Consider the following 50809-nt stretch of genomic DNA (forward strand, 5'->3'; position numbering starts at 1 on the left):
GGGACACCAATTTCCAGCTCTGGCGGGGTATTAGCCGGTAATGAGCCCCAGTCCCTGTCAGAGCAATCAGAGCTTTGTCATGTTGCACTGGAGTGCTGCTGCTGCTGTGTGTGTGTGTGTGTCTGTGTGTCTGTGTGTCTGTGTGTGTGTGTTTGTGAGTGTGTGTCTGTGTGTCTGTGTGTCTGTGTGTGTGTGTTTGTGAGTGGCTTCCCGCTCTGCTGTTGGAGCAACACTGTCACCAACAAGATCATTATCTACCCAGTAGTGACAGAACTAAAGCCCTCACACTGCTAAAGTATCACTATTAAGGGATTTGGGATTAGAATTGACATGGAAAAAGTTTAGTTGCTGTGAGTGTTTGTGTGATTGTTTATATGTAATAGTGTGTGAGTGTGTGTGTGATGGTGTGTGTATGACTGACCAGGGTCTTGTATTCTATCTGCTGTCTGATGAGCTTGTCCTCGCTAAGGGAGTAGCGAGCCTCTCCGGTGATGGCGTCTATAGGACCCTTCTCCATCTGCTGCTTGATGGCACAGTACAGCATGAAGAGAGGCTCCCCTGCACACTCCTGCAAAGAGCACACACACACACACACACACACAAATAGAACATGAGAAGACGCAAGAGCCTAATACATAACACCAAACCTCGACAAGAAAAACGTCAGAAATGAAGCCTTCCCACTGGAAAGAATTCCAATGAGCTTCACATTACTCACTGTAAAATGACTAATACTCCTACTGAGATAAGCCACACACATATCAGGCAGCATTATCTTGCATTATTTATCTGAGGAACATGACAGGTTCCAAGACTGCCATTTGTTTGGCTCTGCTGTGACTGCTCCCGTCTGTCTGAGAGGCAGGAAGTGGTGGGCGGGGTGTGTGGGTGGGGTGGGGGGGGTCGGTGGGTGGGTATTGGTGGGCAGGATGGGCACATGAAACGGCCACATGGCCCCTGAAAACCCTCACACCGAGGCCCAGACAACAGACACACAGAAACCACTCACCTTAAGGAACTTGTGGAGAAGGAAGGCAAACCAGTTGGTCAGCATCTTCTCTGCCACAGACTCCGTCCTGAAGGCAAAGAGAAACAAAGTCTGAGGTTTGAGTGGTACCTTCAACAGCTGGATTACCACAGGCTGTGGGAGTGTTCTTCCTGTGCCGGGGGAGCGCTGTGGGAGTGCTGTGGGGGCGCTGTGGGGGGCGCTGTGGGGGCGCTGTGGGGGCGCTGTGGGGGCGTGAGGCAGTGAGGCTTTGCGAGGTCTAGAACACGGTGTGTGAAGAGAGAAGAGCTACTGCTGTGATGAGACTCAGCTGCTCTGTCATGGACAGGTAACGTCTGAGTGAGCAAACACACACAGGTCCACACACACACACACTGTTGGGGTTGATTGGGCATGAAAATACAAGAGTGTGCAGTGACCTCCAGACACTTTCCAACCGAGAGAGGAGGAATGAGAAGAAGCGCTCTCTCTTTCATCCACTCCGCTTGTTCATCCCTCTTTCCGTGCCAAGACAAACAGCTCGAGCCCTGATTCCCCAGATAGCCCCAGGTAGAGACAAGGGATAAAACGAGAGTTATTAAGGAAAATAAAAAACGGGGAGAGCCTGAGAGAGATGAAGGAGAAAAGCACCCAGATAGGAGTGGTTAACGAGCATGAAAGATAGATGAAAGGGTTACAATGTGAGCTTGGTCCTGAATACCAACATCTAACTGTACAGGCCTCCCTCTTTATGTCTCTCTCTCTCTCCGTCAGAGTTGGCGTGCTGGGAAAGCAAATGACGACATCCTCTCCTCTTCGTCTTGTTCTTAGAATGACCTGCTCTCTCTCACCTTCTTCCTCCTTATATCTTAGCGGTGTTTCTACCTGCTAACATCATCATTAGCACAGCTCTAACCCACACCTGCTCTGCCTGGGGGGCTCATGGGGCTCAAGTGGCATGTTTACCTGGCCCCACACACACACGCACACACTCACATATTCTCACACACAATGTTCAGACAGAAAATGGCCCTCTTAGGGGTGGGAAAGGGAAAAGCACTGTGATTATGGCTGAAGCCTGTGGTGGTGATATTGGTGTGTGTGTGTGTGGGGGGGGGGGGGGAGGGTGTGTGTGTGTGTGGGGGGGGGGCATCAGAACTGGCAGGCAATAAGGAGACAGACCAGCCCAGCTAGGCTCTAGCTCCCCTAGTATCAGGACAGCCAGCCAGCGAATAGACCAGGGATGATTACATCCATTCACTGTCTGAATGGACAGTCAGTGAGATAATCATGATTACTGAGATAATTGCGCTATCTATCCTGTGTTTGAAGGAATATGAGATGACTCATGCACACACACGTGTCCAACGGAACCGAGATCAAACTTACCGAGGCAAAGTGAGTGCAGCTATGCACACACTAAACTACACACCAACACACAAAAGTTATTTCCCACCATGGTCCTTTGTTCAATGTATGGAGGTGCCGTTGTCTGTCAGGCCTGGAGGCTGTTTCTGAATTATTAACGGTTCTGTCCCCATCTGTGTATGAGTGTGTGCGTGGTGTGTGTTATGTTTGTGTGTGCCGGTCACTATGCTGTCTACTGGATGGATGGATGGATGGACATCCATGGACATCTTCTATGTTGTCCAATGAGGAGAGTGTTACAACACACACACACACACACTTCCCCATCCACACACAGTCCCACATTAGAACAACAACAGCTCCCACACTGCATGCAGCGTGGGCATCTCTCCTGCTTTATTTGAAGACTTCATCTGAAGGAATAATGAGGCGTCTCCAAAGACGCCCGTGCGCTGTGTTTTCAAGCTGAATCAACCCCCAAAAAGAAAGTGTTTTTAGGACAATACCCACGTTTTCCCAAGTAATTGCCCCCTCAGTTCCCACACAGAAGCCTCCCCCCACCTGCCCTTCTCCCCCACCCAGACAGGGAGCAGAGTGTTGTAAGAAGTTAATGAAAGCTATTAGGCATTTTAATAAGCTCAGCAAGTCCCACAATAGGAAATCAAATGGAGCCTTTTGTGCGAGGGGCTGTGTTGAGTCTCCTTAATATCTCTGGATGGCTTAGGGAGACACCGCTCTGTTCCCCCCCTTCTCCCCTCTCTTCTCCATCTCCTCTTTTAATTGAGACTCATTAATGAACATGAGGGTTTCATTGTCCCGTAGAGCGTCACCAGAGGCTTGCTGTTCCTCTGCCTTCTCCTGCTGCTGGGAAACAAGCGACGAGGGGACAGCTTAGTGGGCAACACACCGTCTTCGAATAGAGGGCAAAATCTACACACGCACACACGTAGGTACACCATTTTGTTGGATAACACTGCTGTGCTGGGAAGCATGGGAATACCATTAGGAAACCCCTGAACTGAAGCAATAGAGAGAGAGAGAGAGAGAGAGAGAGAGAGAGAGAGAGAGAGAGGAGAGAGAGAGAGAGAGGAGAGAGAGAGATAGAGAGAGAGAGAGAGAGAGAGGCACTGCAGAACAAGAAATCAGTTGTTCCATTACAAGTATGCGAGACAAAGGGAGGAAGGGCGTGGAAGACAACGGAAGGGAGAGCGAAAGAGAGAGAGAGGGGACAGAGAGATGAACACAACCTGTCCAAGAAGGGGTCTCATGAAAGCAGTAGGCTTGCTAAGGTGTCACTGCTTAGACGGGGGGGGTCTAACATCGTAGACAGACAGAAAGAAGAGAAAAGGGACAGTGAGACAGGGGGGGACGGACAGAGAGAACGAGAGGAGGAGGGAACATGGGCAGAGGGACAAAGAAGATGGAAGTGTCCTCAGGAATAAAAGCACGACAAAAGAGAGAATTGGAGAGAGACATTGAGGAAGCGAGGGAGAGATACAGAGAGCAACGACAAGTCAGCCTAATGGTACAGAACACTACACAGCCAAACAACAGCTCTGGCGAGGAGAAGATGGAATAGGAGAGACAAGGACAGACTGTCAAAAGACTAACGGCTTTCAAAAAGCTTTTAGCCCGGGAATGCAATCTCATGTTTGAGATTGAGACTGGGCCAATTTCAGGTCAGAGAGGTGGCAAGCTTTTACAGACTCAAAGTAGTGGGCTAGGATCCAACTAGTCTAAAAAGGAAGCTCAGACAAACAGAAGTGGACACTTCAGCCGTGACCTCAAGGACTCTGGAGCCTGGCTGGCTGATAGAAGAGCATCTGCATTTAAGGAACTACTGCTCTTGTGTCTTGTTTCTCTCGGTGTACTGTGTTATACAGTACCTTCCTGAACAAAGCTGGATCGTGTGTAGGAGCCATCTGCATAATGGTGTGTAGGATCTCTGTATAGTACGCCTAGGATCCAGGACATGCAGTAAGGAAGGAGAGACTGATCACCATCGCCGACAGCTTCTGTCTAAGTCCTGCAGTCTACCTGCCCTCCAGCTGTCAGCTCTCCCTTTTCACCATGTCCCAGCCACCATCACTACTCTCTTGCCCTCCCCACTCCACCCCAAGTCATCCCTCCATCTCCCCCCCCCCTCTGGTGCTAGCATGACACTCCATCATCTCACTGGAGCTCGCTCCTGGAGAAGGGCTCAATAATTAAGACTCTGGTACAGGAGCAGCCACATCAGATCACACCACTGGCCTGTCAGAGCCCCCTCCCACACCCACACACACACACACACGCCCTCCGCCCCCGCCCGCTCGCCTAGGTACTTAACAACCACACTGGCACACACGGTCTCTCACACACACAACACACACCCACACCATCCGCATGCGACTTTCTTCCACACGGATCTCCACATGCTACACCTGTCTAGAAAAGTGCTCCTGATAGACTGATGTCAGATGTTAATAGCTGAAGAGACACTGTGTGGGTCTCTCCTACAGCAGGTGCATAACCTGGGAGAGAAGCCATGGAAAGACCCAAATAGACACAGACCCCATACTGCAGCCTGCTGGTGAAAGGGGCCTGATGCTGTGATGCATCCCCGTCCCCTGCTCTGGATGCCCAGACTCATGGGAGCGTGGGCCCTCCATTAATACTGCAGGGCTGAAACACTGGGACAGATGCAGCTATTTATAAGCATTCATCTGTGCTCTTCCTGTTGTAAATGGTTTTCTTCCAAAGGTCAGGCGTCCCAGTCTTGGTGAAAACGTACTTTGCTTCAGCATGGAGAGAGCCCTGGCAGGCCCAGTCATTAGGACATGGTCATAAGACCCAGTACACTCGAAACCACATCTATAATATGGATGAGGCAGGAAGTAGGTGAAATGACCCGGCCCAGCTTCTGTCCACTGGCCTTGTTAACCAGCTACTCAGCCTGTACCAGCATGAATCATTCATCCACAGCACCAGGACCACGACTGCTGCCACACAGCACTTCTACCCTACACCAGCTTACTAACAGCCCAGGATACCACACCTAACTGTCCATTTATATCCCTCTCTCTCTCTCTCTCTCTCTCTCTCTCTCTCTCTCTCTCTCTCTCTCTCTCTCTCTCTCTATTTCTCTGTGTCTCTCTCTATAGCCCCTTTTACACTGTTTGAACCTTGTCTGTTCAAGGCGGGAATGTTGCGCCTATTTGCCGCCTCACAGTTCTGTATAAAAGGTATAAACACGGAACGGGGGGGGTGATTGTTGTACAGGCATTAAGCTGGCAGCGGAGGTAGTCACAGAGCCGAAACGACGTCTGTGTAAAAGGGAGAGCTGGCATGCGGGATGCGCTCACTGGATGCTAACGCCACGCTTCTGATTTGGGAAATACATCACGCTAATCTGAAATCACTCACAGGGCAGCATTATGTCGACTCTGTTGAATCCCTGTAAACAAGCAAAGCCGGCATAATAGGGGTCTTCTCATGGCAATATTGAGGGATCAGAGTTTAAAAGGGGCTTGTCTCTCTCAGTCTTTATCTACTTCTCTCTCACACACGTGCACACACCCAGCTGGGGAACAGGATGCGAAGCGAGGAGGCAAGATAGCGTCTGTGTGTACCTGATGTATTATTAACATGTAGATCGTGTCCTGGCCAATATACCCACTTCTTCTAATTGGTGGGCTATTATCGGAGGACAATAAAAACAAAATGAAACACAACAAAGCAGGACTGCAGCAACCAAGCCTATAACAGTCCACCCTGGGTAGCTGAACAAACCCCAGTAGCCACGTGAAGCCATGATTACGGGCCAGTGGAACGCTTCACTTCCTGATCAGAGAACGAGCGCAGATTCCCGTTGTGATGACTCATCCTAAAGATGTTCCTCACAAAGCCCTCCTCCAAAACACAAGACGAGGACAGCCACGAAGCGCCGTGTCAAATCGGTAATCCTTTCAATTCTTTTCAGAAAGGGAGTGTAATCTAAAAACTATGGAACACTTAGGCGTGGCGTCTGGGCAGTGAGACAGCAGGATTACAATATTGTGTTCCTAATGGCAGCAGATAATGAACATGGCAGGGCCATGCTGGAACGCCTGTCAGGAAACAACAGCTTAATCCAGGTCCATTTACCTCTGCCACCGCTTCCCTCTCCGGCACTCTCTCTGTCTCTCTCTGTCTTTCACACTCTTTCTCTTTTCTCTCTCGCTCTCGGATTTTATTTACTTTGACTGATAATGACGGCCTTTACAGAAGAGAACACTGCTTGCATTTGCATCCGAATGGGGGCTTTGTCTGACAGTACTGCAGTCTCACACTGTGACACACACACACGCACACACACACACACACACACGCACACGCATAGGACAAAATGGTCCTTGCCGGGCTACAGTAATGAGCCTGGGTGAAGCCTGTCTGCTTAACTCTGTCCTCCACCCTCACCCACCGGAGACAGTAGAGAAGGGGAGAGCTGGGGATATTTAAAGATTTAACACAGGACTGAGTTTCCCAGAAACAATGTGGAGCGGAAACAAGATGAGAGAGACAGGAGCAGAGAGACAGGAGAGAGAGATAGATAGAGAGAGAGAGAGAGAGAGAGAGAGAGAGAGAGAGAGAGAGAGAGAGAGAGAGAGGAGAGAGAGATAGAGAGGAGGGAGAGAGAGAGACAGGAGCAGATAGACAGGAGCAAAGAGACAGAAGTAGAAAGACAGGAGCAGAGAGAGAGCCGAGCTGCTGATTAAAGTTTCAGAAGCAGCAGAAGCTCGGAGGCTGAGAGAGTGACAGGGCCTGTTCTCACACTGCGGGGTGGGGGGGGGGGGGGGGGGGGGGTTATAGTGGACGTGAGGAAGGACAGTGTCTCTACACTCTGTTTGGGGGGGGAAATATATTCTAATATTCTCCCCAGTAAAAAAGCATTTTTTAAAGGTCCAAGCATCTTTTAAGGCCTCCCATTCAGTCGACAGAAGGCACCAAAACGGAGCGTGAGACTGAGGGATGGCGTGTGTGTGTGTGTGTGCTTGGCGTGCGTGCGTGGTGTCCCACCTGCGCAGCAGCAGCTTGGGGTGGTTCTTGCTCTCCAGGTTGCGCTCGATGAGGTCAGACAGCAGGTGCTTGAGCACGTCAGTGGCGTACTCCAGGCGCCCCTGCAGCGCCGTCATGATGAGCGACGCCACGTTGCCACGGTCGCGCATGGAGAAGGAGCGCTGCATCTCCAGCGTGCGGATGAAGGTCAGGAGGAACACCTTGTTGTTGATGAGCTGACCAAACACCTTCAGAGCCTTCTCCACGTGCAGCTGGCCGTTACCAGACACCTGCACACACACACACACACATTTCATAATTGTCACTGAAGAAATCCTTGATTTAGTGGTGACATTCGACTGCACAGGGACAATTGCTGCTTGGAGATCGTAAATACTGTTATGAAACTCTGACATACTAGACCCTCCATTAAACATCTCTTATGAAGCTGCACTATTAGGTCCTCCACAGCCCTATGACCTGTTCTATATCATGCAGCACTGCGCAGTAGAGCTAGCCTCTGGCTGGCCTGGGAGCAGCTGTGGTATTAAACAGCTACACGGAGCGCCAACTCCAGCTCTGCCAAGCTCCCAGGGCAGGCAGAGCATTGGGCATTACCCAGTTCATTACTCCTCATACTGGAGCTACTGGTGGATGAAATAGCTGCCGGCTGGGACCCTGTATTGGGCCCTGTTTACCCTGGAATGATGTGTGTGAGTGTGAGTGTGTGTGTGTGTGTGACCAGAGGGCAAAGAGGCAGGCTGGTTCATACACTCTCTCTCCCCCAGGGCTTTGAGCTAGATATGGAGGCAGTGCTGGAGGATGGTGGTAACAATTAACAACACAATTTTCTCTCCCTTTCTTTCGCTGTCTCCATATCACTCCCTCCCTCTCTCTCCCCCCCCTCTCGGTCCATATCCTCTCTGTCCCTCCTCCTTCTGTCTCCCCCCACACCTCCCTCCCTCTCCCTCCATCTCCATGCTCACCTCCAGCTCCCTCAGTACAGGGTGGTCCTCTATGCCGGGGAAGAGCACCCTCATGGCGTAGGTTCTGTAGTCCAGGTGGGGGATGCCAGCGCGGTCCAGATCGCTGGTCAGCTCGTTGATGTCCGTCTGCAGCTCTGCGAAGGCTGAGAGAGAGAGAGAGAGAGAGAGAGAGAGAGAGAGAGAGAGAGAGAGAGAGAGAGACAGGAAAGGCCGTGAGTCAAATACACCCCAAGCAACATCTCCTCGCACAATGCAAAAAACTGACGGCTAAAACCCTAGGATCTATCGATGTCAGAAATAAGTCACTAAATCGAGTATTTCTCCAGAAGAAACAAAGAGAAGAGCAGATAACACCACACCTGGCACCCGCACCGAGGGAGCGAGGAAGGAGAGCGGAGAGAGAGGGGGATAACACTCTTCTGGCCAATAAATTGGCAGGTGTGTGTGCTGAGGCTGCAGGTGAGCTGTGCTAATTGGCCCCATCCTGTCTGTGTCCTGGGCCCTTCTCTGCCCTGAGGGCAAACACCCCCCCACCCCTCCCCCTACACTCTTCCTCCTCCTCTCACTACAGCCTTGCCCTGCACCAGGGCTCAGACACACACTCCTGTGGGGGGCCCAGGTACCCGTCTAAATCCACCCTGGGGCCATGCCTCCTCAGCTGCTGACGGTTTAAACATGAGACCCCTCTCCACCAGACGTCTGTCTGTCTGTCTGCTTCTGGGACCATAGACACTCCACGCCTTACTCTGTAATATGCCTCCATCAACCTCTCTCTCACCCTTTCACTCCATTATACTCAAACAGACAAAAAACACACACACACCACAATGTAAGCCTATTAAAGCTAGCAGGAGGGGATCAGCAACAGATCCTTGTAAAAAAGCCTGGTAGACAGACCAAACTGGACTCTCCTTCAAACTCTCAGGAGTAACATTCTGTTCATTAAAATCACAATTTCCATAAAAGTCCATAAAAGGCCACTGATGCAGCATCAGAACAGGTTGTACGCAGACAATCCAAATGGGATTATGTTATTGGTAGGTTGAATCCTATCATGTGACAAACAAGTCATTCCTGGCTGCCTGTGGCTTTCTCTCCGTCTGGTAAAAACCATGTGTCCTCCAGCCCGCTGCATTCCCTACGTCACTTACCAGCCTGACGGAAACTACCTGAGTGAGGTAGTGTCCTAGTGCCCCGAAACAATACTACTAAAAAGGGCCATCAGAGAGTGTTGTCTGTACAGTCAGACAGGTGAAGTCAGCCGCTGCACCACATCCCTGAGGGAACAGCCCCTGCACGCCTCTGAAAGACACCCCGCGCTCACACGCTCTCTCCGGGAGTCGGGAAAAAGGCCACTATGAAATAAAAATGATGATGCCGTTCCAGATCTCCTAAACGTACAGTTGAGTTTCCTCCGCTGTGTTAGACATTGTGTGTGAGGAGGTCACGGCGTGTGCCTGTGTGCGTGGAGGTACAGTGGATGTGCGTCAGTGGGAGAGCAGAAGGCCTTCTGGAAATAGGGTGTGCCACGATAGGGGTCGCGGGCAGGGCAGACGTGTGTGTGTGTGTCAGGCAAAAACATGAATCACTGACCCACATTTGCCGTAATTACTATTACATTATGCAACACCACTGAACTCCTTCCTAGGCACTCCACAGAAACGCCCATCTATGCTTTTAATATCATTGAACTCGGCACATGTGAACCACAATTGATGAACTTTACACTGTCACACACTGAGGAGCTGCTGGGATTTGTATTTTATGCTACAGAAGCTAAAGCTAGTGTACCAAGGGCACAGTGTACATAATTAGATCAAATCCAATTAAATGTCTACCCCCTTTTTACAAGCAATGTCACAGATGGCTTCAGATGGTGTCATAGTTAAGGGCAACAGAAAGTGAGGTGAGGTCATTAATAATTATTCACAATAATTATTCATGTAGAATTATTAGTCTACATACAAGTATTAGTATTGTGTTAGGATGTTTTGTACTGTAATAGTAGTGTGAGTAGTAAGAGGAATGGTTTTCGAACAGTTTTATTGCACTGAAGTTTGTATTTGTCCTGATGTCCGAGGGGTTCTCACCTTCCTTGCACTCCAGCGCCACCCTGGACTCCAGGTTGTCCATCTGCATCTGCAGGCGCTTGAGAGTGAGGTCATTCTCTCGTGACTTGCGTTTGTAGGCGATGAGGACGAGGATGACGATGATGAGGAGCAGGCCGCCGCCAGCGGCGATGCTGACGATGGCCGGGAGGGTGAGCAGGCTGTCAGACAGGATGTGGACCGCGCCCGGAGACACGTGGAGACCACCCACCTGGACCTGGGACACACACACATACACAGTGGATTACAAGACATTGTACTGGATGAAGAAATGAACACATCCAGACTCTCACACACACCAACCAACCCTACACACACACACACACACACACACACACACACACACCCCTGCACGCTGATCTTCCGAGAGAAGTGAAGTGTTCTGGGGCATGCACTCAATAGAGCAGAGTAGTAGAAATAATTGCACTGGATTCCTGTGAAACCTTTTGACAGCTAGGGCTGTCATACTGTGTTCCCTGTGTTCTGCTTCCTCCAGCTGAATGAACAATGACGAGTGCAAACATAATGGCGTTCACAGGTCAAACACTATGGAAAATAAATCACTTACTCTCTTTCAAACACTCCCACACCCACACCCACAAGCAGACACACACACTCCCACTCACTCCCTACCAAAATACACACACACACACACACACACACACACACACACACACACACACACACACACACACACACACACACACACACACAGAGGGTCCACACTAACCATGATTTTGTACTGTCCGGTGAGATTCGGGGGCTCACAGAGCAGCTGGCTCTCGGACACAGTGACGGAGCAGGGGGTGTCCCCAATCAGCACGGTGTAGTTGAGCTTCACCCCCCCTGAGGCCGGGGGCACCAGGTTTCTGCCCTGTGGGGGAGATAGAGGAAGGGGGGTGGGGTGGTGGGCAGGTGTGAGGTGGGGAACCCTTCGATCACATCACACGCTCACTATAGCAGTCAATGAACCCAAACACAAACATGGTTTCGCATTGTCAGCACATCTCCTTGATGGATGTCAGAAGGGCAGTGACGGGGAGAGGAGGGGAGAGGAGGAGGGCAGCCCCCCCCCCCCCCCCCCCCCCCCCCCACACACACACACACCCAGCTCCTGCCAGGGGTTCCTCCCTACCTTGAGGATGATAGGCGAGCCAGGCTTCTGCTCCAGGACCCCGTTGGTGCTGAGCGGTTCGAAGTAGGGGTTGGGGTAGTACAGGAAGTTGGTGTTGTTGTAGACCAGCAGAGCCTGGACGTTGTTGAACACAAAGCCAAACTCGTCGGCGTGCTTGACTGAGTCCAGACCGGGGCGGTACTCTGTTACCAGGGAGGGGGCAAAGCAGCTCATACTGGTGGCGTTCAGAACCTTACACACCTGGGGAAAGAGAGAGAGACAGAGAGAGAGAGAGAGAGAGAGAGAGAGAGAGAGGTGAGCTTCTGATAGTCCTTCAGAGACGTGCTGTTGCACTAACAAGCAGCAGAGCCGCTGCACTCGTACGAGCTCATGCTCTAATAACCTGAGTTCTCCTGAAATGAAACATGAACACAGGCTGGAGAGGCAGGATCAGACAGAGCTGCTCTGCTTTCCACACACACAGCACACGGCACAGCCAGTGTCGAGCACCACTACTCATATTCCCCCCTATGACAAGCACACACTGGTACTGCATGGCTAACATGAACATGGCTATTACACCTGGTGGGAACTTTAAGGTCTGATCTCGCTCGTGCTACAACACACTTCCAGAGGAAAAGAGGATGGATGGATTTTCCTGCTTTCATTAAACCAGTCTTTGAGTGTTGCCATGGACGCCTCGAACAATGGAAGTGGAAATGACGGAATGTCGTCTGTCCTTCTCTGACCTTCACCCTTGTGACTGACTGGAAGGGTTAGTCCATCCAGCTTCAGAGGGACCTGCCAGGTATACACAGTACAGCTGTATAGGACTGACACCTCTCTCTCTCCCAGGGAAGCCCTGTCCCAGCTCACAGCTCACAGCAGGGAGGAGCGTTTGATTGTCGATGCTTCACCTGGAGATGTTGATCCCACTCTCTCACCTACTTCTCTCTCCCCTATCTCTCTGTCATGCTTGGCTCTCTCCCGATGGTATGACCTCATTAGAGCTAAATATATTCAAAGCTGTCGTGAGCTGGGGAGGTGCCACGCCTCCTACCTGTTGTGCTGCTGCCTGCTGGGGGGAGGGGGGGGGGCTTGATACAATCACACTCTGCCTGCTGGGGGGAGGGCAGGGGGATCGATTCAAACACACTCTGCCTGCTCCCAACAACTCACATATACTGTACACTGTATAGGGAGGAGAGAGACTGAGAGACAGAGAGAGAGACAGAGAGACAGAGAGAGAGAGAGAGAGAGAGAGAGAGATAGGGGGGGGGGGGGCAGTTTGTGGGGAGGGACATGCTCCAGACATGCTTTTTGAGCTAGGGACTACTACAACAGTGTCTCTTGGTCTGTGTGTGTTTTTCTTGTGTGTGTGGGGGTACTGGAATCAATTATTAAGGGTCTGTTTAGTACTCTTGGTTCTCTGGGCTGGTTCCACAGCACACTAAGGCGGGTTCAGGAGGAAGACAGAACCGCAGAAACACGGTTCCCACATCGCAGCTGAGCCAGCTGCAGCCACAGCCCAGCGTGTGTGGGCCGGGACAACCTCCCCGGTGACTCCTGGAGTGGAATGACATCATACAGCCCTCTACAACCCTGGCTTTCATGTAAGAGAACTGGAGTATGAGAGAGAGGGATGGAGAGAGAGGCAGAGAGAAACAGGAAGAAAGATGGAGAGAGAAAGAGAGAGAGATACAGAGCAGGGGGGAGCTGGAGACAGCAAAACAGAAAGAAAACGAGAGCGAGTGAGAGAGCAGGAAAGAAAAGGAGAGAGAGAGAGGGATGTAGATAGGGAGATAGAGAGAGAGAGAAAGAGAGAGCGAGAAAGAGCCTTTTAAAAATGGATAGAAACGGAGAGCGCCGGTGACACACTTTTCCAAGCATGTCCTAATCCTGTTACAGGATGCAGAGAACAGCTCAGTAAGAGGGAGAGGAGAGAGTAAGGGAAGGTTTACACTCTAATTCCATCTTATCTGCTACTCTGGTGATGGCTATCTGCCGGAAGTGTGTTTACTTACACGACACACTCCTGACCAATTCATCTGAATGAGCAGCAGATCATTCCGCTTCCCGGCCGACAGTGAAAGTAAAAGTTGCGCACAGTTTTTCCTCGCGGCAGCGATAAACTGACATGTGAGAGAGACGGGCACAGATGCTGCTGTCGCTGGCTCTGTCTTGGTGGGTGCAGACAGCTATTTGCAAGTCAACGATGGCTCCTTCCACCATCTGTTCAACCCGAGCCGCACACCGCACCGCCTGTTTTCAACACACGCCGTCAACACTCTTTTCCAGCGTTTTCTTTTTTTGAGAGGTTTCTTTTTTGTTTTCTTTTGTCTCTTCCTTCTCGAAAATCCTTCCCTTCACTGCGTCCTGTCTTCTGAGCCGCTCATCACACGAGGCTGTGGCATGACGATGACAGCAGCCAATCCAGGGAGAGGACTGGAAGAATAAGCCAATGAGCTTAGGGCCTTACGGCCAGTGATGGGAGGAATGATGCCTTGCGGGGGATAGCAGGGGATGTGATTGTGGGTAGTGATGGGGCAAATGGTGCACCTGAGCACTGCCATAGCTTAGAGGGATCGGTGGAAAGGCTGAGATTTCTTTTTGGGGCGGTATCATATATTAGACGTCATTGTGTTGAAACTAATCCTTATGCTTACGTACTGTACCAGATCAGTCAGTATACCAGCTAGCACATCCGGCTGGTTCCCCAAAGTCTCCATATTCAGACTGCAAATGACTGCATGTGAACTCTTCACATCCAATGCAAAGTGGCTCCAGGGCATCCCAGACATGAGCTGTGGTCCTGGATGGAGACACAGCATGGCAGCATCTGAGGGCTGGGCTGGGCTCCAGGGCTGAGGGGGTTAGGAGTCACCGGTTGCATGATGGTTTCTTATGAGTGGTCCCAGTCCTACACTCAATCTATCCTCCTCCGTGCCTGCTGTTTCTACCAACTGCTACTGTAGATACTGCTGGCAGCTACTCGTGTCCGTGTTCAAACCCTGCCTGCCTGCCTGCCTGCCTGCCTGCCTGCCTGCCTGCCTGCCTGCCTGCCTGCCTGCCTGCCTGCCTGTCTGTCTGTCTGTCTGTCTGTCTGCCTGGACTGGTTCATGTAGCAGTTTGCTGCACCACCAGGCTGAAGGTGAAAAATGTTCTCCCAGTAAATGAGTTTGCTGCTTGGAGATGTCTGCCAGCCCTGCTGCGAGAGTTGAATAATGCCCAGTGTTGTTCCACTGTCGATGGACACGTGTTACGGGCCTGTGGCCAGGAGGGAGAGGTGGAGCGATGGATGATGGCAGCGGAGGAGAAGGGGGACTTGGCTGGAGCACAATGGATGGAGCGTGAAGCAAGTGAAGAGACTGGAGGGGGAGAGGAGCCTGGGAGAGGCTGTCCAACGGATGTAGGAAGAACAGATGATAGTTTCATTCGATGGAAATCTCACCATCTAATGTGCACCAGGGGTGTTTATAATGTGCCTCTTAGGGAGATGTTATTCTTTGAGACATTGTTCCTTCCTGGCTGTGTGATTGTATAGGGGGCGAGAAATGCTACATTTGGGAGCTCCTCTTGTAGAGTATGTCTGTGATCAGCTCAAACAGCACCTGACGGTGCCCGCCGCACCCCAGCCCTTTTCCCAGTATCACACCAGACAACTTAAGAGCCCAAACCGCGGCGGCTTGATTCTCACGGGAAAAGATGATGATGGGTGGAGGCTGAAGAATAAACCTTTTAACTTTAATCAAGACAATGATTAATGTTCCAATTGTGAACCGGTGACAGGTACCAGAGCCCGTCGCAAAAGAAAATTGTCTCCCATTCCGAGGCAGCTTCTTTGTGAATCTTCGCAGGTGACACGAGGGAGGGAGACGAGCGAGGCAATTTAGAGGGAGGCAGGTGATGCTTTGAAGGCCGTTTGACAGGCGGCAGGCCCTGATTGCTAGGCTGCACTGCTGTTTGCCTCCCCCAGCCACAAAGGGGTGAGGAAGGGATGAAGAGATCCATAATTGTAACCTCAGCAGTTAATAAAAATTCACAAGGCTGGTTGTAGGGTGGAATCAAAGGCAGGCAGGCTCTGTGCTAGACGGCTCAGCGCGGCTCTGCTGGTGTGTGTGTGTGTGTGTCTGTGTGTGTGTGTGTGGGGGGGGGGGTGACGACTGCTCCATAAAAGAATGAAGAAAGGATGCTCGTTCAAAGCCTCCGCAAACTGACAAAACCAGACAGCAACCACACAAGTGAAATCCCATTTCAGGAGCTTTCGAAGAATCCTCTTTTCTGGAATAAGTCACCATGTAAATACAGGGGCTGTGGTTGCTCCTCACCCTGCCTCCTGCTACTCACAGGGGGGAACTGTGTCTGTAGGCCGGGACTGGTCTGACAGGAAGGCCCAGGGCCCACACAGGATAGTGTTGCCTGAAGAAGTAGTCAAATGACCCACACACCTCTGGTCTAAATTGAGAGTCCTAAATGTCCTGACGAGATGGGGAGCGGGAGATTCAGGGGGGGGAAGCAGCTAGCTTCTCTTAGAAAACACATCTGTTAGAGAAGCGTGTGAACACAGGGTTACATGAGGGAGCCACTTCAAAAGATGGCTAGGAACATGTTGGTGGGTGTCTGTGTGTGCATGTGTGTGTGGACTCTTAAGTAATACTGCACAGTATGTGAATGTTCACAATCACATTTACTGCAGGCTATTTCCTGACATTGTGCAATTTGCTCAGCCATCCTCACCCCCCCCCCCCCCCTGTCTCTCCCACCACCATGCCCTCCCCACCTTCACCTCAAACACAGAGCAGAAATACCATTCCCTTAATTAAACATGGACCCCCAGGACTGGGGAGCAAATGTAATTTGTAACGATTCCACCGCCTGGCCCTGATTATACAGACCCTCTTTATGCTGACCAAAGTCCTCTGACAGCAGTTAATCTTCTATTGAAACCCATTAGGAGGTGCGATGCCCCCCCCCCAAACCCCTCCTAGAATCCTAAGTCTCCCTTAGCTCTGCTTCATTGCCCACCCCCCTCTCCATCTCTCAGCCCGCCCACCTGCTCCCTCACTCACTCGGGCTTCTAAACAACTCCCAGCGAGGAGATCTTTCCACTTGAACTTTGACAATTACAGTAGAGCAGAGTCCAGCAGAATAGACTAGAGCAGGGGAAAGCAGATTGGGGTAGAACAGAGTAGAACATAGTAGAACATAGTAGAACATGGTAGAACAGAGTAGAGCAGATTACAGCAAAGAACAGTAGGGTAAAGCATTGCAAAGTCCAGCAGAACAGAGCAGAGCAGGGTAGAGCAGGGTAGAGCAGGGTAGAACAGGGTAGAGCAGGGTAGAGCAGAGCAGGGTATAGCAGGGTAGAACAGGGTAGAACAGGGTAGAACAGAGCAGAGCAGGGAAGAACAGGGTAGAGCAGGGTAGAACAGGGTAGAGCAGGGTAGAGCAGGGTAGAACAGAGCAGAGCAGGGAAGAACAGGGTAGAGCAGGGTAGAACAGGGTAGAACAGGGTAGAACAGAGCAGAGCAGGGTAGAGCAGGGTAGAACAGGGTAGAGCAGGGTAGAACAGGGTAGAGCAGGGTGGAACAGGGTAGAGTAGGGTAGAGCAGGGTAGAGCAGGGTAGAACAGAGCAGAGCAGGGTAGAACAGGGTAGAACAGGGTAGAGCAGGGTAGAACAGGGTAGAACAGGGTAGAGCAGGGTAGAACAGGGTAGAGCAGGGTAGAACAGGGTAGAGTAGGGTAGAGCAGGGTAGAGCAGGGTAGAACAGAGCAGAGCAGGGTAGAACAGGGTAGAGTAGAGTAGAACAGGGTAGAGCAGGGTAGAACAGGGTAGAGTAGGGTAGAACAGGGTAGAGCAGGGTAGAACAGGGTAGAGTAGGGTAGAGTAGGGTAGAGCAGGGTAGAACAGGGTAGAACAGGGTAGAGCAGGGTAGAACAGGTTAGAGCAGGGTAGAGCAGGGTAGAGTAGGGTAGAACAGGGTAGAGCAGGGTAGAACAGGGTAGAGCAGGGTAGAACAGGGTAGAGCAGGGTAGAACAGGGTAGAGTAGGGTAGAACAGGGTAGAGCAGGGTAGAGCAGGGTAGAGCAGGGTGGAACAGGGTAGAACAGGGTAGAGCAGGGTAGAACAGGGTAGAGCAGGGTAGAACAGGGTAGAACAGGGTAGAGCAGGGTAGAACAGGGTAGAGCAGGGTAGAGCAGGGTAGAACAGGGTAGAACAAGGTAGAGCAGGGTAGAGCACCTTCAGTGCCTGAAGGTGTTGAGTATGGCCTAGTGTAAAGCAGTCTGATGAAACACTGCATGGAAGACGCCAACACCCTCTCCTTCATCTGTAGAGTGTCTCGGGCCACACTACTAGCAGGAAGGTTCTGGAAGTGTGAGTGGTTCAGTAGTATTCCCTTTCAGCCCAGTAGACTTTGGTTGAGTAGTAGTGTATGTGGATGATGGCTGGAGGGGTACTTACGTTGACAGACTCTTTCCCTCCATATTTGACTCTGATCCTGGGCTCCTGGACTATGTCCAGATTGGTTCCTGTCACCATCAGAGGGGTGTGGCCACTGCACCAGAGACAACAGACATCACAAGTCAGATACACAGCCAACCAGATATGTAAGTCTACCCCTGCTCTAACTTGAAACCCCAAAACTCAAACGCTTCAAACACCTCTGATAAACAAATACATATATATATGCTAAATTCAAACTTTCTTTGACAATACTTTTTGAGGAGATAATAGGCCTTTGAGGAGGTCATGATCAAAGATTCTTTTAGCAGACTTCAGTAGCTGCAATCAAACGCAGCACGCTTGTCTTTGAACCACCAAAGGAGCTGTGCTGCGGTAGTTATCATTCAGGGGCCGTTCCTCGCTCGATAATACCCCAGATAAACACCGCAACTGGAGAGGAGAGGAGGGGAAGGATAGAAGGTGAGGTGGGATGAGATGAGGAAAAGAGGGAGGTGGGCAGACTGGAGAAGAAGAGAACTACTTTTCTCCAGTTGTGTCCACCATTGTTGTTGAGGAAGGCTCAGCAGCATTACATCGACACCACACAGAGCCGTATGGCGGTGGTGTATTATGCTGCTGCCGGAGCCATTCCGCCGCATCGGATGAGTCCCCACTCTAACTATGGATTTCATGGATTTCTATTGCTGCAGGTTAGGTATCTGCTGCATCTTATGTAATGAATGACAAATCTAGCTTTCCCTCCCGGTTCCTCTTAGCTGTGTGTCTCTGTGTGGTGTTGTGCAGACAGGGAGCACTGGCAGCTGCTTTGATCCCCTCCTTCTTCCGGCTCTATTTGTCGCTCTGTCTGGTGTGTGTGTGTGTGTGTGAGTGGGGGAAAGGGGATGGGGCGTGGGGCGGAGATCCTTCAATACAGAGAACGATAAACAAAGTGGTGTCCTTCCCCTCTCTCTCACTGTTTCTACCTCGATCTTTCAATCTCTGTCTCTGTCTCTCTGTTCTCTCTATCTTGGTATCTCAATCATCCTGTCTCGTTCCTTCTGTCTCTCTTTCTATCTATCTCTTTCTCTCTCTCTATCTCTCTCTCTCTCTGTCTCTCTCTGTTTCTCTATCTAGGTCTCTCAATCTTGTTCTTTCTGTCTCTCTCTGTCTCTTTTTAATTGTAGATTAGATTGCTTTCCTAATGTTTTTTATTTTATTTTTATTTCACCTTTATTTAGCCAGGTAGGCTAATTGAGAACAAGTTCTCATTTACAACTGCGACCTGGCAATGTCCCTCCCTCATATGTCTGTCTCTCTTTTTTCTGCCCTCTGGCACGATGAGGCGATGCAAAGTGGAGCAGGGAGGAGCAGGGAGGAGCAGGGAGGAGCAGGGAGGAGCAGAGTGGAGCAGGGAGGAGCAGGGAGGAGCAGGGAGGAGCAGGGAGGAGCAGAGTGGAGCAGGGAGGAGCAGGGAGGAGCAGGGAGGAGCAGAGTGGAGCAGGGAGGAGCAGGGAGGAGCAGGGAGGAGCAGAGTGGAGCAGGAAGTAGCAGTGTGGGGAGCAGGGAGGAGCAGTGTGGAGCAGTGTGGAGAAGTGTGGAGCAGGGAGGAGCAGGGAGGAGCAGGGAGGAGCAGTGTGGAGCAGGGCGGAGCAGGGAGGAGCAGTGTGGAGCAGAGTGGAGCAGGGAGGAGCAGGGAGGAGCAGTGTGGAGCAGGGAGGAGCAGGGAGGAGCAGGGAGGAGCAGTGTGGAGCAGGGAGGAGCAGGGAGGAGCAGGGAGGAGCAGTGTGGAGCAGTGTGGAGCAGTGAGGAGCAGGGAGGAGCAGAGTGGAGCAGGGAGTAGCAGTATGGGGAGCAGGGAGGAGCAGTGTGGATTAGTGTGGAGCAGGGAGGAGCAGTGTGGAGCAGTGTGGAGCAGGGAGGAGCAGGGAGGAGCAGGGAGTAGCAGTATGGGGAGCAGGGAGGATCAGGGAGGAGCAGGGAGGAGCAGGGAGGAGCAGGGAGTGTGTGCGTCCTACCTGGCGATGCTCCACTCAGGCTCGATGCGCTGGACTGTGGGGTCCTCCATGTACTCAAAACTCAGGCTCTCCCGGACCTGGGCCCGGTCCACACTCACGGTGATCTGCACCAAGCCCACCCCCGACAGAGAGGGGGCAGAGTAACACACAATCTCCGTCATGGACCTCCTGCAGGGAGGCAGCACACACACACACAGACACAGACACACACACACACACACACACAGTCAGTCAGCGTGTGTTTGTTTCTGGTCTTCACCACCTCTTGAATCTGTGCCAGTTCATTAGTACCACCCTGACTGTGGGAGAGGGCCCCCCACCGTCCTTTTCCTGCCAAAAACCGTGGAAAAACACAACACTAACCGTAATTAGGCCAGATCTTATTAAAACTGGCTTGACTCCTCAACCTTACAGTATCACAATCAGACTAGCACAGCATGCTTTTAAATAGAACCCTAAGATAGGAGATGGAGTAAGGGAGACAGAGACAGTAAGATAGGAAGGAAGGCAGAAAGGAAGGAAGGAATTAAGGAAGGAAGGATTTAAGGAAGGAAGGAATGAAGTTGAGGGGAACACAAGGTTGTCTGGAGGCTATTATTAGCAGGGTTTGATGCAGTAGGTCATCAAAACCTTATTAAGATTTACACAAGGTTCTGACAGAGGGAGAGACAGAGGTCCCGAGGGGCGTCTCTAAGATGAAAAGCGTGAAGGAGAGATCGAGGAGAAGTACCCCTGGAAATGGGAAATACAGGGTGTTACATAACTGACAAAATCACCACTGTATTGGAAAATCTTACAAATGGTTTGTCCCTTTATAACTTCTCCCATCTTTGCTGCGTAAAGGAGCTGAGCAGAAACCATAGCCGACATTACAGCATGTAACAAGTTGTGTGTGTATTTGTGTGTGTACTGTGAGTCTTACCCATAGAACTCGCAGGTCTGATTCCCAAACTGGACATTAACACTGCTGCCAGCCCCCAGGTTCTCCCCCAGGATGGTGACCTTGGTACCCCCAGACTCTGGACCTCGGCTGGGGGAAAGAACCTGCACGGATGGAATCTGCAGAGAGTGAAGGAGAGGCGATGGAGAGACAGCAAGAGATGAGGGAGAGATAGACGAGGGAGCGAGAGAGAGACATGTGGAAAAGAGAGAGAGGTATGTTTAGAGAGTAGAAGAGTATCAGTGTCTGTGCTGAATTCACCTCATGCTGTCTGCCGGTCATCCAAATAACTGCTACTGGTGGCAAGTGACTGTAATATACAGGCATCTGTCCCTTATCTTCATAAGGGACAGATGAGACGAGGGAAGCTTTTAAAGACCCACCACCCTCCTCCTGTGTTTTGTTGTTGCATGGCACACTTCTGTCTGACTAACCCTTTCAAGAGGCAAGCTGGAAATAACTGTTTACAGCAGGCCTTCGTCACAGGAGCCTGGGACAGACAGAATGGACAACTATCTAAACAGACAGCCCAGACACCCTGAGACAGACAGATAAAACAGCTCTACTTGAAGTACAAAAACACACACACACACACACACAAACAAACAAAAACAGTCCTTCATTTACACTGTCCTTTGTCAAAGAGGGGCCATAATGCTTTATGAAACAGGCGGCCACATGGGGAGTCTGTTTTGTTGTCTACAAATTGAAGAGAGCTTTTGTTATGTTGCTTTGTTGCTTTCTCTTTTATGGCCCATGAAACTGGGGAATTGCAGGTAACATGTTTGAAGCTCCACAGAGAACATCAGCCATTTCCAGAGCAGCAAATGCATTATGGGTAAGTAAAGTGGCGATCCAGCCCAATAACAAGCACCAAACACCAGCCCAACCCCCCAACATGTCCATGTGCCCCCAGAATGCTGTAGTGGCCAGGGAACAGGCTGCTAAAATAACACTATGAAAACAAAGCTGCTAATTACTAGCTGCTGTTAATTGTTAAGGGGCTAGCTAATAGGAAACATGTGAATGGGACAGGTGATAATCAGTCTGCTGCAGGCTGGTTGTGTGTGTGTGTGTGTGTGTGGAGGGGGACAGTGAGGACAGGTGCAGTGGTGTGTGTGTGTGCCAGTCCTCCCAGGGTCTGCTCCAACTGCTGCAGCCAACCCAAGCTGCCTCCTCTTCCTCCAGAGCAGAGGCAGATATTGTCCCTCTACTCATGCATGCTTCTACTGCATGCTCTAACTATGCTCATTTATCAAGCTCTACTTCAGCACTTACTAATGAGGCAGTAGGCGTTTCAATACATCTTTAAGCCTTTGAAAGATACCTTTAGTTTAAGAGGCTGGTTCTTGAAGACATCAGTAATGTTTTTCAGACAATTAAGTGCTTGGTATATGTTTGCAAATGTTCTCAAGGCTTTGAATCAGTGAACCACTTTATGCATGCAAAAACATGATATAAAACCTACATTAACTTAATTTACTGACTCTGTGCTACCCAGTAAAAGCAAAAAGCTGGTGAGAGAGGCTGGTAAGGCCCATTAGTGTGGCGACCTCTTCCCCTACCCACTAACAGAGGGATAATATAACCAAAATAAACCGGAGACCTCAGACAGGTCACCGTAAGTCTGTGGTACTGTCTGTAGGCATGGCAACTACAATATCCCAAACATCGGAACAAAGATTGTCACAGAGAGAACGGCTCTCTATGTGCTCATTTCCTGTAATATTCTGTGGTGTTTAGTCAAAGAGCGGAGTGTGTTTTGGTGTGCTAATACGAGTTGAGCATAGAATCATACCACAAAGGAGTAGAGCTGAGTAGAGTGGGTCTTTAGCTCAGGTTTGCATTCTCCTACACACAGCTGAACTGGTCCAGACTTGCTGTCTGCAGGGGCCGCATCCATCTCACACACGATCCTGGAGGGACACAAAACACACGCATGGAACACACTTAACTTATACACATCCAAGAATAAATCCTAAAGTAATTATAAGAAAAAATATATATTGTGAAAGCCCTAAACGGAACGCTTTTCTCTTCAGTGAGTTTCAGGGAGCCAGGCCTCCCACTGTGGAGCTCCGATGGTGTGGATGTTCCACGTCTGATGTAAATCACACTGAGGAGCATGGAAGATCAATAGTGCTTTATCATAGCGTGTGATCAGGTGTCACCCGGGCCGGCAGGTGGTCAGATCAAATGACATAATAAAACTGGGACAGACATCGATCTGCACTGGCTGAGAGTAATAAAGAGCTTGAAGCAATCAGGGCCTGTGGAGAAGAGAGAGAGACAGAGAGACAGAGAGACAGAGAGAGAGAGAGACAGAGAGAGAGAAAGAGAGAGAGAGAGAGAGAAAGAGAGAGAAAGAGAGAGAGAGAGAGAGAGAGAGAGAGAGAGAGAGAGAGAGAGAGAGAGAGAGAGAAGAAAGAGAGAGAAAAAGAGAGAGAAAGAGAGAGAGAGAGATGAGAGAGAGAGATATGTTGTTTCTCCAAGTCTGTCCCTGAATCACATCTAATGACTTACAGAGCTCCAGTGGAAGAGAAGGACTCTGGCAGGATTTACTGGCCCCACCACGGGGGGAACTCTGCCTTCTCCTCCACCAGGGGGTGTCCTCCCAACCCGGCTCCCAGACCTCCTGCACCCTCCCTCTGACCCTGGGCCTCATACAGGAGCCTCCTTCACAAGTAGAGCAGTTCCTCTTGAGTGTGGTGGTGCCAAACCACCACTGTTATGGCAATTGTTGTGACGCCCCTCAGAGCTGGGGTCCCAGATCTCTTTGCACACCTCCACCCAAATGCCTTCCTTCCAGCATCGGCCAAATCAGATTAAACGGCTGTCAGATGGGCACACTGCTGACAAATGGCTCAGTCCAGCTGGTGGAACATAACACATTTCAATTACAGCAGCCCAGTAAGACACCGGGAGCTAGGGCGGGGGGACCGGTACCGTCCAGGGGCTAGCCATCCATCAACAGCAGCACCAATGAACCACTATAGTCCTAAACAGCCTATAGCTGTTAGAAGGTTATCTCTAGTTGAAGACAATATACTTGCTGTTTGATGCCCATAAGAAATACCTCTGTTTTTGGACTAAACAAAGACAAACAGTACAGTACCGACACATACAGTACAGTACCGACACGTACAGTAGAGTATTGTCTGACTGGAAGCGTCACCACGGCAGGGTTGAGTGGTGCAGAGCTCGTCCTCAGCAGGGCTGAGAAGCAGGCCAGAAGTAGGTCACAGCACGAATGAAGGTTAAGGACTCGGTGGAGAGGCATGGCTGCTGTGTGCCAGTGACAGAGCAGCTCTCCCCACGCAGGAAGACGCTCCCTGCTCCCTGCTGACTCACACTCACTGCCCTTCCTGTCAGAGAGGTTGAGAACGGCCACTGTATGGCTCTGCCCCTCCTCTTTTTCCGCTTGTCTTTTCTCTGCAACCTGGGAGTCCAGAAATCAGGACCCAGGGTCGAGGCTGGAGCCAGTGAACCCTGCTGTGCGTTGACTTTTCAGTCCTTCCCCACCACTGTGGAGGCTGCCCCCCAAACCAGCAGGTAGCAGGTCCTGAGCTAGCATTTTGCATCTCTCTCTCTCTCTCTCTCTCTCTCTCTCTCTCTCTCTCTCTCTCTCTCTCTCTCTGGGAGCTTATTATAAAACAGCGACCAGGCATAATGAGTCCAGGGGTGAATGGGAGCTGGTACGCCCGCGCAGGACAATTAAGGAAGTAAACAGAAGCAAAACCACCCAGCTGTTGTGGGGCGGAGGAGGCAGTGAGGTGTGGGCTCTCTCCTTGAGCAGGAATACCTGGCCAGACGAATGGCTCCGTCTTTTCTTTAGCTCCAGCTATTCTATCAGTTCCAGATAGTAATCTAGCGTTAGAAAACCTTCATTAGCAATAGGTTACTACACTGTAGCTAGCTGAGGCAGCAAATGCTGACTTTAAAGTTGTTTGATCTATCTCTCTTCTCCAACTAATGCCAACTAGCTACTAACATGGCATGTTAGCTTAGAGTAGCTGGAGACTGTTGGCAGGCTTTGATAACATATTTCATTAAGCCTACATGCAGAGGAGTGTTGCAAATGATTCTAACCCCTACACTGTCAAATGCACACAGTACATAACCCAGTCTAGACGGTTTCCCTTTCATGCTCTTTTCTGCGCATGATAGAATTACAACAACAAATTAAAGAGAGAGAGAGTTGTCTGAACGTTAACTTAATTAACATTGAACACTTTTAATTAGTTTTAGCCATTGTGTGTGAGAGTGTTGTACACAGTGAGGTTGGGGTCAGTGTGCTCTGTCTGTGTCTGTGTGTGTGTGTGTGTGTGTGTGACGGTTGACTCACTGCTCAGCGATGATGTAGCCGTCCTCCACAGGGCTGCAGCGCACCCCGGCCACCTCCACGTTCCCCACCATGTCAGCGAAGGCCAGGCCCAGGTTCTTACCATGGATGGTTACCCGCGTGCCCCCCTCCGGAGGTCCCGCTATGGGAGTCACCTGCAGGGGACAGGGGGAAGAAGGTCAGAAGGTCACAGGTCATTGAGTCGGAAAAGAAGTGCCAAAAACTGGAATCTTCGTTCTTCAGATTGAACTCTGATGACTCCTGTGCACTTTGTCTAAACAGTTGAGGTGCAGCTTCGACTCTGTCTCAAAAGCTGACGGATGTCTGGAGAGGAACACCCTTATATGGTCGAGCTGAAGTGAAACGCAATTAAAGCACTTTTAACTTCCGCAGCCACAAATGTCAGAGCGTTCGTACACGGGCATGAGTCATGGTCACTCAGCCCTCTCTAATGGAACCTGCATCGCACAAGCGCCAAGGTGATCTCATACTCTGCCACAACCACGCACCATGGACACGCGCACACACACACACACCTACATACACTTAAAAGGACAAATACTTTAAGAGAACTCCCACATAGACCCTAAAACTTGAGACAATCTGCTAATCGACAACTCCTGTCTGTCTGTATGACTAAAGCAATGAGGAAAGTGTCCTTAAACAGGAGGCAGGAAGCCCAGGAGCATTAACATTCTAGATAGCTGCCTGGGCTAAATATGCGGCTGTTGCCATGAACAATAAATCCGACAAGAGGCCATATTAGCGCTTAGTGCTGCCCACCTTCTCATAAAATACAATATGGCCGCCCAGCATGACCTTGGCACAGGGTGTCACAGTGCCTTCTGTGCTGCAGAGGCCCAGTGAGCCTGCAGCCTGGCAGCTGTCCAGGCTTCACACCAGCAGAGAGGGGGAGCAGAGAAGAGGTAGAGAGGGGGAGCAGAGAAGAGAGAGAGAGGTGGAGAGGGGGAGCAGAGAAGAGAGAGAGAGGTAGAGAGGGGGAGCAGAGACGAGAGAGAGAGGTAGAGAGGGGGAGCAGAGACGAGAGAGAGAGGTAGAGAGGGGGAGCAGAGAAGAGAGAGAGAGGTAGAGAGGGGGAGCAGAGAAGAGAGAGAGAGGTAGAACGAAGGGAGAGGAGGGAAAACATCCAAAGATGGAGATACAGAGAGGCAGCAGGGATATTCTAGTATGACTGTGATGGGTGAGTGACGGGAGGAGGGGGGTTGAACGCCACCGTCTCTGCATGCAGAGTCACCACTGCTATGTACACGATCAATATGCCATTACGGAGACGGAAATAAAAACCAACAAGAGCAGCCGTCGTTTGAAGCGGTGCCCGCTCGGCGTGCCCCAGCCCAGCACGTCACGCCTCGTCCTCTCACTCCCTGGGAACGCCCACTAGTGCATCGCGGGCACCCAGCGGGACGTCGGCATTGTAATCTAGATTTAGTGGACATTAATTGCTTTGGATGTAAAGTAAGTGTGTCACTGCACTGCCTGCGGGTCTGAATACATTCATCTTTTATTGCTGCTTGGGCATGCAGCAGGGTCTGAAGGGGAAGCATACTGGCTAAATATATCCATGTCAGCCGATAACTCCAGCTATTGGAACCGACTCAGCCATGGTTGCATAAGGAACGAGGGAAAGAGTGAAGTTCCTCAGAGACAGAAACAGGGAGGGATGGATGGATGGAGTGATAAGTAGATCATTTCCTAAGTTCTACTCTGAGGATGTGTTCGCCGTGGCATCGTATCCGTGCCCCCACAGAGTGTCGGACAGATGCCCTGCCAGCCAGACTCTAGGCTGGAGCTCTTCCCACGCCACACCGGACACAGGGAGCCACTTTAATCCATGCATGAAGCCCAGCGCTCTGAACACTCACTGGCACATAGAGTCTACATTCATCAGACGAGCAGATCTGGCACTTCAAAGGCTCCCGCTCAGCCTGAGAGCAGAGCGGGGCAGAGAAGCGCCTTGTCCCGTCTGTGGGACCCTCCGACACAATGAGAGCGTGCCCACGCTCCCCCTCTGGGTCACAGACCATAGCAAAGAGCTCCTTAATGACCGTGGCACACTGCAGTCTGGCTGGATGGTCAGCAGGAATGTATGTCCGTAAGAGCGTCATACATCTTCCACTTCCTCCTCTTCTCTTTCTCTCTTTCTCTCCCCTCAGGCGAGGTGACACACGCTGCGCTCAAGGCGTCGGAGACGCCTGTTTGTCTTGACGCCGACTCTGCAAGGCGAAAGGAGAGGAGGAGGGAGCCTCATGGGGAATGCGCGCTGCACCCTCGCCACGCCACGCTACACTACGCTCCCTGTGTAATCCTGTTAGGAAGAGCAGGGCTGCCCGCGTGCCTTTGTCACTGTCAATGGAGGGTAATACCCAGAAAACAGCCAGCCAGTCAGCCAGCCAGCGCCACTCTTTCCCATGCCCCCTAACCCACCCCCAACTCACCAATAACTGAGACACAGACAGGTAGGATTAGCCAACAGGACCAGCCTGGTGGTGGTGGTGGCGGTAGCATTGACTTATTCAGCTGAAGTAATGGGTGAAGTGGTGTTGACGTAGTACCGGCCAAATTCAACAAGAGAGACTGTGAAGGGAGCAATCAGTATTCACTGCAGGGAGAGGAGAGTGGAGAAGAGAAGCAGACAAACAGACACAGACGAAGTGAAAGAGCGGAAGTCTTAAAGCTACAGTAATGTCTGAGACTACAAGCTACAGTGAGCCATCGAGCAGCGTGACAGCCTCGTTCTTATCGGTTACCGTACAGTGAGGATCACTACAGCTTATTGAAGTGTTCTTCACCAGTAGCCCCGCATCTTTAATCCTCTCAAGTCAGAGGTCAGATACACTGAAGACATCCACTCCAGCAGGGTCTGTGGTCCTGTTAGATCCTGTCATGAGCACCACAGCTTACATACAACATGTCTGCCTGTCTGTTTGTCTGTCCATCCATCTATTGGTCTGCCTTACCAGCCTGCCTGTCCGTCTGCCCACCAGTCTGTCCATCCGTATGTTGTCTGACTTCCTATCTGGTTTTCTTTGGTCTCCTCGATAAGCTGTAGTTCAAGCATGTCTGATTTCATTGTGACTGAAGTGTAATGGGCTTGATAAAGCTCCACTTATCACTCGTTTCACCACAAACTACATTCTAAATTCTTTATTGGCTCTTAAATGTCTTGTAGCCTGTCTGGAAATACGAGTGCTCAAGGAAAATAGATTTTTGCATACCAAATGTAGGGGAGGAGGGACAGAATGAGGGACAATGAGGAAAGAGGGAGGGTGAAGGGAGGAGGGTGGACTCTTTTTGGAGGCTGTGTTTGTGCCTCAGTGAGTGTTCTTCTGCAAATAGCATTGCTGCTCTACCTGAGGGGGGTTCATGATGTGTTTGCTGTGTGAAAAGGAGGGGGCACTTCAGGGCAGCATGACTTATTCAGAATCTGTCTCACGCTGCAAAGCACAGTGTGTGTGCGTTGTGTGTGTCTGTGTGTGTGTGTGTATGTGTGTGTATGTGCTTGATTGGTGGAACAGTGGTGGCCAGCTAGTGTTGATTCCGAGTGAATGGCTGGCCACAGTGTTGGGGTGAGGGTGTGTGGGTGTAGCTGTTCACAGTGTTGGGGTGAGGGTGTGTGGGTGTGGCCACTGTGGTACCAATGACGGGTCAGACAGAGGAGCTGTGAAGCTTCTCCTGGTTCCTTGAGCTGGTGACAGGACCCTTATTATGACTGTGTTGCTTAACATATTGATGCATGTGTGTGAGAGTGTACAGGTCATGAGGGAAAGAGACAGAGGGAGAAAGAAGGAAAGATGTAGTATGTGTATGTGTAGAGTCTGTGTACGTGTGTCACATTTGTCAGCACCATGGGTGCATGTGATGGTGTGTGCATCTGAGTGTATGGAGGCTTATTCTTTGTTCTTCTACAGCTTCTATACATGTCAAGGCCATCGCCGCCTATATGGCAATTCCCAGGAAAGACTTCCAAGTACCCATATAAATCCCAGCTTCATTTGATGTGGTTCACTCTCCTGTTAGAAAAGGCTTACATCTCTTCAATATTAATGGTGGGTGTAGGGAGGAACCATGGCACTTAATAGGAATATTAATTATTCAAGACCCACATCCTCTGCTGGGCACATGTACTAATATATATGTATGTATACAAACCAGCTTGTGATTGGAGCTTTGGTGCATGCAGTCACAACACAATGTATGAATACATTCTGACCACGGGAAAAACACATTTTTGAAGAAATTCTTGCTATTTGGGATAGAAGGTTGGGGGGCAGGGCATGAAGGCTAATAGATGCAGAAGAGTACCCAGCAAAGTTAAATAAATGCCAGGAATGCTCTGATTGTGTTCTTGCCTCGGGATCTCTCTCTTCCTTGGTATGTGTGCGTACTGAATGTGAGTGCGTGCCTGTGAGTGCGTATGTGTGCGTGTGTGTGCGTATGTGTTGCACTGGTGCCTCTCTTCTACCCCGGCGGTAAATCAATGCTGTGGGTTTCCAGTGCCAGCTGTGTTGTGTAACAGGCCTGAGCTCTGACACCCCACAGCGGCTTCACGCTCCTCTCCTCCTCTCCTCCACCACGCTCTCCTCCTCTTCCTCCACTTGGCATTCTCTTCTTCCCCTCCCTTCCCTTCTCCTCCGCCCACCTCACTTCACCTCTCCAAACCTCTGCAAACTTCCCCATCTTCACTTTCCCTCTGTAGCTTCTTTTAGCCGTTTGCATCCCCCTTTCTCTCTCTCCTGCTCTCTGGATGTGTGGAGAGAGGGATGGATGGCTGGACTGACTGTGGCCTCAGTAATCTCATACACTGCTCTCAGCCTTAATGAAAACACTGGACCGAGCGAGATACGGGGCTCAGGATTGCTTGTCAGATATATTGGAACACACACACACACAGAAACACACACATACACACACATACACACACACATACACACACACACACACCTTCCACTGGTTCTCATACCACTAAATGACAAGCCAAGAGAGTAATAGAGTTAAAGAACAACCTAACTCAATTTTCATGGATGACTCAGACTGTAAGGGGAGGGGAGGGGGGGGGGGGGTAGGAGAGAGAGGGAGAGAGAACAAAAGATAAGAAAGAGTAAAGAAAGAGGACAACCAAGATCCCCAGACTCATCACACCTCCCTTTGTCGGACTAATCAGTGTACAGTCGAGCAAATCAATTAGGCAGGCCGTTAACTTCACTTTTTAATTGGCTGGAGTTAGATTGTAATCAGTGGTGGGGGGCACAGGGCCAAATGAATCAATAGTGAGGTAGGGTTCTCTGTGAGTTTATTTAGAGAGCACTGGTGCGTTACCCAAGCTAATTACATCCTATGTCCAGGCCTGTCTCCCCAGTGACCCAACACCAGCCAAGCCATACAAAGAAAACATACCAGGAAAACAAACAAACACTTCCAGGTCTTGACCTCTCTGGGGCCGGCCAGAGGTTTGGTGGCTGCCTATGAGCATGGTGGCTGCCTATGAGCATGGTGGCTGCCTATGAGCATGGTGGCTGCCTATGAGCATGGTGGCTGCCTATGAGCATGGTCGCTGCCTATGAGCGTGGTCGCTGCCTATGAGCATGGTCACTGCCTATGAGCATGGTCACTGCCTATGAGCGTGGTCGCTGCCTATGAGCGTGGTCGCTGCCTATGAGCGTGGTCACTGCCTATGAGCATGGTCACTGCCTATGAGCGTGGTCGCTGCCTATGAGCGTGGTCGCTGCCTATGAGCATGGTGGCTGCCTATGAGCATGGTGGCTGCCTATGAGCATGGTGGCTGCCTATGAGCATGGTCGCTGCCTATGAGTGTGGTCGCTACTATGGCAGAAATCAATGAACACGTATTCCTCTGATGCAGAAATAGGCATGTCGATAAACTGGCCATAAAGAGATCACAACTGTCGAGGAACAGCAGGTTGGTCAGTGTGCTACTGGGGGAGGTAGAGCAGTCATACTGTAAACTGTAGGACATGTCCGTCACAGCTTGATACGTTAGGGATACGACCACTCAATGAGTACAAACACCCTCAGGCATGTCGTGTAGTGAGACAGAGGTAGGGAAGGCAGGTGGCTGCGAAATGGACATCTATACAGGATGTGTGTGTGTGTGTGTGTGTGTGTGTTACTGTATGTGAATGTGTGTCAGGGTCCGTCACCCTTGCAGAGGCCCTGAAGGTGAGCAAAGCTCTCATTGCAAACACACACACGCACTTGCATGGACACATTTGTAAACAAATACCATATGCTCTTCCCTTACATACTGTAGACTCAAATAAAAAGAGAGAGAGAGAGAGAGAGAGAGAGAGAGAGAGAGAGAGAGAGAGAGAGAATGTGCATGGCCTGTGTAAGTGGGGTCAGGGCCCAGCGGAGTCTCCTCCTTCTCCATCCTCATTCTTATTCACCCTGCAGGCTCTAGAGGAGCCAGAGCAGATTTCCATGCTAATATCAGCTCTCCCCTCAATCTCAAACACCTAGCTTCTCATGCTAACACCAACTAGCATCTAGATTTCCCATAAGACTATACTGTATCTCCTCATGTGCAACAAGCACCTCGCTTCTCCATGGCGTGCTACTGCGAAACTAAATCTCTCATGCTCGACTAACATCCAGCTTCATCTCATGCCAAATATCCTTTCATGTTGAACCAGCATTCAACTTAGTCATGCTAACACCTCTCCTATGACTCTCACCTAGAACATCTTCATCCTGGTATAAACACTGGTGTATACATCATGGTCTTCTTAATGTAGCTGATAAGCTATGAAAACTGATACCAGCTACTGATTCTGTTTACTTCTTCCCTGCTTGTGTTTATCTATGTACGTGTACTTTATATTCAGTAGTTCAGCCACGTCTTCTCTGTCATGGTAAGGTTATGTGAAATGAGTGATTATTTTGTTGTATGTGGTGGATGTGAAAGAGAGAGGTAGGGAGGGAAGGAGGGAGAGAGAGAGAGAGAGAGAGAGAGAGAGAGAGAGAGAGCGAGAGAGAGAGAGAGAGAGAGAGAGAGAGAGAGAGAGAGAGAGAGAAAGAGAAAGAGAGAGAGAGAGAGAGAGAGAGAGAGAGAGAGAGAGAGAGTCAATACTGACCTCAGAGATGCGTGGGTTGGTACACTTGACATTCTTGCTGGACATGTCGAGCCAGCGTGTGGTGTAGGGTTGAGGGGGGGGCAGTGGTGGCGCAGGGTGCAGCGACCCTCCCCGGAGCACCAGCCACACTGGAACTTCCTCTCCGCCTTCAGGCACACCCCACAGCTGTCCCGCTGCGCCGCACACTTGTACAGGTGCACTGTGGGATAGACATCAGGTGAGTCAGGACTCACATAACTACCCATCTCCACACGCTTGGAAGAGCAAATGTTTTTTGGGTCCGGGAGCAGAACACTTGTGGGTTGTGCTCCTCCAGGTGTTGTATTGATAAAGTCAAACAGATGCAGCTGTGTTCTTCATACTCAGTCTGTTTCAGTGAAAGGAAAGGTGAGATGCTGTGTGTGTATGTTGACCAGAGAGATCAGACATTGTTAGACAGAAAAGAAGAGTGCGCACGAGAGAGAGACAGCAAGCGAGAGACGGAGTGAGGGAAAGTAAGAGGGAGAGAGATAGGGGGAGAGGGAGAGAGAGAGAGACAGAGATAGGGGGAGAGAGAGAGAGAGAGAGAGAGAGAGAGAGGGGGGGGGGGGGAGGGAGAGGAGAGAGACAGAGAGAGAAAGAGAGAGAGAGAGAGAGAGAGAGAGAGAGAGAGAGAGAGAGAGAGAGAGAGAGAGAGAGAGAGAGAGAGAGAGAGAGAGAGAGAGAGAGAGAGAGAGAGAGAAGAGAGAGAGAGAGAGAAAGAGAGAGCAAGCATAGCCCCACCTGCTGAGTGTTAGCCACCAAGAGTGGAGGGTGTTGACAGGGCCTGGTCTTACCTTGGATGTTCTCAGGGTTATCAATAATGAAGTTGCCGTTCCACACCACTGAGAAATCCACCGGCAGCTCGCTGATCTTCATCCCCCTCATACAGATACTGCAGGCCAGGTAGGGTGAGGAGTTGAAAACACATGAATGGGCAGAGAGAGAGAGAGCAAGAGAGAGACAGAGCATGGATGAGAGAACGAGAGGGAGGTTAGAATTTCACCATAAGGCCTAGGAGTCTAAACCCTCCTGGGGGCTGGTGCAGCATGTAAATGTTCCAGAATGTTGCAACAACCTTGCATCAGCTCATGGAGATGGCTGATCCAGGCAGCAGTCAGTTAACTAGAGAGCTGATTTGACTTCCTCTCCTTGTCCCAGGGTTGTCTTAAGCCTTATCCCCTGCCCCCAGCTTCCTCCTGACCATGTGTGCCTGTGTGTGTAGGGTGTGTGTGTGTGTGTGTGTGTGTGTGTATGTGTGTGTGTGTATAGCTTCTGGGTTCGGGAATGAAGTCTGGCAGGCTGGAGGACAGAACACCACTGCAGCAGTCCTCTCCTGTGTAATTACTCTGGCTGGTGGAAATAGGCTCCCCAGTTTCCCCGCTGACACCCTCTCATACACACCACACACACGCGTACACATACACACCCCCACACACGCTTACACACACGGGTTGTAGATTCGCCCCGAGTTGACACGCATCTTCCAAGCGACCCAGACTCACCGAGCTGTTCTGACCCTGGACGCTGGAGGAGTTGAAGCGCAGGGCGGTGACACGGTGGCTGACCCCTGGATGTGGAGCACACACTCGTAGCCGCGCTGGCCAGACTGGGGCTGGGGCAGGTTCCTGGCCTTCATGTGATGGGCTTCACCTCCCTGCAGGGATCAGGATCTCGTGGGAGCGCACCAGCTGGGGGCAGTCCTGCAGGGCCCACCGGGGGGGGGGGGGGGGGGGTGACAGCACCGAGATAAACACACCACAACAGCAGCAACAGCAGGAGTATCAAAATCGACATATCATACCAGAGATAGCTCTGGGAAAATGCCGCAGTGTATGTTGTGTGTGTGTGTGTGTGTGTGTTAGTGTTGCTCCAGCTCCAGGCCTTGATTCCTAGCCTTCCTCATATAAAGGATCACCTCCTGGGGTGAACTGGCTGCCGGTGCTACTCTGTCACTGATGACAGCTGATGGCGATGGGGGGGTTAGAGGATGACATTGCTTTGAGAGGGAGGGGCGGTAATAGAGCTTTGGAGTTTGTGTGTGTCTCTGTGTGGTGTGTGTGTGTGAGAGTGATCGGGTTGTGCTACTGTGAGTCCCTCAGCAGTGTGTGTATGGGAAGTGTGTGGGCACGCTCTGTCCTCTGCAGTAGTGTCTCAGGTGCCTGGCTGGATCAATGTGTTACTTGACACCCTGATAGGCGGCAAACACACTACTTACTGCCTCAAACACCACCTAACAGGATGGGAACAGTCAATATCAGCTACACACACACATACAATATGCACCCTGCATATGGATCCGACTAGATCTGACAATGTCGTTGTTAACAGAAGCAGCTTCAGTGCTAACTGAGAGAGATTTGTGTCTTAATTGCTGGTGCAAACTACAATAGGTATGAATGGAGGCTGTCATACAGAGGATCTTAGATCTCTTTTCCTGGAGAACAGCCCTGGGGCTAGGAGCAACACACTGACTGGGAGGCAGAGAGAAAAAAGGTGTGTGTGTTGTGTGAGCGAGAGAGAGTGAGGTATACTTGGTGTGGTGTGTGTGTGTTGTGTGTGTGACCTACCTCGGAGGCGTTGACGCGTCCCTCCTGGAAGGAGCAGCTGGAGGGATCGTGGGTACACAGGTTGCGGTACTTGCACCAGTGGCAGCGGAAGGCACTGTTCACACAGGAGAGACACCTGGACAGCAGACAGATGGACAGGACACACACTCAGGAAAAGGCTGCGGTCCAGTAACGGGAGGGAGGGGGGGAGTGGGGGGCTAGAGCCAAGGGAGGAAACAAGTTTACGTCCCAAGTGGGCACCTGCTGTTGTGCCCTTGTGGTTGGCACAGCACCTCAGCATTATAATGTGAGCGTGCAAGATGGACTTGACACAAACTAGACACAACACACACTATTTCTAGTGTGCATGTTCTGCATGTATGAGCTGAGGACGCACAGGCTGAGAGTAGAACGAGAGAAAGAAAGAGAGAGAAAGAGAGAGATACACTCAGAGAAAGAGAGAAACAGCAAGAGGGATAGAGAGAGAGAACAAGATTGAGAGAGAGAGAGACAGAGAGAGAGAGAGAGAGAGAGAGAGAGAGAGAGAGAGAGAGAGAGAGAGAGAGAGAAAGAGAGAGAGAAAGAGAGAGAGGTGAGAGTAGGTAACATGAGTAATGAGACCATAAGACATTGGGCACAGCATGATCCTGCAATTACCATTAGCCCGTATTGTTGGAGAGCTGCTGTAATTACCGTCTGGTATGGTGGGGGTGTGAGGAAGGGAGGTGGGGGGGAGGAGAGGGTGGGGGAGAGGGGGAGATAAGCACCTCCTGTGCATGTGCCTCCAAATAACCACCCTCTGTGCTTTGTGAGCAGGGAAGATGTCCTCTCAGTAACACACGGCCCAGAGACAGCAGCTCCAAACACACACACAGTCACACACAGACACACTCACTCACACACTCATTCATACTGATGGACTTCCTGTGTGTTGAGGACACATCAGAGTGGGACAGATATAACATCCAGGGCTTTACTCTTACTTTTTTTTCTCTCTCTCTCTCTCTCTCTCTCTCTCTCTCTCTCTCCTCTCTCTCTCTCTCTCTCTCTCTCTCTCTCTCTCTCTCTCTCTCTCTCTCTCTCTCTCTCTCTCTCTCTCTATCTCTCTCTAACTCGCTCTTTCGCGCCAAGAGGCTGAATTATGCACAGTTGTTTGTGCTGAAATATTCATCAGTGCAAAAGCACAGGAGAGATCCCTGGCAAGCACACGGTAATTCAGAAGAATGAAGCTGATTCACCCATCGGCACACTGGTGTTTCTGTGTACAGTAATGTGTTTGTGAGTGTGTGTATGAAAGTGTGCATGTGTGTTTGGATTTGTGTGTGTGTTTTGTGTAGGGAGTGTCTCTGTTTACATATGTGTTTTATTTGTGCATTTCAACAGTATGTGTGTGTGTTCTCTACAGCTCAGCTTCATGATCAGCAGACATGACAGCATCCTGATGAGTTGACTCCTTTAATCCTCTAATACACAACCAGTCAACACACACAACCAGTCACCAAATGCGTAACCAGTCACCATACACACAAACAGTCATCATACACACTGAGGATGACAGAAGGAGGATGAGAAGACATAACTGAGGGCAGAAAATGGGGTGAAAAGGGAGACCTCTAAAAGCTAGGTCTACCCAATCCCCTACCATGACTCATATCATCCCTCATTTGACCTAAAGTGCCCCAAACCTGGCAACCCTGCATGTTCTTTCAGACTCTGACTGGCCCACAGCCAGACTCTGAGACAGCTCCTCTGCTGCATCGCCTGATCACACATCCCAACACTGAGATCTGCGCTCCGAGGGATTCAATTCAAAGATCACTCAATCAGCAGCGACAGGGCGTGAAAACAGGACTGGAATCCCACTCCACTGCGCTCGGTGGGAGCGAGCGTCGGAGAGAGAGCGTGCGTGCGTTACTGTGCAGGCGGCGCAGCGCAGCAGAATTCATTACAACGCTAGGCAGACATTTCCGATGTTGCAGCTCTGGGAGTAGCGAGCGATCAGATTGCATTAGTCTTTGTGGGGCTATTTTGGGCTGAGGAGGAGAGACTGGGCAAGGTTAAGGACAAATTGTAACCAATTCCCACAGCATTGATTCAGTGTTGTAGCCTGGCAGGAGGGAGGAGAGGGGAGGTCAAAGATGAGGGATAGAGGAGAGGAGAGGGATGAGAAAGGAGAGATGGAGAAGAGAGGAGAGTAGGGACACTCACAGCTGGTGGACGCTGCAGTTGTAGAATTTGACCTCTGTGCTGATCAACATCTGACCCGTCTCCTTGGAGTTCAGCCTCAGCTCTACCCCCGACCAGTCTGCGAGAGAGAGAGGAGGGGGAGAGAAGGACAGTGGGAGGGAGGGAAGGGAGGGAGAAAGGGAGAGAAAGAGAGGTAGAAGGGAGGGGGAGAGAGCGAGAGAGAAAGAGGGAGAGACACGGATGTGAGATTTTCCACATATTCAACATTCCAAAGTGTATGCTAAGCCCTCCGGAAATACCCGAGCTTTTCTTTGTCTCTATCCCTCTGTCCCTCCGTCGACCCTGCTCCCCTGGCCCCCTGTTCACCCTCTCTCTCCACCGGTGTTGTGGAAGCGGCCCAGAGAGCAGGCCCTGCCAGCGTGTCCATCCTCCAAAGGTGCCAGTCTCAGTCCTGGGACAGGTGGGCGGGCTGGTGACCAGGATCCTACTGAGTTGACTCATCCGGCACCACCCCAACACAGCCCTGAGTCCCTCTCACATGTGCCTACAGTAGCTCCTTTCTGCTCTGGCCTCCAGCATTCTAACCACTAAGGTGTTTCTGCAGCCCTTCGCCATGACAGCAACCACTGACATCCGATTGCCTACAAGAAATAAAATCCTGGTTCACCTGCAACTTCCTCAAACTCAACAGCAATAAAACAGAAATTCTCCTCATCGGCACCAAATCAACCCTCACAAAACCTGACAGCTTTTCCATCACTATCGACAACACTTCAGTTTCCCCCTCCCCTCAGGTTAAGAGTCTGGGTGTCATCCTCGACAGCACACTATCATTCCAAGCACACATGAATAACATCACCAGGTCTGCCTATTACCATCTCCGCAACATCAACCGCCTCCGCCCATCCCTCACACCCCATAGCACAGCCATCTTGGTTCACACCCTGGTCACTTCCCGCATTGATTATTGTAACTCCCTCCTCTTCGGTCTCCCCCTCAAGTCCATCCGTAAACTCCAACTGGTCCAGAACTCTGCCGCCCGTATCATCGCCAGAACCCCCTCCATTAATCACATCACTCCTGTTCTTCAGCAGCTTCACTGGCTCCCGGTCAAAACCCGCATCCACTACAAGATTCTGCTCCTCACCTTCAAGGCCCTCCACAACCTCGCCCCTCCATACATCTGTGAACTCCTACACTTCAACACCCCCACCCGCACTCTCCGGTCCTCCTCTTCCACTCAACTTACTGTTCCACCCGCCCGTCTGGTTACCATGGGGTCCAGGGCATTCAGCCGATCTGCCCCCCACCTTTGGAATGCCCTCACACCTGTCATTCGTAACTCCGACACTCTTTCCACATTCAAGACCCATCTAAAAACCCATCTTTTCAAACTGTCATATTCCATATAATTCATTGTCTATCACACATCTCACCACCCCTGTGTAAATTGTTTTAATGTGTCTTGTTCTTGTTTTTTATCATTGTTGATTTTGTTTTTTAACTATGCCCTGTAAGGTGACCTTGGGTGCTTTGAAAGGCGCCCTCAAATAAAATGAATTATTATTATTATCACCCATGTAAGTCTATGCATTCGAGACAAAGCTGGGTTTATGAATGTATTTTCTTGAGGTGTTCACTGACTGTGGGATCACATAATTATGCCTGCAAGGGACCATCGTCAACTCTCAGCACTCTGTGTGTGTGTGTGTGTGAGTGTGTGTGTGTGTGTGTGTGTGAGAGAGAGAGAGAGAGACAGTGAGAGAGTGATCGAGTAGGACTGTGTGTGTAGCGTAGTGCAGGCTTGTGCTCAGATGGCTGGCGGTGCGTGGGAGAGTAGAGTGACCCTGAGCGTCGTGTTCTGCGGGCAGCACCTGTTGGGTGTCAGGCAACCTTCTCCAGCAGAGTGAACACCACATGGTGAAGAGCAGCTTAGACCAGACTCACACACTCTCCTCCCCTCCCCCTCTCCCTCTCCCTCTCCCCCTCCTCCTCCCCCCTTCCCCTCCTTCCCCTCCTTCCCTCCCTCCTTCCTTCCTTCCCTCCCTCCCTCCCTCCCTCCCTCCCTCCCTCCCTCCCTCCCTCCCTCCCTCCCTCCCTCCCTCCCTACCCCTCTCTCTCTCTCCCTCTCTCCCTCTCTCTCTCTCTCTCTCTCTCTCTCTCTCTCTCTCTCGCTCTCTCTCACTGCAGATTCACCTTCCGCCATTTTCCTCTCTTTCCGGACAGATAAAATGGACCCAGACCCATGCCAGTATGTGTGTGTGTGTGTGTGTGTGTGTAAGGCTTCTGTGCTTGGGGGAGGACACAGGGTGGGTTTAGGGGGACGAGCTGACATTTACCTGGGGGGAAATACATATATCAGCCCCCAGACAAGCCCTGTACCAGGAGACTGCTGTGTAAACAAGGCTGTCATTTACTATCAGAAGAGGGAGTCAAAAACAGACAGACAAACCCACACACACTGAAACCCTCCACAAACTTATATCTGTGAGTGTGGGAATGGCGGATCCGTACCAGTCTTTGTCTGACAAACAACAATATTCCAGTTTTGTTCAAAAAAAGCCAGCCCTCCAGACGGCCGGGCCAGGCAGCTGTCCATCAGCCCCATGCAGCCAGCCAGTAATGTGGTCAGTCGTGGGCCAGCCACAGGCCACGGGGGCCTGGGCGCCTCCTCCATCAGGCCTAATAGAGCCAGGCCTGCCGTGGAGCACATCCCCTGTCCTGGGGCCCGGCCTGGGGCGCTGGGAGCTTGTTACAGACCCGGCCCACACCAACCAGGGTGGATCAATGGTTCCTTGAGTGAAGATGAGTGTGTATGTGTGTGAGAGAGTGACTAAGAGTATGTGTGCGTGAGTGTGTGTGTGTGTGTAGATGGACATTGAGAGCAGCTCATTAACTCGCCTCAACGGGGGGGTATAAATAGGCGAGAGAGAAGCGGAGAAACAAAGAGAGGTGTAATGAAGTCAGTGCTGCCAAACCCAGCTGCTGGAGGGCTGGGCACGGTGGGGTTCCTCTCCTGCCTCGGCCTGGGCCAGGGCTCAGCCTAACACCCTCTGCCTGTCAGAGCCTCTCATCTGCAGGGAGATTCACCTAGCATACCCGTGCCCGGGAGTGGGCATGCACGCTGTGTGAGTCTGTGTTTGTGTTTGCATGATGATGTGAGTGTGTGCTTGCTGGGTGTGTGTGTGTGCGTGTCAGCGTGGAGTTGTGTGTGTGTGTGTTTGTTTACCTTGGTCCGTGGGGATGAGGGGGACATCCTTGGCAGCAGGAGACACACAGAGGATCTGGTTTCCGCTGACCTGGCCCTCCACCTCCGTCAAGTTGCCAAAGGAGCAGGTGATCCCAGCGGAAAGGTCCGGCACGTCACTCACCTTCACCAGCAGCTGCACACACAGGGGAGGACACACACGGCCACACATCACAGCTCACACACACTGGAAACATTCACAGTGTGCTGACAACATTTTCTTAGCATACATGTACCTTTTAATCAAGCTACTCAACATGTTACAGGGTTTGTCGTGGTCTCCTGCAACATGCTCCAGCTACTCATGGAAACATGAGAACTACTTCAACATGCAGATGATGTTGGGATCTGACTTTTTAGAGGGAAATTGGAAAAATGGCCTCTTGACAAATTCTATTTGTTGTTTCCTCTGTCTCTTCAGTTCATTGGAACACAAACATGAAATACAAACACACACAGACACAGACACACACACACACACCCCAGACACACCCACCCAGGCGTTTGAAGTCATTCTCTGGAGAGTGGTGACACAGAGGGTAGAAAGGAGCAGAGCGCTCAGCAGCTCAGCCTATAAATAAATGTATTCTGCACACCAGGGTGTGTGATCTCCCTCTCAAGCCAAGTGAGTGAGTCTGGGTAATAATCAACGTGGCATTTCACAGCCTGGTTCTATTAGCTGTTATTTTGGGCTGGGTCCTTTGAAGTCTCCCTTTGTTTCATCTGCCTAGCGCTAAACACCGTAGTGCTGTAGGGACCGGGAGAGAACAGCGCTGTAGGGACCGGGAGAGACAAGCGTCGTGGCTAAACTGTATGTCCTCCCAGAGCTGTTGTCATACTGATGCTAGTCAGGTTGCAGCCCATGTACTCCCCTCCCCAAGCTAAGACAGACCCCCAAAATAGAGGAGAACAATGTTTCCTGTTCAATCTCTGGGTATCAACTCCCCCACACATTCCCTGAAGTTAATTAGCCCTCATCTTTCTTGCAAAGAACACACACACACACACTCACTTAATGACACATACTTTATGAGTGTAACACATACAAGGGCACACACACACACACACAGATGTGCAAGGACAGAGACTAATGTTTGTTTTTCTGGTTTTCTACATGCTCTTTTCTCCCCTCTGAGAGACAGAGAGTGATGCGGTGGGTGTTTCAGTAATGGCTGCCCTAATTGGTGCCATTTTTTAATAAAGGTAATTTGATTGTTTTCCTGCTTTTCATGCTCTCCTGGCGCCTGTGCAAGGAAGCATGGTTGTCATGGCGATGGCTCCCGTTATGTGTTTACGAGCGGGGATGAGGTGACCCTGTTGCTGTCATGATGTCTGCAGAGACGGGCAGCACTGCCATGAGCTAGCACATGGCGTACCTCTTACTCAGGCACACTGTCACCTGTGGGGGGGGGGGGGGGTGTGTTATGTAGAAAGATATAGATCTGTCACTTCAACTCTGCCTGAGCAGATCTTCAACATCTGCACCATCATGGACAGCCACACACACACACACACATACTCACAGCTACACACACACACACACATACTCACAGCTACACACACACACACACACACACACACACACACACACACACACACACACTTCTTGGCCCACATTTCAAGGCTAAGCACAGAGCAAGCATATGCACACAAACACACCCACTCAGAGCACTTATTGCCCCCCCCAGATGGTTCTGGATGTGTGCACCTCCAGAGTAGACGCACTGGAGAGTTGGAAATAGTTTAGAAGTGTGCTCTGCCTTTAAGTGGATTGCAGATAATGGATATCAGTGGGGTGTATTTGTGGAAATGGCAGAATAAAGTCAGTATGTGTGTGTGTGTGTGTGTATGTGGTGTGTGTGTGTGTGTGTGTGTATGTGTGTGTGTGTGTGTGCGTGTGACACTCACAGGTATGCTGGGTTCTGAAACAGCAATGCTGTCAGGGTACACGGTGGCCTTCACACACTGGGGGAGAGCAGCAGCAAAGCGGTGCGGCTCATCCGCCCGCTCGCAACGGTCCCTCTGGGAACACCTACACACACACACACACACACACACACAGGGCAAAGGAAGAAGAGGGGAGAGAGACGGGGTTAATCGATGATGAAACAGCATCCATCAGAACCGTGACTCGTCCGGAGTCCACGGTGCTGAGCACAGCGGTCCAGACGGTCCGCAGCACCAGCGTGGAGCACACAGCTTCACCACCTCCAGCACCACACGAGAGGCACGGCATGGGGATTGTCCCTGCTGCAGCCTCCGCTTGCACGTTTACAGGCCCCGTCTCTCACACTGCCCTGTCACCGACACAGTCATGTACACACACTGGGGTTCTGTGTGTGTGTAGATATATATATATATATATATATATATATATCTACACACCGAGACATCATGCTAACAAATCACAGCATGTCTCCTAATAAGGGATCTTAATGGTCAGACTCTGAATGTCGCGCCGGGTGCACTCCTCTTCCCCCTTCCGATATTTTCTTACTCCTCATTAAAAGCTGTCTCCCTCCTCCCTCACCCTCCATTAGGACTCCTCCTCCTCTGTCCCCTCCACCCTATTACAGTCCTGTCTTCTCCTCCTCTGTCTAGTACCTAATGCATGGGATGTATGTCTCTGTGATGTGTGTGTGTGTGTGTAGTCCATTGTATTGGGGTTGGGTGTCTAGTCACAGTGCCTCTAATTGGACTCCTGCAGGTCAGGAGCTGTCCGTGGTGTTGAGACAGGCCACCACTATCAGCCAACTGTGAGGGTGGTGTGTGTGTGTGTCAGGTGCAGAACATGTCAGAAGCCCTACCCAGCTCTGTAACCACACACTTTCTCATATCCACTCTCAAACTTCGACCACCTCCTCCATACCCTCCCTTATCCTCCACACCCAGACTGCTGTGCTATTATGCTGTCAGGGCTAGCTCTATCTGACTCTGTATCACACACACACACACAAACACAGTCCAGTCCCCGGGCACAGAGTGTAGCACAGAGAGTGTGGGGGGGAAGTAGTGGCCCCCCATCCCCTACCTCCCCCCACTAGGCTAGCAGGATGACTGTAGCTTGAGTGTGGAACAGGCTGCATTATGCAGCTCCTCTAACAGACTGGCAGACGCCTACATGCAGCCTCTGACATTCTTTTTCTTTCTCCTTCTGTTTCTTTCACTCCTTTTCTCCGCTTGGCACATCTACTCTGCGTTTTCTCCATCCGCCTCTCACTCTGTCTCCCTCTCGCTCTCTCTCTCTCCCTCGCCCGCTCGCTACCCGACGCTCACAGACAAAATCATCCGAGTCGTTCTCTGACAAGGCGCTAGCCTTTCGGCAATTTTGGCGCATCTCTTTTACATCCATAATAGTGGAAGAAAATGATACTTAATGTGTTCTCAGATGCGCAGGGCTGTGGGGGGAGGCGAGAGGGGGCGTGGTGGGGGGCATTACTGAACTGAGCGGTCATTAAACTGACAACCCCCCCCCCCACACACCTAGCCCACCCCCCCACCCCCTCCATCCCCATTGATTTTGTTTTTTTTGTCAGAGGGGATAAATGGGAAGGTAGACTGGCGGGGAGGGGGGTGTTCCTGTTGCCATGGTTTCGGGAGACAGCCATTATCAGTGTGTAGGTAGAGTAGCTGACCTCCTGGCTCCCTCATTAGCTGAAGTGCATGCCTCTGAATGTTGACTACCTTCCTGCACCCCCCCCACCCCGCCCTGCTCCAGGGCTGTCACTCAGAGTCTATCCAAGGCTTTGTGTCAGACCACTCAAATTCCTGGAGGGGCTTGGAAAGAATTCTGGGAGATGGGGTGGAGGTGGGGTGGAGGTGGGGTTGAAGCATCGACAAGCATGCAGACACACACGCGCACACACACTTCCAGCCCCACACATAGTAATGAGGTATTGGAAGTGGCTCCCTCGAGGCAGATAGGCAGCCGGTACATAGTTGCCTCTAGACGCTGTCCAAGGTGCTGAAGAAGAGCTGAGCCCAGTCCCTCCCTCCTCCTCAGCTACCCAGAGACAGCTACACTGCAGCGACAGGCTCCCCACTTTACAACCACAGAGTGGAAATGAGGGGAGGCTCATTAAACCCAGGCCGTGTGCTTCTCCAGTGTGCGGTGTGGTGATGTCTGTGGTGGTGTGTGGGGTGTGTGTGTGTGCTGAAGTGTGTAGTGTGTGTGGTGATATGTGTGGTATTTGTGGGGAAGTTTGTGGTGATGTGTGTGGTGATGTGAGCAGATGTTGGGGTGCAGCAGAGCACAGGCAGCGCTCTGTGTGAGAGGACCAGAGGTAACAGGAGCAGCAAGCTAACCTCCGGGTCCCCTACTCAACCATCTCCCTCTCAGATCCACGCTCTAGACAGGCAATTACACTGTCCTCTCTCCACTGAGGCAGACACACACACACACACAGACACACTAGTCTTGACAGGAGAGACAGGCGACAGCAGAAGATTTCCTCCCTGTAGCCCTCATCCCAGGGGTGGGGTGAAGGTGTGAGGGGAGGATGGTTGATTGCAGTTTCAGCCCTGAACAGCTAACAGGCACAAATTCAGCAGGATGGAGGAGAGGATAGGAGAGGAGAGGAAAAGAGAGGAGAGGAAAGGAGAGGAGAGGAAAAGAGAGGAGAGCGGAGCCATGCCTCCATCCTCACTCTCGAAAGCAAACAAAGAACCAGCTCCTTCAAAATGAAAGACTGAATGAAAGAAAAAGAAGGACAGCGATAAAGAAACAGAAAGAGAGAGAGAAGAGAATGAAGATCTGCATGTTGCATATTTGATGATGCTTGACAAAGCAGCGTTGAACAGCAGCATGTGGACATGGTATTGGTGTGTAAGGGAGGCCTATGTGGCTGTATGGACACCTGTTAGGGCCCTACGGGCGCTGATGCAACACATGTTCATGTTATAATATGCAGAGAGACATTAACCTATATCCTGGAGCAGTACAGCTCTGTACCATACTGCACAGTGGTGTTCTGTACTTTACACTGTTGTATGCTGTTGTCTTGTGTTTTACTATGTTGTGGTGTACCGTAGTATCCTGTGCTGTGATACACACCGCAGTGCTATGGTGTAGTGTAGTATCTTGTACTCTGGCGTATATAAATATGTATACTGTCACCCAAGTGGAGTACATGGCAAAATGTCTTATAGTGTTGTATATGATGTCGACCTGGGGTGTCTGTGGAACATTCTAGTGCTGTGGGGTGTGTGTTGTGCTAGGTGTGGTGCTCATTATAGCTGAGTGTTCTACAGCGTGTTGGGCTGCGGTTCCTCACTGCAGTCCTGGTAGTGAGGCTGTCATGTCTGCTCTCATAGAGAGTTCCAGCTGCTTGCTGCTTGGCTGCATGCTGCTGGGCGTCTGATGAGTGAGCACATCCATGGCGACAGCAGGAGGGAGGAAACAAAGCCTTGCCTGGCGTGGCAGAGCCCAGGCTCAAGTTGCTGTGAGGGTTGCTGCTGACGTGAGCGGGAGCACGGAAATCCCGGGGTCAACCTCGGGGTCAACCGCCGTGTCTCTGAGACCTGCTCCGCTGGCTGGGGGCCTCTGTAGTGTCACCACAGGACAAGCCTCAAAGGGGAACACGTATCATACACACATCCCACACACACACTCACACATCACACACACACATCACACACACGCAGACAAACTCAAGTACAGAGAAAAACTATAAAGCCCTCACATGCATAGACACTTATATTCCTGCACACACACACACACAACCACACAGCCAGGGGAGACTGGCTGAGCTTGGCATCAATGGTCAGAGGGCCGATACTAATGTTTTACACTGGGAGCTCGCTTTTGCTCTTTCGCTTTTGCTCCTTTTCAAAAGATGTGGACGTAGAAAAGAAATAGAAATAGAGAAAGGGAGAGGGAGGAGGAGAGTGAGGGTTCACCTGAGGCCCATGGCTTTTCACTGGCACACACTTTCCTTGTGTGGGCTGAGACATAAAGAGAGAGGTGGAGAGGAAGGGAGAGAAGCAGGAGAGAGAGAGGGGGGTGAGGGTGGGGGAGTGATGGTGGGCTCTCTAACAGGATCCACTAATAGGGAACCAAATGGCTTTCTTATTAATTGGCTTATGAGTAATACAATAATTGCATCCCCCTGCCCTCCCCCCCGCTCTGTCTTCTCCTCCCTCCCCTGTCTGGGGTTTTAAATTAGATGTCAGAGTCAGACTCCGCTGGAGGTGAAACCAAGACTATCCACCCCTTCCATATCGAACTCACACCACACACACACACGCGCACACACACGCACACACACACGCATGCACACACTTAATATACAAGTTTGTAGTAATAACTGTAGCAAAAGATGGCACAGATACACAGGGCATTGATGCACATGCATGTTCCTGATCAATATCTCATTAGAGCTGCCTTACTGGCTGACTGACTGGCTGGCTGGCTGACAGACTGGCTGTGTATATGGCTCAGGACTAGACCATTAGACACACACAGTGACACGCTAAATGAGAAAACAAGCTATAATCATCCTTAGTCTAATCATTGTTGCTCTTGGCAAATTAGTGGACATTTTATGGTTGGGGTTATCACCTCATTCAGACTACAGTGCTACCTATAGCACCAGCTAAGACTCTGGAGAGGGAAGGTGTGCATTTAAACCGTAAGACGATTCTAGAATAGGACTTAGCTTGTCTTTGTTGGTACTTTGAGGGAGTCAGATGGCTGAGCGGTGTAGCAGAGAGTCAACAGACAAAGCTTGGTACCATCCACACCTTTCCCCTACCCCCGAAAAGGGGGAAGGGTCCTTCCCTTTTGTCCTTATCTCCCAGAAGATGCTTCAAAGCCTGACCCAGCATGGGGTCAGGAACAGAGACCACATGGTCACACAGTATCAGACAATGGAGTATAAGGGAGAACTTTCTTTCGTGGAGTTACAAACATATTTCTCAAGGACTACATGGCTCATGGACACTAATTCAATGACAGTAGTCGATGTGTTATAATGTGTGTTTTCTCATTTACCTAGAACGTGTTTAATTGATGTTTGATTATAACTCCCCTTCAGATATAGTTAAATCAGTCAATCTTGATATCAAAATAATTGTATCATACTAACAAAACCAGTTATGAACGTTGTATTGCTCTATTCTGAAGTTTAAGCATTTCATGGACATTTGAGATAATGGAATTTAAACTATCAGCCACTTCACACCTCTGGGCAGATCTCAAGACGACGCCCAGGTGGAAGTAACTGACCAATGAGAGAGGTCACCTTCACACGGATGACCCCCTGTTCTTTGGAGTATAAAATCGCCGAACTTACAATCACCCCCGCTTGTTCGTAGGATTAACTTGGGGTGAACGCGCCACTCCCTAACCTTTACCTCATAACCTGCACCTTCACTTTGCGCCCGGAACTTTGACGAGAGATTCCGTTTCCTATTCGTTGGATATAACGAACCATTGACTCCGTTCTTCAAACCGACAAAAGTAACTGCGATTTGCAATATTTCTTACTTGTGACATATTGGCATGTTGTGATTGAATTGTCGATGTTTGATTGTATTTTACAAATGATTTAACTTGACCATCGTTAGATCAGTTGCTATTGATCGTCCATTGTTACTATAGAAGCCTCTTCCTCTGTACCTCTTCCTCACTCTCTCTCTCCCCTCCCCCTCCACACGCGCTCTACGCAGCCATTGTGCCAGTGCGCTCTCATTAGAATTTAGGCCTACTGTACTGCTTTAGCCCAACTAACCCATAACTTATCTGGTATGTGTTCACTATAATTACATTCTCTTAAATAAATCATTGTGTATAATACTCGCGTATCTCTCACGTTATATGATCTGCTCTACTTTCATAGAATTCCCTACTTAAGATTAGACTGATTATTACGAGTGCTATTATTCAATATTATTAAACAAGGTTTCCTCTGTCCCTTTCACGAATCAGAGGTGGTGCCCCCAAGAACGACTATACTTTATTATAAACTAAGTATTGCTAATCTTAACCGTGCAAACCACACTACAGCGGTGAGGGAGTCGGACTAGTAATCAGAAGGTTGCCGGATCGATTCCCCGCTAAGCCAAATGACGTTGTGTCCTTGGGCAAGGCACTTCACCCTACTTGCCTCGGGGGGGAATGTCCCTGTACTTACTGTAAGTCGCTCTGGATAAGAGCGTCTGCTAAAATGACTAAATGTACTTTGTTTTTTAGTTTTTTTACTACCTGACTAGGTCCAGGCATGTGTGGATCCCCCAGCCTGGCCAGGCCCTGCAGCAGATGGAGCTCATTCACAGCCCCCTCTGGTCTAGGTGATGTAGGGAGGCAGCTTTGTTGGCTTTTCAGAGGCCAGACAAATCATTTGACAGCATTTAAGCTAATCACATTGATTTGTGCGAGTGGAAGTCTGTCCCATTCCTTCTAGCTGCCAGAGCTCAGTGAAGCTCCACAAAGTGTGGAGGGGGAGGGAGGAGGAGGGGGAGAGGGATGGAGGGGGAGGGGGATGGAGGGGGAGAGGGATGGAGGGGGAGAGGGATGGAGGGGGAGCGGGAAAACAAAGAGGAGGGGAGGACTGCTCTTTGTCGCGCACCCCTGTGGCACCTCGGCTGGGATAGAGAGAGGCAATTGGTGCCAACTGCTATGGAGCTGCAGGTCTGTGGTGAGGTGGTGCTGCAAGTTCATCCACTACAACCACACACGCACACAGACACACACACACACACACGCACAGACGCACACACGCACACACACACGCACACACACACGCACACACGCACACACACACACACGCACACACACACACAAGCACACACACACACACACTCGGAGGACTAGGAGCATCCACACTAGCCTACAGTTTGCTAGTAGCAACACACTCATTCCACCGTCTGCAGACGTCAGATCTGCCTCTTCTCTACAGAGAGCCCTAATGATGGTTGCACACCCTCTCACATGCAGTCATAAAGCCCTTAATGTTCTCAGCCAGTATGACCCCTGACCTCTGATTCCTGGGATTAGGCCTATCAGATCAGGTCTCTGGATCAAACGTTGTCGATCCCCAGCTTGGGGCTAATCCTGATCCAGATCTGAGCTGCAGCCTTCACCCAGGAACAAGCTGGTCTTAGAACACACTGAGGTGTGATTAGACAGCTAATCTGGCTGGCAAGGAGAGAGAGAGATCCTGATGGAGGGATAGAGTGCTAGAGGAATGGAGGACTCCAGCTTGCAGGGCTTAGTTAGGTGGTGGTCGGTCAGCAGCCAACCACAGTGCTGCATTCATGGCTGCAGCTCAAGAGTGCTAGAGATGATGAGCTTCCTTTGAACCGCAATCAAAACGACGCTCGCTTTTGTGGGTCTGAGTATGCGCCATCAAACACTCTCCCTCTTTCTCTCCCTCTCTCTCTTCCAATCTCTCTCTCCCTCTCTCTCTTCCTCTCTCTCTCTTCCTCTCTTTCTCTTCCTCTCTTTCTCTTCCTCTCTCTCTCTTCCTCTCTCTCTCTGCCTCTCTGTTGTTCCCTCCTCCTTGGTGCTTTCAGGAAACGCCTAGCAGCTGCTGGTAATTAAGGGACTTCAGAGGCTCAACCACAGAGATGGGAGGCAGAAGGAAAATAAGTTGTCACCTCTGACAAGAATGGTCCAGTTTAGCCCAGGCCTGGCCCAGCCCCAGCCCCAGCCCCAGCCCCAGCCTAGTTCAGAGTAGTTTAACCCCTCCGTCTAATTTAAATTAGACCAGCCTAGCCTGGTCAAGTATAGACCAGGCCACCTAAATTTAGCTTTGTGTAATCTAGCTCAATTCAGTCCAGCCCAGCCCAGCCCAGTCCAGTCTAGTCCAGTTTAGCCCAGTCTAGCCCAGCCCAGTCCAGTCTAGTCCAGTTTAGCCCAGTCTAGCCCAGCTCAGTCTAGCCTAGCCCAGCCCAGTCTAGCCCAGTCCAGTCCAGTCCAGCCCAGCCTATTGGAGCCCAGTGTAGCCCACTTGTAGCCCAGTTTAGCCCAGTCTAGCCCAGTTTAGTCCAGTCTAGCGAGACTGAGAGAAAGAGAGAGAGAGAGAGAGAGAGAGAGAGAGAGAGAGAGAGAGAGAGAGAGAGAGAGAGACAGACAGAGAGAGAGACAGACAGAGACAGACAGAGAAAGAGAGAGAGATTGTAGATGGCAGCAGTGGGAGGAAGAGAGAAGGAGGAGGTGATCAAAGACAGGAGTGTTTACGTGTGGCAAGCCAACCATCTCTGATATCTGCAGGAGACGAGAGAGAAGAGAGCCTTCACAAGTGTGTCTGGGAGACTGTGTTTGTGTGTGTATATGTGAGGAGCAGACTAGTGTAGCAGAGATACTTGCCTTGCAGGGAGAAAATCAGGAGAAAGAGAGAGGAGAAAGGGAGAGAAGAAGAGAGGCTAATTACATC

At 50.7% G+C, this 50809-nt stretch overlaps 1 protein-coding gene across 1 annotated transcript; it reads right to left on the reverse strand.

Annotated features, from left to right (window-relative positions):
* Window positions 1-12: 12 nt before the first annotated feature.
* LOC124465427 (plexin-A2-like) lies at window positions 13-42669 on the reverse strand. Its single transcript, XM_047017196.1, is given in 24 exon segments — window positions 13-568; window positions 1010-1076; window positions 7391-7659; window positions 8356-8498; window positions 10446-10680; window positions 11194-11337; window positions 11599-11838; window positions 18042-18135; window positions 20039-20206; window positions 20961-21097; window positions 22777-22894; window positions 25324-25475; window positions 32433-32509; window positions 32512-32631; window positions 33248-33332; window positions 33334-33345; window positions 33956-34017; window positions 34020-34093; window positions 34095-34153; window positions 35021-35135; window positions 37208-37304; window positions 40416-40569; window positions 42342-42465; window positions 42656-42669. Coding segments are annotated over 24 exon segments (2958 nt in total). The 3' UTR covers window positions 13-370.
* Between the last annotated feature and the right edge of the window lie 8140 nt (window positions 42670-50809).

The sequence above is a fragment of the Hypomesus transpacificus genome, unplaced genomic scaffold, assembly GCF_021917145.1.
Source record: "Hypomesus transpacificus isolate Combined female unplaced genomic scaffold, fHypTra1 scaffold_494, whole genome shotgun sequence".
Classification (NCBI taxonomy): Eukaryota; Metazoa; Chordata; class Actinopteri; order Osmeriformes; family Osmeridae; genus Hypomesus; species Hypomesus transpacificus.